This window comes from Cenococcum geophilum, assembly GCF_001692895.1.
Source record: "Cenococcum geophilum 1.58 unplaced genomic scaffold K441scaffold_11, whole genome shotgun sequence".
In the NCBI taxonomy this organism is placed as follows: domain Eukaryota; kingdom Fungi; phylum Ascomycota; class Dothideomycetes; order Gloniales; family Gloniaceae; genus Cenococcum; species Cenococcum geophilum.
In genome coordinates, this window is record NW_027137569.1 from 1,462,379 (window position 1) to 1,525,456 (window position 63,078).

At 34.4% G+C, this 63,078-nt stretch overlaps 3 protein-coding genes across 3 annotated transcripts; 1 reads left to right on the top strand and 2 right to left on the bottom strand.

The window, feature by feature from the left end:
* Positions 1-11,324: 11,324 nt before the first annotated feature.
* K441DRAFT_549805 (uncharacterized protein) lies at positions 11,325-11,573 on the bottom strand (the record flags this gene model as incomplete). The annotated part of the gene is given in 2 exon segments (XM_067643028.1): positions 11,325-11,447; positions 11,463-11,573. Coding segments are annotated over 2 exon segments (234 nt in total), but the record flags the coding sequence as incomplete, so codon positions are not given.
* Positions 11,574-18,233: 6,660 nt separating this feature from the next.
* K441DRAFT_550077 (uncharacterized protein) lies at positions 18,234-18,395 on the bottom strand (the record flags this gene model as incomplete). Its single annotated transcript, XM_067643039.1, has 1 exon — positions 18,234-18,395. The coding sequence occupies one exon, from the start codon at positions 18,393-18,395 to the stop codon at positions 18,234-18,236; it is 162 nt and encodes a 53-aa protein (XP_067506519.1).
* Positions 18,396-27,953: 9,558 nt separating this feature from the next.
* K441DRAFT_519142 (uncharacterized protein) lies at positions 27,954-28,442 on the top strand (the record flags this gene model as incomplete). Its single annotated transcript, XM_067642129.1, has 2 exons — positions 27,954-28,064; positions 28,332-28,442. Coding segments are annotated over 2 exons (222 nt in total), but the record flags the coding sequence as incomplete, so codon positions are not given.
* Positions 28,443-63,078: the final 34,636 nt, after the last annotated feature.

Consider the following 63,078-nt stretch of genomic DNA (forward strand, 5'->3'; position numbering starts at 1 on the left):
AGGTTAAGAGTTTTAACCTAGCTAGGGTAACTAGCGGGGCCGCTACTATAAGAGCGATAGGTAACTTTTAGGCGGAGGTCTAGGGCGTTAGGGATAAAGAGATGTTAGTAGAAGTAGATCTGTCCGTTAATAATACTATATTCTAACTTATCGCAATAGAGTAATTTCCTAATTTTCTTTAGCTAATGGCGAGCTTTTTAATTACGCAGGGCTGCTACTATATCTCTTGCGAGTTTGTTCTCCTAGTATCCTAGCCAGATTAACTTATTTAGTAACTTTTTGGCTATTTTAGGGTCTAGAGCGGCTATAAACTCCGCGTTATTAGAGTTACGGGACTTATATAGTAATTCTTCTAAGATTATAGGGTTAACTTTTTAGGGCGGTATAACAACTTAGGCTTAGTGGCGGAGGCGTTTATTATTAGCGTCCTTGGGCCTTATTCCTAGTAGCCAGCTTAGGGCGTTAGGGAGCGTNGCTTTNCTNNTAGGTCTATATATAATTANAAAGTTAAACTATAAAAGGAACTCTGCCTACTAAACTTAGCGCTAGTTTAGCTGCTTAGTAGTTATAAACGTCTATAGGTTCTTATAGTTGGTAATAATTTTAAATAGCTCCTTAGTCCCTTATAGCTTAGGACGCCATTCCTCTAAAGTCTTAATAATAGCTAGAAGTTCTTTATTATAGATCTTGTAGTTATATTCTGGCGCGGAGTACTTTACAGAGAAGAATGCGACCAGTCTTAATTTTCTGTTATTATTATACTAGGAAAGGACTCCGCCGAAAGCCTAATTTAATACATCTATCTCTACCACTGTTTTCTTTATATAGTTATAGTATACTAGTACTAGTGCTAAAGTAAAGGCTCCCTTAAGGGCCTTAAACGATTTAGCTTGTTCTAGTCCCTATAGCTATCTAATATCCTTCTTTAGAAGTTTTGTTATAGGTATAGCAATAGCAGAGTAGCCTTGGATAAATTGTTAGTAAAAGTTCGCAAAGCTGAGAAATTATTATAGTTCTTTAATTAATGTTGGGTCCTTCTATTTTTATAAGGCCTGTATCTTCTTAGGGTCTATAGTTATGCTATTAGTTAAAATAATTAAGCCGAGGTATTTTGTTTTAGTAGAGTAGAACTTAGACTTATTAATATTAATCTAAAGTCCAGTATTGCCGAGTCTTTAGATGACTTTATTTACATACTTAGTATGCTTAGCGTATGTTTTAGAAAAGATAAGGACGTCGTTAAGGTAGGCAGTATAGTAGTTATTAAGGGCGTTATATAGAATATAGTTAATATAGTTTTGGAACGTAGCGGGTGCGTTATAGAGGCTAAATAGTATAACTAGTATCTTATAGAGTCTAAACCGGGTAATGAATGCTATAAGCTATTTATGGCCCTCCGTAATCCGGATCCGGTTAAATACAGCAATTATATTAAGTTTAGTAAAGTACTTGGCGCTATAAAGTGCGTTAAGTATCTCGCGGATTAGTAGTAGTAGGTATTAATTCTTAATAGTAACTGTGTTTAGGCCTTAGTAGTTATAGTAGATTTATACACCGCCGCCAGGCTTAGTAGTAAGGAGAAGTAGTACGGCAGCTAGTAAGGTTAATTTGCGGATAAAACCCTTATCTAGTATTTTATTAATCCACTTCTTTACATACCTAAGTTTAGTAGGTAAGAGTAGTCTATTTTTATAGTACGGGGCCTAGTTTCCGGGGGTAATCTTAATTTTATGGTCCTATGGTTGGTAAGGGGGTAGCTTATCTATATTTTTAGGGAGAAAGTGCTTAATATATTTACTAAACTCCTTTAGTAGGCGTTATAAAATGTCTTTACGGGTTAATCCTAGTTTGCCTTTTAGGAATTTTTTAATATTAGTGTTAACTATCTTCTAACGTAAAAGCTCGGGTTTGGTTTTTAGATTTATCTTAAGGAAGTTATAGAAATAGGGGGGGAGCGCTTTATAGGCTTCCTTTATTATATAGTCGCCTTCTACTAGCTAGCGGAAAGACCTTTTTAATAGGTTCAGTACTTCTATTAGGCCTATAGGCAGCTCTTTAAGCAGCTATCGGTGCTTATCTTATTTAACTAGTTTTACTAGCTCCGCTATATAGATCCTTATTACTTTTACGTCTTTTTATTTATAGAACTAGGTAAAATTAATAGCACGGGTATATTTAATATTGTCTAGGTTGGGGCATATCTAACTCTTTAGTGCTACGGCTAGGCTAGCACAGCTTAGTTAGCCTAGGGGGGCGGAAATAAGGCGGCGGCCCTATATGGTACGCGCGGGAGACGGGTATAAGGTTAGGCGTTATAGTGGCGCGGTTTCTATTATCTGGGTCTCGGTAGTTCTATAGCCAGTCCTTACTATAACGCGAGCTATAGTGTGCGTATATAGTATATAGCTTAGTTCCGGGTGTTAGGCTAGGCGGCTAGGGTTTAAATAGTGCCTAGGTTGGGGTTGGTTTCTTAATAGTAGTGGCGCGAAGCGGACCTTCTTCCTTAGTCTCGGTAGGGCTAGCTAGCCCATTATTTTAGTCTTAAGTACTAGGTTAGTCCAGTCTTCTACTATTTCGTTTCTTTATAGCTATACGGGCTCCCCTTTATCAGGAACGTCTTCTACTATTAGGGCTTTATATATAGTCTTAGGCACTAGGCTTAGTAGTGCTAAGTATTTACATAGGGCGTCCCTACTAACGTTGGCTATCCCTTATAGGAGGTAGTACCTAGAGTAGTAGTCTAAGTTAAAGCGGATTTTAAGTTTTCTAAAGCTAGGACGGGGCTTATACTTCTAAAGCTAGGGTATATCTAGGATAATTGGGGTAGTAGGCGAGAGTTTGGTAATGAAAAAGAGTATAGCTTTAGTATAGAGGCTAATTAATATTTAGGCGGTAAAGTAGTCCGTAATAAGCAAAGTTGGGATATTATCTATAAGGCGCAGTAGCCTAGGTGCCAGCAGCTTCTTAGTTATAACGTTATACTTTCTTATAATAGACTCTGCGTTAGTAAATACTATTATAGTACTACCGGAGTCTACTAAGCTTACTATATTAATATAAACTTAGGGGTATAGGTTACGTAATAAGGAGAGTTAGGTTTAAATAAGGATTAATTTCTTATTACTATTTGCTAATCTAAGATTAAGTAGTAGTTTACTAATAGAAAGGACTAATTAATCTAGTAATAGGGACCTAATCTTCTCGTCTTCCTCCTTATATAGTTTAGACCCTTAGGCACGACTTAGTCTAAGAGTTTGCCTTTTAACAACTAGGGTATAGGGCTGTCTTAGCGGGGTGGTTTAGTGTCCGTCTGGCTGGCGGTGTTTATCTCTATTTTAGTTAGGGTATAGGAAGATAATACCTTGCCGACGACGTGGCCGTGTTCGTATTTACTAGCGCGAAGTCGCTAATACTAGGCGTTGTTAACGGGTTAGGCTCCCATATAGGGTATAGTTTAAAGTAACTAAGCCGTAGGGTTAAAGGGGGGGGGTTGTCCGCCGCGGCTATAATAGGCTCCGCGATCGCCACGTCTATAATAGACTCCACGGTTACCACGTCCGCGGTTATTTATTCGCATTATTTAATAGGGTAGTATTAGGACTAGGTTTGCTATCTTAGCGGGGTTATAGGCATCCTTTTAGTAGCCAGGTAGGCTATAGGCAAGGTATAATCTATTATTAATACGGCGCTTACGCTCCGTGTCTAAGATTCTATTAAGGTCTATAGGTTCTCTAGTTACTACTAGGGTTAGGGTTAACATAGGGGCAGGGGCTTAGGTAGGTAGGCGGTAGTTAGCGTTCTTCTTAAGGTTAGCTTAGTGTGTATAATTTGCGAGGTTTTTAGCAAACATATCTATCTGCTTACTCTAACCTATATAGTCGCTGTTGTTAATTTTATAGGCTAGTCTAAGTACCAGCTTTTCCATCTTTAGAGAGATAAACTTTTAGAGTAGGTCCACCTTCTATTTATTTATCTTTTTAGCGCAGACTATTAGCTTATTAAGCTCTCCCTTCTAGGACTAGTAATTACGCTTACCTTAGGGGAAATAGTTAAGCTTATTCTTTGCGACCTAGGTTATATTAAGGACCTTATAGTAGGCAGTAAGGTCTTTAAGCATATCTTCCTTAGTAGGCCATTTCTATATAGATATATTGTTTGGGTTCTCGTGTATAAGCTTTAGGCCCTACTTAATAAACTTATAGGCCTTATCCTCTAGTATATCCGAGATGTAAAGGATTTAGGATTAAACTATATTAAAGTAGTCCTAGTCCCGGTTAAAGACTTCCTTAATCTTAATATGCTAGGTCTTAAAATTAGCTTATTATTCTAGCGGGGTGCCTTTTCCACTAAATATTGGCGGGTCTTTAGATCTCCGTTTTTTCTGCTAGGTTACTACCGTTATTATAGGGGTTAATTATTTTAGAACGGTAATAGTCTCTGCCTAGGAGTTAATAGTTCCTATCTAGGAAGCGATAAAGGTACTAAGGTTTTTGTTAGCTTTTTTGTTAGCAGTGTTTGTATTATATATACACTATAGTCCTACTTTAATATTGTTAAGGAACTTATTAGTATAGTTAATAAGGGTAAGGTAAGCTTTGCTAGGCTTAAAGGTCTTAGGGTATAGTAGGGAGCGGCAGATTATCTATGCGATATTAGGGTATATCTCTATAAATAGGTCTATAAAAACGTTATAGGGGTTCTAAGTTTCGGCCATTTCGGCATCATTAGTGTCGCCTATCTAGGCGCTAGGTAAAAACTAAGGATTGTTCTAGAACTGTGCTAGGGACGTATTAGTTTCAGCAGAGGCGCGCGTAAGTCGCGATTACTTTAGGGCGGAGGTTAATTGGCTAGGGTACGGGGAATTAGTAATTGCGATGGGGCGTAAATTAAAGATACTATAAACTGTTATAGTGCTGTAATAAAGTAGACTAAATAACTACGTTATGGTATAAAGAGGGGAAGAAGGTAGAAAGGGGGTATTATATATAAATAGTAGGGCCGGCCGCTAAGTCGCTAGTGGTGGGCTAGCTAATAGTAGGGAATAGTATAAGACAGTATAAAATAGTATACGTTAGGTTAGTGCCGTAATAAGTAAGGTCGAAGCCTTCTATATATCTTAGTATTACACAAAAGTTATAAGTTACTTAAAGTTTTACTAAACCAATATATAAATAAGATGTAGGTTATAAAAGAAGTAGTTAAGGTAGTAGTTAGGAACAGAAGCAGTGGTAAGGAGGTAATAGCGCTACTCCTTAATTAGCGTAGTGACGAAGTTAAGATTACTAAAGAGGTAGTTAAGGCAGTAGCTAGGAACTGGAGCAGTGGTAAGGAGGTAATAGTACTTCTTCTTAATTAGCGTAGTGACGAAGTCAAGATTACTAAAGAGGTGGTTAAGGCAGTAGCTAAGAACTTAAGTAGCGGCAAGGAGGTAATAGTACTACTCCTTAATCAGCGCCGCGATAGGATTATAGTTACCCCTTAGCTAGTCCAGGCGCTTATAAAATCATTTAATGCGCTAGTTATAAATATACTTCTTATATAGTGCGGCGACGAAGTTAAGATTACTAAAGAGGTAGTTAAGGTAGTAGCTAGGAACTAGAGCAGTGGTAAGGACGTAATAGCACTACTCCTTAATTAGCGTAGTAACGAAGTTAAGATTACTAAAGAAGTGGTTAAGGTAGTAGCTGGGAATAGGAGTAGTGGCAAGTAGGTAATAGCACTGCTCTTTAATTAGCGCAGCGATAAAGTTAAGATTACTAAAAAGGTAGTTAAGGTAGCAGTTAGGAACTAAAGTAGTAGTAAGGAGGTAATAGCACTGCTTCTTAATTAGCGTAGCGACGAAGTTAAGATTACTAAAGAGGTGGTTAAGGTAGTAGCTAGGAACGAGATTAACGGCAAAAAGGTAATAGCACTGCTCCTTAATTAGCGCAGTGACGAAGTTAAGACTACTAAAAAGGTGGTTAAGGCGGCAGCTAGGAACTTAAGTAATAGTAAAGAGGTAATAGTACTTCTTTTTAATTAGCGCAGTAATAAAGTTAAGATCACTAAAGAGGTAGTTATAGTAGCAGCTAGAAACGGAAGCAGTGGTAAGGAGGTAATAGCACTGCTCCTTAATTAGCGTAGTAACGAAGTTAAGATTACTAAAGAGGTGGTTAAGGTAGCAACTAGAAACTAGAGTAGTAGTAAGAAAGTAATAGCACTGCTTCTTAATTAGCGTAGTAACGAAGTTAAGATTACTAAAGAGGTAGTTAAGGTAGCAGCTAGGAACCTAAAGCAGTAGTAAGGAAATAATAGCACTACTTTTTTAATTAGCGTAGTAACGAAGTTAAGATTACTAAAGAGGTAGTTAAGGTAGCAGCTAGGAACGGGAGCAGTAGCAAGAAGGTAATAGTACTTTTCTTAATTAGCGTAGCCGGCGAAGTTAAGAATTACTAAAGAGGTGGTTAAGGCAGCAGCTGGGAACTAGAGTAATGGTAAAAAGGTAATAGCACTACTTTTTAATCAGCGCCGTGACGGGATTATAGTTATCCCTTAGCTAGTCTTAGGCGCTGACGAAATTATTTAATACGCTAGCTATAATATACTTCTTACGCAGTATAGTAACGAAGTTAAGATTACTAAAGAGGTGGTTAGGTAGTAGCTAGGAACTAGAGCAGTGGTAAGGAGGTAATAGTACTTCCCCTTATTATGCGGTAGTAACGAAGTCAAGATCACTAAAGAAGTAGTTAAGGCGGTAGCTAGGAACTGGAATAGTAAGTAAGGAAGGTAATAGTACTGCTTTTTAATTAGCGTAGTAACGAAGTTAAGATTACTAAAGAGGTAGTTAAGGTAGCAGCTAGAAATGGGAGTAGTAGTAAAAAGGTAATAGCACTGCTTCTTAATTAGTGTAGTAACGAAGTTAGGATTACTAAAGAGGTAATTAAGGCAGTAGCTAGGAACAGGAGCAGTAGCAAGGAAGTAATAATACTTTTCCTTAATTAGCGTAGTAACGAAGTTAAGATTACTAAAGAAGTAGTTAAGGTAGTAGCTAGAAACTAGAGCAATAGTAAGGAGGTAATAGCGCTGCTTTTTAATTAGCGCCGCGACGGGATTATAGTTACCTCTTAGCTAGTCTAGGCGCTTACGAAATTATTTAATACGCTAGCTATAAATATACTTCTTATATAGTACGGTAATGAGGTTAAAATTACTAAAGAGGTAGTTAAGGTAGTAGCTAGGAACGGAAGCAGTGGTAAGGACGTAATAGCACTACTCCTTAATTAGCGTAGTAACGAAGTTAAGATTACTAAAGAGGTGGTTAAGGTAGTAGCTAGGAACTAGAGTAGTAGTAAGGATATAATAGCACTACTCCTTAATTAGCGTAGTAACAAAGTTAAGATTACTAAAGAGGTGGTTAAGGCAGTAGTTAGGAACAAGATTAACGGTAAGAAGGTAATAGTACTGCTCCTTAATTAGCGTAGCGACGAAGTTAAGACTACTAAAGAGGTGGTTAAGGTAACGGCTAGGAACTTAAGCAGTGGTAAGAAAGTAATAGTACTGCTTTTTAATTAGCGCCGTGACGGGATTATAGTTACCCCTTAGCTAGTCTAGGTACTTATAAAATTATTTAATGCGCTAGCTATAAATATACTTCTTATATAGTGCGGCAAGGAAGTTAAGATTATTAAAGAGGTAATTAAGGTAGTAGCTAGGAACTAGAGTAGTGGTAAGGAGGTAGTAGTACTTCTCCTTAATCGGCGTAGTAACGAAGTTAAAATTACTAAAGAGGTAGTTAAGGCGGTAGCTAGGAACGGGGGTAGTAGTAAGGAAGTAATAGCACTACTTCTTAATTAGTATAGTAACGAAGTTAAGATTACTAAAGAGGTAGTTAAGGTAGTAGCTAGAAACTTAAGTAATAATAAGGAAGTAATAGCACTACTTCTTAATTAGTGTAGTAACGAAGTTAAAATCACTAAAAAGGTAGTTAAGGCAGTAGCTAGGAACGGGAGTAGTAGTAAGGAGGTAATAGCACTTCTTCTTAATTAGCGTAGCGGCGAAGTTAAGATTATTAAAGAGGTGGCTAAGGTAGCAGCTAGGAATTAGAGTAAGGAGGTAATAGCACTACTCCTTAATTAGCGCAGTAATAAAGTGAAAATTATTAAAGAGGTAGTTAAGGTAGTAGCTAGGAACTAAAGTAGTGGCAAGGAGGTAATAGCACTTCTTTTTAATTAGCGTAGCGACGAAGTTAAAATCACTAAAGAGGTACTTAAAGAGGCGGTTTTTAATAAGCGTATAAGTTATAAGCTGGTTTAACTCCTCTATTAAACTATTAGCATTAAAGTTACTACTAAAGTAATTAAGGTAGCTGCTACTAGTGGTTAGAAACAAGTCCTTAGTCTTATTAATTAGTGGGATTATATTAATAATAGTAAAGAGTAATAGCTTAATATCTTACGCCTTTATAATGCCGCTAAAAATAGAGACGCCGTAACTGTTTGTTAACTTATTAATAATAGTATTCCTTTAGGCAAGCGAAATATCTACGGAATAACCCCTTTATAAAGGGCGTCGCAGTCTAGGTATAAAGAAGTGGTTAAAGTTCTTCTTATAATAACTACTATTAATATTAATATGCGGAGCACAGCTGGGCAAACTCTATTATTCTAGGCTATAGCATATAGTTACTCTAAAGTGGTACGGTTACTCCTAAACTATAGTGCTATATAAAACTATATCCCTTGCAACGTTGGGGTCCTACTAGAGGTAGTCCGTGCGGGAACACCAGAATCAAAAGTACGCGTATAGTCACGGAGCCTTAATCCTATTGATTCTATTGGCCAACCCTTATCGATAAAAATAGGACCCAAATCAACGTTGCAAGGGATAGATAAGGACGGCAGATTACCGCTCTTTATCGCTTAGTTTTACTAATAGGCCACTATAATAGCTATGCTTACTAAGTATAAAGCCTATTAGTCGCTACTAAAAGACACTTACTAGGTAAATAAATAGATTAAATAGGCTATTAAGCTGCTAGAGCACGCCGCTAGAATCGCACGGATTATATTAGCCGTAGACGGACCCCTAGCGGCTAGTATTAAAAGATACGCGTGCATCTACACACTAGGTAAGTAAGTTTGTTAAATAGCTAGTCGCGACTATAGGCTTTTTTTAGTTTCTTTTTATTTTTACTAGTTTTATAATAGATTATAAGTAAAAAAGCAGGCCGAGTAATTAAATAGGAGTGTCTATAATTAATGTGAGTTTTAGAGATTAAATAAGTATTAACCTAAGGCAGAGCCTTATCTACCAATTGTTCGTATTACCATCCTCAATATCCTTTATTATAACTTAATATCCTCCTACTACTTAGAAAACAATCGTTACTGCTTTATATACGAGTTATTAATTAATGCTTTTATAATTATATACTACTACCTAGTAGTGCACGTACCCACTAGTCTATATATATAGAGTTAAGCTTTTACTTAAATATCGTTTCTATAATTAGAAAGTTAGGCTAGGTGGGCTAAACGGGATTATAGTTCGCTATACGCTTCGCGGCTCTCTCTTGCTTAATATACTTCGCTTTATTATTGGAAGCTATCCTCTTTAGGGGTGTTTCGGATCTTTTACGCTTCTTAACTCTAAGAAAAATAGAGTGTTTAATAAGCCCTCTTCGTCCTTAGATCTTGTTCTCTGCAGCAGTAAGGTATTAGTATAATTTTTAAGTAAATAAGAGTATATCTTGATCTTCTTAATTGCCCCCTTTGTTAGCTCTTTACAAGCAAAGTTAGATAGTTGAAGTCGTAGACCTAGGTAAGTGGTAGGGTCTCTATTATTGTTGCGAAATGCCTAGTTTAGAATCTTAAAACACTATAATGCGAGAACATTAACCTTAAATACCTTATCTTTTATTTCTTAAATTACTCCTAATTAATCCCCATTGTCGGTATAGAATGCACGAGTTCGCTATACTAATAACGTCGCCTTACGCGAACCTTTTTTGCCGTATTTAATATCCAGGCTAATAACAACCTGTACACTAGCATCTAAGTCTAGAAAATAGTCTTCCGCTAGCCAGCCTAACCTCTTTATCTTCTATAAATATACGACTTTAATTATAACGCTAGGGTATTAAGTATTATCGTGCTAAAAGGAGGCGTCCGGCTTATATTTTAACTTTATACTAAGTAAAATATTATTAAGTAGAAAATATATCTCAGTTAATCGGGCTAGGCGTACTTTTTATATAAAGAGGGCTGCCCTATCTAATCCGCTGCGAATTGCTTTTAGCTAACTTTAAATTGCGTCCTTAATATTATTAATAAAGAGCTTATATACGCCGGTCGGCATCTAAATAATAAGTTAATGGCTTCCTCCGCAGTAATTATATCTATTTAATCTCTATTATTAGCTACCGTTTCTATTATTCCTTAAATATATACACTGTATCTTGTCTTTAACGTATCTAAATAGCGACTCGTTTTACCTAAGCTAACGCTTTATCTTATTATACTCTCCTTATATAAGCTGAAATTCCGTCTATAGGTGTTCCTTAATATATCTTCTAGCTTAGATATTCTTAAAAAGCGCAATCACTTGGTAAGCTTAGGTAAAGGCTTTTTTGTCGGTTAGCGGAGGCGTTAAAGGTACACCCACGAAGCTTAAAGGCGGTGTAATATGCTAATATTCTTTTAAAGGAGGCTGCGATGTAGATATAGCCGTGTATTATGCTATTAGAAGGCCCATATTATAAAATTAAACGGTAGTAGTCGCGAGAATTAATTATGGTCTGGAAGTTTCGGCATGGTTTAGTTAACTTAGTAACCGCGCTAAGCTAAACACTAAGCAGCAGTGTATTACCGCTATAACACTATACCTAAGATAGTTGGTTCTAACGCCTACTAGTTACCTATTTACTCTATATTCTTTATTCCTTAATCTTAAATATACACCCTTAATAAGGGTATAGCCGGAGTGGGTCGGCTATCCTCCCTACTAGGGGTAGTAAAATGCCACCTCTGCTGACGCCTTTACGCTAATAAATTATATCTTAGCTATAACTTCTCTAAGTACTCTTTATATATACCTTTCTTTATACCCACCAAATGTTATAGTATTTATTAGTAAGAATGTATAAGTAGGTAAATATTATCCTAATAGTATACGTGCCTTATAGATTACTATATAAGGAATAACTATTACCTATACTGCGTCTCCTACGTTAGTGACGAGTAGTGCTTAAAGCACGCCGCCGTAGTAGGATGTTCTGGACTAAGTATATGCTAGTATCCGCTACTTGCCCTTTTATATAGTGCTAAAGAAGCTTTATATTAATGCTGTTAATAAAATAGGAAAGCTAAGTAGTAGATACTGGTTAGTATAGACGGGTGTTCTTTATTTAGCGCCTTCTTATATCCCTCTAGCGCTCGCCGGTTTATCTCCTTAGCCGCCTTATACTTCCCCTAATTTTATAGCACTATCGCTAGGTTGCTTACGCTAGTTAGCGTACCTAGGTACTCTTGCCCTACTACCTTCTCTCTTCCCTTTAGCGCTCGCCGGTTTATCTCCTCGGCCGCCTTATACTTCCCCTACCACCGTAATATTAAGGTAATGCTATTTATACTATTTATCGTGTCTAGGTGCACCGCTTTAAAAGTGGCCTCCCTTGCCTTATTTTACTGGAGAATGTCTATAATATAGACGAAAAAAGAGTTATATTAAGCCTATTTAGTTAAAGTTCTAAACTAAGGATATAAGTGTTATTGTTTACCAACTATCTATAAGGGCAGATACAGCTATTTATAGTTATAGTAGCTCCTTTATACTGCCTAACGTACTAACTACCTACTAGGTAGTTACCTTAATGGTATATAATTTAGGATCTAACTTACTTAGCTCCCTTAAAGTCTTAGTAGGTAAGGATAACCTATAGACTTATAGAGGCGCGGGTGTTAAGTGGACAAATAGGTACTATAATTAAGTGCATTTCTATAAAGTATATGGGCTACGTACCTATCGAACTAAATCAGACTTCCTTACTACCGTCTTACTACTATCTTAATTACTATTAACTTGGTCACTAATTTGGTTATTAACTTAGTTACTAACGTAGTTTACTACCGTCTTTCTTATATATTTCCTTATATATATATAAAGGCTCTAGAGCTATATTTAATAGACAAAGTTCTTATACTTAATCGTCCGTTTAACAGTACCTTTAGATGGCATTTTACGTGCTTCTAATTTGGATATACCAACTCTAAGATTAGCTTAGACTGGGTTAAATATATATTTAATCCCTAAACTAAGTTTCCTCCTTTTAAGGCGTTCTTGGTTGGCCCTATAATGGCATAAAGTTAGTAAGTTATTTAAAGTCGACCTTTATAATGCGCTAAGACGCCCCTAGCATTTAATTCGCAGGCCCTTTATAATCCCCCTCTACTTACTTTTTAGCTTAGCTATAAAGCATAACCTAATTACCAAAATCACGCCAATTGGTTGTTATAGTTTTGTTATAAGGTTTCGTCCTAAATAGCTGCCCGGTTTGCTAACGGTATATAATACTTATCTTCTCTAAGAGGCCAGTTTAAGAGGTCTAGATAAGTACATCTCGATTAATACAGCTCGTTTATACTTTAATTAAGCTCTATCGCCAATGCTAAGGGACTTATTTAAGGTCATCTAAGGAACGCCTATATAAGGCTAAATAGTGGACTAGGTTAAAAGAAAAAATAACTAAGTCAGCCTATAATAGGTAAGCCCTAATATAATTAAAGCTATATTGTCTGTTTTTAATAAATAAGGCTCTTAAGGAGCAACTTTATTTGCTAGTATTAGCGAAGGCGCACCTGAAATTTCATTATAGCACTATAGTTAAAATTTCAATGGATGTAACTCATAACGATATAGCGCAAGACTCGCACCCTAAGTACTCTTAGGAATTCGCAATTGGCCCTTTCTATAAGGGCTTACAGATTTTAGCAGTGTTAAGACCTTAACTAGCAAAATATTGCCAGAGTAGCTTGTTCTATAAAAGTATTAGGTCTTATAATTAGGAAATTTACTTAATTAAAGAGTGTTACGTCCACCACTTATTTAGCTAAATGCCCTATACTTATTAATTGTTAAGCTATATTATATAGCGTCTCTATTAGATCTCTCTTAGGTTAAAATATTACCTTCTTTAAAAGGTCTCTTTATATCTTATAGCCCGAACTTAATCTTCTCCTTTAATTATACCTGCTTGGGCTTAGAAAAATAGTGCGAATTTATAACCTTCTTCCCTAACGTTACCTATACTTTAATAAATAGTAGGATAATATGCTTAAATAGAATTAAATGCAAAGAAATACTAGTATTCGTTTTGGAAACGGATTTTGTTCTTAATGGAACAGACTTCTTCCTAGATAAAATAATTAGTATAAAGACTTGCGGATATAGTCTAACCGAAAACAATACCTAAAAAAATCTTACCGCTGTCTTTTAGGATAATACTTGCACTATAGCAATATCCGCTTTACTACTACTAATAGGTGTTAACTATGGAACCTTAGTATTGGAAGGAATGACAGTTACCTATAAATACTTAATCGACATTAAAATCTATATAGATGTTTAGCATGAGCACGCGACGCAAAACGCTACTCTTAGCGGCGTAGCTGTAACTAAAGCAACGCTAACTTAGAACTTTTTTGCTAGCCCTCTTACGCTAATAGCCTCTTAAGTAAGCCTAACGCAGAATTAGTCGTTGTTAGCGTCTTAAGCTAAACGACTAAGCGTTCTCGCACTTCTTCTCTATATACTCTTCGCGTTTTACTTCCTAGCGCCTAGTGTTTATAAGCTTAGGACAGACCTAGAGATACGCTAGATTAAACAACACAGTATAGAGGAAGCTGTAATTGCTAAGTTATTAACCTTATAGCCTTAAGCATTTCCTATGGAGTTTCTAGTACTAGAACCTACCGATGCTTAGGATAAGTATTAGATTAAATACTAAGCTCTATTATAGGATCTTTACGAGTTTTATAAGATCTTTTATTTATAGTTAACGCGAAAGACCGTTTTTAAAGTCGTTAATGGAGTCACCTGGTTTTAGCTAGGCGAAGATATTTAGAAGCGCCTAATAAACACCGTTTATAACAATATCTGCAAGATATTTATTAGAGGCGTCACTAACGAACTTAGTAAAGACTTTATTTTTAAGGAGAGTATTAAGGCGGATATAGATTTCTGTGTCTAGGAGCTGCGTATGGGTATTAAAAAGAACATACTAGAAGAGAAGGTGACGATTGCACTTAAAGAGGCAGTAGCGTACATCTTTGGGTTATACGCCGTTTGTAACTTTTTGGTTAATCTTGTATATTAGGTAGTAATTAGTAAGAGTCTATTTAGGGAGCTTTTAAAGGAGTTTTGCCCGGATCCTTGCAATAATAATAGTAAACTCTAACTGCTTAATCCTAATAATTGTGGGAAGTGTGGAAATAAGGTAAAGAATCCTGTTATAGCTTATTGCCGCAGCTTATTATACTAATTAATCTTTAGTATAAATTGGGTTAATGTTTTAACGGCGCATATATTGTTTAAGCCTATAGCTATACTAGTGACTTTAAGTTTATAGATTGCTGCGGTTAAGGCGAGAGCTATAATACCTATACCTGCGTTAGTATAGACTAGGGCACTAGCTTCTGCGTATAGTATACTATAGCTAGTATAGAGGAGTTTGGGGTTACTTGCTAGTACTCTAATAAGTATACTAATAGTTTTATTTGCGTAAAACTTCCTAGTGGGAAACACAGCGTCTGTCTAGACGTGACGTCCTATTTAAACCAATATCGCCCTTTATATAATATAGAATAGCTACCTATAAACTTAACACCTAGCTTGCTAGTCTAGCTAAATATATATTGGCCGTGGCTCTTCCTAGTCCCAAATAGCAGAGGCAGCGGGTTTCTGTACTAAGAGAACCCCACCTATCTCTATAACCTTAACCCCAAATACCTTCTTATATAGAGCCTTAACAATAAAATTATTGTTAATACCGCCTGTATCCTAATCTTAGGCACTAATGTCGATACCTATAACTTAGTTAGTAGTACTAGCGGTCTTTTAAGCGGCCATAAGTTCTATTTCGGATATGACTTGGATATAGATATTAATAGTGTGCAGAGCGATATCTGTTATATTTACTTCTATAATACGATTAATTGTTAGGAGACTGTTAATGGGAGTTATAGTAGTTATGGGGTTTAGGATTATAATTTTCCGTTTAATGTGCTTGCTTTTTAGGTCACAACTTATAATATATTATATTCTTAAATTAGCGGGTAAGTGCTTAACGAAATTGCCTAGGAGTAGACCTACGTCTAGTATATTAGAAGAAAATCTAAATAGAAGTTGTTATAGTTAAATTAAGGCGATTGATAATAGAATATAACTTTAATTAGCCTAATGTTTCTTCTTGTATATAGAGTATATTGTATTACCTAGGAGAGGTTAGATAGTTAAAAACTAAGATATATATAATAAAACGCACTGACTAAACTTATAGTTTTTAATGTAGCGTAATGATATAGTTATATTATTATACGTAGTTGCGTATTACTAAAATTGTTTAAAGTTGTGCTAAAAAGGTGCCGACCTGCGCGGCGGATTTGCCTCCTATACCACGTATATTGTTAGCGATGGTTTAGAAGCATTATATACAGTATTAGATATTCCGACTTACTTAATTTCCAGTTTAAAATAGCGCTAAAATAAGGGTGGCGACGTTGTCCTAAAGAGGTTCTAATCGCGGCTATTAGAAATTAAAGGATCATTACCGTAGTTACGTAATGATTATATAATTATACTAGTATATGCCCCCGCATCCTTTATGCTTAATACAATTAACTTATATTATACTATATACCGCTTATATTCTAATAGTGGCATTATTAGGTATAGAACAAGTTAAGTGACTAGATAACTATACTTATGTAATTTTATAGGTAATTAGCGTCTTAAATATTAAGGACTCGCTATAGAGTATAATGATTATAGCACTATGGAAGTATTAAGGTGTGCGTAGGTTTTAAGTTAGTTAAAAGTTAAAGTATCTCTAACTTCTTTCGGAATATGGAGTGTTCCGTTATACTAGGAGGGAGTTAGAGTAATACTTTCCTATTTATATATTCTAGTTAATAAATAGTATAGAAATTATTGGTAGTATAAAGAAAAGGTGTATATAAAGAGTACTTAGGGAAGTTGTAGCCTAGATGTAATTTATTAGCGTGAAGGCGTCGGCAGAGGTAGCATTTTGCCACCCCTAGTAGGGAGGACGGCTGACCCGCTCCGGCTACACCCTTATTAAGATATAAGAAGTGGGAATAAAATGTAGAAATAAAAGGTTTTAAGAGTGCTAACTGATTTAAGCGGCGATTAAGTCCTAGCTACATATAGCGGATTTAGCTCGGGTACCCTATAATACCCTACTTTAGAAGTAAATTAACTCCTAGCTCTAGAGCTAAGAAACCCTATTAATAGGGTATGGGCATAGAACTATACTACTAATTGATTTGATATTATAATAACCCCTTAAGGTAGGAATCTATACTATAGTGCCTATTTTAAGGCTATCTAATATAAAGATTACGAATTACGAGTAAAAACTTACGTTTTTACTTAGATAAAGAGCATCTCATTAATATATTCTTATAGTTTGGATTATCGTCCGCTATACGCTTCGCTGCTCTCTCTATGACTTGGCGTAATTAGGTAATAGTTCTACTATATCCTCTTTAGTTATATATCCCTAGTCGCTAATCCTTAAATTTAGGAAAATTTAGAGATATTATCGGTTCCAATTTAATTTTATAAAAATTGTAATTTGACATTAAAGCAGTAAAATTTAATACAATATTATGTTTATAAGCGAAATATTTCCTATATTCTAGATTTGAAAGCTAAGGTACTTAAGTACTTATCTAGTTCTAGTTATACGGGCATATATACTATATACAATTATCTAAATAATAAGCACTAGTACGAAATATATATAGCGGTTAAATATAGGAAGAAATGGAAAATTTATTAGGCTAGCGGGCAGTAAAGGCTATATAAAGAGTGTAATAATTATCTAAAAGGGGGCCTATTAGGAACCGAACCAGGTAGCTAGATTTAAGATAATAAAGGAAATTACTAAAGCAATGGAAGGCACCGTGGCCCGATTTTGTGGGAGGAGTATATATAAAGTCACCTTAATGCGAAAACTTTTTAAATCAATTAATAGATATAACTAACGATCCCTAATCCTCTAATTTGTTATTTAGGAGATTATTAAGCCACTTATATTTCTAGAGATCTATTTTATCTAATTATATCCTATCTAATAATGCCTAACTAAAAATATATTAGGTTGCAGACTAAGAGATTATCTTATTGCATAAGACACTAAGTAGTGCCTATTAAGGCCTTGTTACGAAATTCCATATAAAATACTAGAGATATATCTATTAACGGCGAAGCTGCGACTAAATGTAAGCTATCTAGAAGCGAAATTTTTTAAATAGCCTCTTATAATAATGCCTTCTTAATTAGAAGGTCATTCCGGAATTATATAGAGGCGGTTTATTCTCTAGTTGCTAGATCTATTAACTATAGACTAGCTAGTGCCCGTAGGTATAGTGCTGTTAGGCTTTAAATGCAGCGTTTTTTAGCTTAACTGCGCTAAAAGGTGACTATAAACTAAGTGGCGGTAATGTATAATGCCTAGAACCTATATCTGTAATATAGAGAAGGCGGTATTTATCTTCACGACGAATATATTGTCGGCCTTTAATGCTCTTAAAAATCCGCAATTGCTAGTGAAATTGTAGGTCTATAAATGATTAAAAGGATTTAGTCTAAACTATAGCTTTTAAAGAGATTGGCGGTAAATGTTAACCGGTTATATTAAGTAACTTTAGAAGTAATCCGGTAATTGCTATGCCTAACTATAAGGGCGCCAAACTCGGCCAATAAGTGGCTATTATTTAGACAATTTTCTAATATTGCTCTTTTTTTTTAAGAGATAGAATAATTTCCTATAATATAGGATAGAGCTATTTGCTGGCGATATTATAGTTTACGCCTAGCTTCTAGAAATATTTAAATATAGAGGAGGATAACGCGTTTAGAATGCAGCTCAGTGCTATATAATGTGGAAGGTGGCTTATAGGTAGTATTCACTTAAAACTAATTAACTTCGCATGTTCCGGGAACCTAGTTATAGATTAGGGGCGAGGTAGTACGATATGCGCCCTAAACCTTCCTTGTCTTAGTAAGGTAAGAGCGGCGACAAATATAGCTAGAAGTTGGTTATAGATATAATATACCTTCGCAAATTTATAGAGATATTCCCGCGCCTTAATAGAGTTAGGGGGATCACCTAGCATATCTAATAACTAAGTTGCTGGATTATCTTAAAGAATATTAAAACGGTTCTTAAGGCTTAAGTAATATAACTATAGTAGATAGTACTAGTGACTTAACTGGTAAAGGATTAATCGCCATCCGCATCCTAGTATAAGAATTGCCGCCTACTATCGGCACTTGTGTGTAGCTACATCTCCGATATAAACGGAGAAAGAGCTATCTTTAGATAGGGCCGGAGTAGTAAACACAGCCGCTTTGTTATTAGTGTAGAAAATCCTATCTTTTCCAGACTTCTTATACAATTTAAGGAGATAAGTAGAAAGGACGTATAACTACCCCAATACGAGTATGGCGAGGTAGTTCCCTAAAAAGCCTATATTAAGTCTAGGCCTAAAGCTAGGCTAGAAAGGTAAGATGTTATCTACAATATAGTAGACGCCTAGTAAGTTTAAGCCAATTAAAACCTTCTAAGAGCGCGATCTCTTTGTTATAGTGTTAAGGTAGCAACCTTTTAATAATCCGATATTTTATTATAAAGACCCCTCTAAAAATAGCGATTTATTCTCAATAATTTCTTTAATATTAGGATAATTGGGTATTAAAGGTGTCTAGTTTAAAAGTATGTCGATATTGCTATAGGAAAGTAGATAACCATTTATTAAGCTAGCTAAGTATAATAGCTAATGCTAGAGACGACGGCTTTAGGACAGTATTTTTAACAATTATCGCAGAGTAGGCTAGACGTAATCACTATTATACTTTATTTAGTCTTCCTTAGGCATAAACCTATATTATAGTTAGTAAGGCAGTTACTATATATTAAAAAGGCAGATTAGAGAATAGGTAACGTAAAGTGTACTTACTTCGCGGATAATATATCTACTTCCTACAAACTACTCGTAATTTCGTGGATTAGATTTAGAGGGTAAAGGCGGTATTATATGCTAATGTTTTTTTAGAGGGGTCTATAATATAGATATAGGGGTATATTATACCATAAGTGTTATTAGGCTGCATTGCGAAGTTTAATAGTTGTAAGAATTTAGTTGGAGTTAGGGAGTTCTAGTACTCTTAAGTTAACTTAGCAACCCCGCCACACTAAACAACCTTAGCTTATTATTATAGCCGAGCTTAGCGTATGAGCTAATGGAAGGGTCTGTGGCTAGTAATATTAGTAAATGCGGTAGTACTTATTCGCTATAACGCTAAGCTTATAACCGTTGTTAGTCCTAACGCTAACTACAGCCTACTTTCTCTACTTGTACTTTCTCTATTTACCAACCTTAAAAGGTAGACCCCTATATATATATGTATGTATATTCTATTATAGCTATATACTATTTAGGGTATAGGCCGTTATAGAGCGCTAACTAAATACTTCCTACTATTAATATGCATGCTCTAGTTTAGAAGCCAACTATAAGAACTATATATCCATTACCTAACACTATACTTAACTAAGGAAATAAGAAATGCGTTACTATTAGAAAAAAAAAGGTCGGAGTTTAGAGGCGAGCCTAAGTAAGTAGTTTTTAACGCCTTATGTCCGTAGGGCTGTTCTGGCGTTATACGCTTCTTAATTAGCAATATACTAGTAGAGGCATGTATAAAGGAGGCTTGTGGTATATTTAGTTAGATAATAGGATAAAGAATTCTTAAGAGTCTTCGCTTATTAATGTCGGCTTCTATACTTTCTGTATCTTATACGCTTAGGTATAAACGTCCGGTCTCCTTTGCAAATTTAATTATAGCTTTAACTACGCTAATGTCTAGCTTCCAGCGCTTAATTGGGCCGTTAATATTCCTGCCTCCTTCTTGTCTGCGTGAGTAGCCTCCTAATGCATATAATAGATCCCCAAATTGATCTTTATGCTACTTACTTAGTCTAAACCTCTGCTGTGTCCACCTCCTATAAGAAAAGAGGAAGTGCTATATTGATTTTATAAGCCTATAGTCGCATAACGCCGTCTCTAATACATTAATTTTATAGAGATATTCTTTTAGAAATGACTTGCCGGTCCGTAGCTATGTAAGGATAGTAGCTTTAGAGCTAATTAGCTGCTAGTATAATCCTACAGCCTTTCCTAGGTAGAGTGCTGCGTTAATCTTTCTTATAAACTTGCCTATATTAGATCTTTCTAATAGAAGCGGTTCTATTATTATTTTAGCTTTTTTTAGGGCTTGCGTTATAAAGTACCATAGGAGGCCGTCTCTCTATAGTGGCTTCTCGCTCTCTAATCTTATTGCTGCTTTAATAAGCTTATTGGCCTTCTTGTTTCCTATAAATCCTAAGTGGCCTAGAATCCAGTATAGCGTAATATTGTTTAGCTATAGCTTTTTTAAAATCTCTACGACTATTTCCTAGCAGGCTCTAGCCCTTTAGCTCTATACTAATAGCAACGCTAATTACAAGTTGGAGAATATTCTTATACTAGAAGCAGGTATTAGAAAACCTACTTAGTTAACAGCCGTATACGTAGGGTTTTATAGCTAGTTGGCTACCTCGCTAATTGCTAAAAGCTCTATAAGGTGGGCGTTGGCCTAATTAAAGCTTGCTACTATTTTCAAAAGCGTTGCTTTAGATAGCGTAGCATACACGCTAACTCCTACCCTGCTGTTGCGTACTAATATATTAACGTATATATTAACCTGCCCTAGCTTATAGTCTTTAATAATAGCTTAAGTATACTCTTCGTCCTTATATATTACTATATTGGGCTTAGCCACCTATAGCGGGTATATATACGGTTTGACCTCTAGCACCCTATTTACCCAGACGTCCTTATATATTTTTGCTGTCCTTTAAAGCGGTGATTGGTGCCGTCTACAAAGCCTCTGTCTTTGAATTATCTAATAAGGATGTAATTTGCCTAGTTTATTAATTAATACCCAGAACGTAATGGCCTGGTTACGCAGCCTTTACTTAAAAGGGAGCAAGCCTGCTTCTACCTCCGCTATTAGTAGAGCAATAGTGCGGAACCCCCTAATAATAGCTTGTGCCGTGATCCTCTACGCCTGCTAGAGGAGCTACTTTAACTCTTATATTGCAAGCGGGTACTATATTAGCGACGCGTAGTCTACTACTAGTAGGACCGAGCTCTTAGCTAGCTGCTTAACGCTCTTAAACTATAGTCCCTTTAATCTACGCAATGCTAGCGCTACCTTAGTGGCTTTGCCTACCTTATCTGCTAGGTATACCTTAAACCGTAGCTCCTTATTAAGAATTACCCTAAGGATCTTAATTTTTTATATTGGGGGGATTCCTTTTCCTTTAAATTGGAGCGGCGTGGTAGTATCCCTGCCCGCTTCTTTATATCTAGTAAGGTGGATAAATAACGTTTTCTTTACTTTAAATTAAGCTCCACTAGTCCTTTCCTATTTCTTAAGCATCGGTATAATCTTACCCTAGATAATCTACGTGTTTTCCTCCGCTATAGGGCCTATAACCTATACTGAGTAGTTGTTAATAAAGGCTATAGAGCTGCTATTTCTGGGTGTGCTTTATATAAGATCCGCGTTAAAGAATAGAAAGAGTATTAGGGCCAGTGCTAATTCCTATGGAAGACCCGCCTGCGGGAGCGCCTGTACCTTTAATGTATATCTATTAACTAGGATATAGGCTTGACGGTTTATATAAAAGTTCTACACCCATTATATAATTATTTAAGGTATTTGTTGCTGCCGTAATCTCCTGATTTCCGGCTCTATAGCTATATTATTGTATATACCCTTAATATTAAATAATACTAAAGATAGCGTCTTCTTTCCTCTTTATGCTTTAAATACGTCCTTGTAGAGATATAATAGCGTATATATTGTTAACCTTTGCTTTCTAGCTCTAAAGTGTGTCTTAAATAGTAGGCTATATTCCTCTACTAGGTATGCTATCCTCTCCACCACTAGCGATTTAAGTGCTTTTCCTAGCGTTAGGAGGAGGGAGATCGGCCTATAGTTATTTGCTACTATATAGTCCCCCCGCTTTAGCTTCTGTAGCGGTACAATCTTTACTACCTTTTATTCATGTAGTACTTTTCCTATCTTAAATAATTTGGTAAAAAGAGTGGTAATTTTACCGCTTAGTATAGGCTATAGCTTTCGCCATACCCTGGCTGGTAGGCTGTCCCTTCTAGAAGCCTTATCTGGGCTAGCCTTAAATACAGCTACCTTGACCTTATGTTTGGCGATAGGCTTCTACGGCAGTTAGTTATAGCTAGCTATAGCGTCCTCCTCTTATTCGCACGGTGGCGGGACTGGAAAGAATGCCTGGAGTAGTTCTCTTGCAATATTATGGTTCTCCGTAACAACCTCTTCCTATCCTCTGTCTTTCTTAATTAGTGGTATTTTAGTAAACGCGGATATAGCCTGCGGATTAAGGTACTTCGACGCTTTTTATATATTGTTACTGTTACTAAGGAACTTGTTTTAATGGAGCTTCCTATATTACTGAATAGTCCTATAGAAGAGCTTCTTCGCTCTTACTGCAATATTATATAGCTTAGGGTCTTCCCTTTCTTGCCTCTGCATCGTACTATTCCTATTCCTCTAGTATATATATAACTTCCTTAACGCTGTAAGGTCTTCGTTCCACCCTCTTTTTATATATAATAATAGTTTGGCCCGCTAGCAGTGTGTTTTAAGGGCTTTATTAACTTACCTGTTAAGGTAGTTAACCATTTCGTCTATATTTTCTGTAGGGAATCCTATTTTTTTTTATTGCTTTACGTCTTCTTAAATCTTGTCCCAGTTTGTATTCTTAATAAGTAGCCTCTCTTAGCTCTCCTGTATATTTGTGTTGACCTAAAAGCTAGTATAGATGGCTTTATAGTCTAACCCGTACTTATGCTTTTAGATAGCGCACTTTACTAGTTTATTTGCTAGGCCTGGGGTTATAAGTATAAGGTTAATTGTTAATATTCGCCCCGCGTCGCTTTTAAATATAGGTATTCCTACTAGAAGTAAGCTCTGGAGTAACTGGTCCGCTATAAAGTTAATAATTAGCGCGCTTTCTTCCTGCGTTAGTGTGGTACTAATATAACTTCCTCCCTATAGCGGATTGTGCCGATTAAAGTTACCTATAATTACTACCTCGGTGTATAGGTCGCGCAGTAGTTTACCCTAGATTAGACTATTAATTATCTCTAGCCTACTAAAGAGCTCCTTTAGGTTCTCTTTTTTAGTTCTTTTTAAATATCTGTCTGGAATATATACCGACATAATTATAAGTCTCCTTTAGCCGACGTGCGCTACTACTACTATAATGTCTGCTAAATTTACCTACAGCTGTATAGCTGCTAGCTCTTTAGATGCCTAGATATATAACCTAATTAGGGGAAACCACTACTTCCTGCCTATTGGGATAAACCTTATCTACTTAGGATTTGAGCTAGCTAGCACTACTTCCCTATCTAAGAGAAAGCAGTAAGGTTTCTGACCTAGAATGAAGTGGAAGTCCGCTAGCGCTTCATTATTGTGTAGCGCATGCTGCGCTTTCCTACACTTTTTTATATTTGCCTAGAGGATCTAAAGTTCTCTATTTATAACACTATTATGTAAGAATTCTGTCCATCTCTTTCCTATATGCTAGGTATTTACGGTATAAGGCTTAGTAAGGACCCTAATAGTTTACGTAGTGTAGGTTAACCGTCTCGCACCAGAGATAGCCTTCCCGCCTATATATTTCGCACGTGTTAGGTCGCGTATAGTCTCTAGCCCTATATCTAAACCTTCTATATTTATAGTATGCTATAGGGGTGCGTCGCTCCTTAAATGGCGATATAATAACCGTACCTCCCCTAAATAATACGTTGTTTGACGTGAGCAGCTTCTCTATATCCTCTTTTGTTACCACTTTAATAATTATTAACGCATGCTAGCTACGCGGCCTTAGTTATCCGAGCTATCTTATTATATATACCTCTATACCATTCTCTACCCTAAAGCGCTCTATAGCTGACTTACTTACTTTTCTACTGTTAATGTTTATTGTTAAGGGTACTTTAACCTAGTTTGCCTTAATTGTATACTACTTGGGTCTAATAAGCCTCGCCTTAGGGATATGCGGTGCGAGCTATTGGGTAATTGTCTGCCTAAACGCAGCTTCTTTATCTTTTTCCACTGAGAATCTAATAATGCTCGCGCTATCTCTTGTTTGCTATACGCGGAAGTCCTTAAGTATAGCTCCTATAAGCCTGTTAACATCCTTTATACCTTATATAATGGTTTGCTTTACTACTTTAATAGTAGCTACCTTCTTTATTGTTTTCTTACCCGCTTGGCTAACGTTTATCACTAGCTGCTAATTGGGTTCCTTAGAGTTTCTAGCGTTTGTTGTTTGTAGCAGAGTTACCTCTACCCCTACTGTGCCTCTACTAGCCGCTACTAATACCTATAATTGTGTTGGAGCTAAGGGAGTGTTTAGTTGCGCTCGCAAGGACCAAATAGCCTTTTAGAGTTTAGCGTTTTGCTTTTTAAGGCTTTGCTATTCCGATTTAATATCTTCTAAATCATTTCTAATGCTCTTAATAATGCTATTCTGGTTTGTGATAATATTGCTTTACTATGCTATAGTTTCTCTAAGGCTTTTAATAAGTTGATAAAATTCGTTATGGTTAATACCTCCTCCTTTACGTTTGGATAAGGCAGAGATTCTTACTATAGGGAATGAAGGCAGTATATGCTGTGTAGCTTATAGTCCGGTTTATAGTGCGGTTGTCTACTGTTTAAACTATACTAATCTTTAGGTTCGTGTCCTTAGCGACTGCTAGGCCTCTTATACCTTCGCGCTCGGTTTCCTTATCTGTCTTAGTGGAGCTACTAGCAGGTCTAGAGGTGGTGTTGCTAATACGCGTTTAGGGGTTAAAGCAGCTATTAGGGCTTTAGGGCTTCGTTTGGTGGGCCGTAGGGGCCGCCTTATAGCGGGAACTAGCTAAATAAAGGACTAGGATTTGAATAAAAGAATATCTAAGATAAATATCCTCCTCTTTTAAAAGATGGTATCTTATCGTCAAGACCCCTATAAGGGTGTGACCGAAGCGGGTCGGCTACCCTTTTTATTAGCTCTCGCGAGTTTTTAGTAAGTGCCGTCTTAGCGTCCGCTAGCGGACTAAGTATACCCTAAGCTTATATATTAGTAATCCTCCTGCTTACCTTATATTATCTATAGCGCGCTATAATACCTAGTTAGCTATATACTACAACCTGCTTACTATACTATTAGTTTCTGTCGTATTTGGCCTAGCATATAAGGGGGTAATATTAATGCCTTAGACGCCCCCCCTACTAGTATAGGTCAAGAAATAAGCGAGTCTAAAGTGACATAGCGGGACTAGGTTATTTTGTTTACTATACTAGTAGGGGGGGCGTCTAACCTATTTATGTTACCCCCTTATAGAGGTGTTCTGCTTTAGCTTATATAGCCTACCTTATTCAGCCTAGTATAGCTTACCTCCCCTAATATCCTACCTATAGAGCTCTACTAAATACCGTTTGTATTCTTAACACCCTCCTATAAATATAACTACTCTTTTCTTTATATAGAAGGAGCTTACCTCTTATATTGAGAATTGTTGCGATAAGATAGCGGAAGCGCTAGCCGTAGTTAGTATCGTCGCCAACATAATCCAGCTCGTTGACTTTAGCTCCCGGGTTCTAAAACGTCTTAAAGAATATTAGTCCGGGCTAGAAGACATCCTAGAAGTATTCCACCATATTAAAGCCGAGCTGCCCGTGCTACTAGATGCCCTCTATTAAACTAAAGCGGTGATTAATACTAAATCTATATAAGATAACTCTAAAAAGGCGCTTATTCCTACTGTTAAAGGGTGTAGAATATAAATACAGTTGCTAGACGATATAATTGTGAAAGCGCTGCCTATATTGGGCGACTCTTAGGCTATAAGAGGCAGGAAGGCGCTTAGGAGCCTTTAGTATAACGTAAAGGTAGAGAAGATAATAGTAGTGGTCTGGGGGTATATCCAGACGCTAATATACCACTACGCCGCCGCATACACACTAAGGCCCTTAGTAGGTATAACTCTTGTGTCCTAGGTAGTATATCTACATTCTAATAGCCCAATCTTAATAGACCGAACCCTACTACTACCCGCTTTGTCCTCTACCGTTTCTTTCTAGTATAATCCACGTTTTGTAAACCGCGAGATCCTTATTAAAATACATAGTAAGAGCCAATAGTCTGCGTCTAGAGTAGCACTTATTAGCCTTAGTGGCGTTAGGTAGGCAATAAGCGTAGTATTCTCCTAAGGGCATAAACTAACAAGCTCGAAAGAAAGTTGCAGCTTACCGTCAAGTACGCGTACTAGGTATAAGAAAGATCCCTAGCTACCTAGGTCTTTTAGGTATATATAAGCAGTATAGTAAGGTTTAAGGAAGGCTATTAGAAAATCGCCAAACAAGCTAAGCTTCCTGGCTATAACTAGCTAGATGTGGATATTCTAAAGCTTATCTATAGCTGGCTATATAATAAGGTATATAGTTACTAGGTAATAATTATTAACAATATAGACAATCTAGGTGTCTTCTCCCGCCCGTTAAAGAGATGTAAAGGTAGGAAAGATAATAGTTCTAGTAATATAGCAGCCGCGTTGCTAAAGTTTCTGCCTTAATTACTAAATAGGTCTATCCTTATCACCTCCCGGAGCTAAAATGTCGCCTTTTAACTAACGGGAAGCTACGTGGATATTATTAGAGTTTATCTAATAGACTAAGTACGCGCTTTAGCCCTACTCTAAAATAAGCTTAAAGGGAGCCTTAAATAGGACAATACGGTTACGCTAGTTAAGGCGCTTAACTATATACCCCTTGCTATTACCTAGGCCGCCGCTTATATTAGCTAGAGAGCGCCACGTGCTATAATGTTAAGGTATCTATAGGATCTTTATAAGGGTAACCGAGATAGAGCAAAACTGCTGGATATAGACATTAAGGACTTTTAAAGGGACGGTACGGCGTTAAACTCTATTATTGCTACCTGGTAGATATCTTTTAAGTATATCTACAGAGCGAGGCCTTTAGCAATATAGCTGTTATCGCTTATAAGTCTTTTTAATTAATAGGGAATTCCAGAGTCTTTGCTCAGTGGCCGCTATTAAGAGGATAATAATGCTAGCGCTGATTTTAAGGATGATTTAAATACGTTAATGAGTTTCTCTTTAGTTGTAACAGATATAGACGGGTATTATTTTAAGATATACTAACTTATACAGTTTTTAATAAGGAAATGGTTAGAGCTATAGGGCGAGCTAAAAGGCTAGAGGGAGAAGTACGTTATACTTATAGATGGCAGTTACCTAGTGGGATAGTATAAGAACTAAAAAGTATATTAAGCGCTGTTTTTATACGCTTAAGTAGCGGTAGCGAGTTAACTAGCCAGTGGCGGCGCGCTAGAGGCGTGGGCGTTAGTCCTTTTTAAGGCTATATGGTATATAGGCAATATAGGGAACTACTAGGTAGCGTAGGAGATAGGCCAAAACGCTTCAAAGGTAAGGGAGGTTACTCTAGGAGCAGAGCATTTAAATACACTCACTAGCGTTAACAACCTTAGGTTAGTATTGTTAAGGTAGGGTAAGTATAAAGAGGCCGAAGCAATGCATCGGCGGGCGCTAAAAAGATGTAAGAAGGTGCTTAGGCTAGAGTATCTAGACACGCTTACCAGTGCCGACAACCTTAGGTTAGTATTGTTAAGCTAAGGCAAGTATAAAGAGGCCGAAGCGATATACTAGCGGGCGCTAGAAGGATCTAAGAAGGTGCTTAGGCGCAAGTATCTAGATACGCTCACTAGCGTTAATAACCTTAGGTAGGTGTTAGAGAGCTAGGGTAAGTATAAAGAGGTTAAAGTAATATATTAGCGGGCGCTAGAAGTAAGAGAGAAGGTGCTTAAGCGCGAGCATCTATCTATACTTACTAGCGTTAGCAACCTTAGGTTAGTGTTAGAGAGCTAGGGCAAGTATAAAGAGGCTAAAGTAATATATTGGCGGGCGCTAGAAGTAGGAGAGAAAGTACTTAAGCGCGAGCATCCATCTACACTTACTAGCGTTAGTAACTTTAGGTCGGTATTATAGAGCTAGGGCAAGTACAAAAAGGGTCTAAGAAGGTGCTTAGGCGCGAGTATCTAGATATACTTACTAGCGTTAGCAACCTTAAGTTAGTATTAAAGAGCTAGGGCAAGTACAAAGAGGCCAAAGTAATACACTAGCGGGCACTAGAAGGATATAAGAAGGTACTTAGGCTAAAGCATTTATATACGCTTACTAGCGTATATTACTTAGCTTATCTTCTCTACCAGCGAGAACAATATAAGTCTACGTTAGAATTATACTAGATAGTATATAATAGATATCTAAAGACTTTATTACCACCTTATAATAGCTACTTTGTTTTTATTATTATTCCTTATTTTTAAAGCTAAAAGGTAGGTAAGTAACCAATATGCCTATAAATGCGCATGTTACGGTCTCTTTACTAACGATAAATAGAGATATATAGTTAGGAGATAATAGGAAAGTATGCTGTGGGGTTCTTGTCTTAGGCAATAGACTCTTTATATACCTCTTTACAGCCCTAAAAAAGACTACCTATATTAATAACTAATGTAATATAAGGACTTCCTAGTCTATATATATATATCTAAAGTTTATTATAGTAATGCTATACGCGCAATTTTTATAAATTACTCACTTAAATTTACGGGTTTTAGTTAAAGCATTTAAGTATTTATACTAAGGTACTAATTTAGAAATACGTTAAACTTCTAATTACTAAAACAATATCACTTGTTTTGTTCTTAGACTCTAATATTATATAGGTATAGCAGACAAAGAAGGGAGTTTTAGGTAAGAAGTTAAATTAATTAAAATTAGCAACGTCTTCTACCTCTATATTAAGTATAAATACTAACTAGTTAGATCTAAACGGCGATAGTAAGGATTAAAAAGAGGACGTCGTATAGGGCCTATAGCTGCAGTAGTAATACTATTGTTAGTGAGGGCGGTAGGGGTATAGTAGGTAATTGGACGGGTACACGAGCAGAGCTTTAGATTTGACTTAACGATTAATTTAGAAAAAAAAAGCTCCAGATTAATCTAACGCTAAGACCTTAGGTTTAACTACTATATACAGTAAAGTATGCGAATTTAACGCGGTTGCTAATCTAGAGGAGCTTTAGATTAGAAAGTCGCTAAATTGACTAAATAGTCACCTCTAGATTAGATTGAGGCTTTAGATTAACTCGGTTCTAAAGCCTCTAGATTCTTCCGCTTACGCGCGTAAGCGTATTATCCGCCTTTAAACTATAATCCCCTTACTTACAACAAACCGACTTAAGGTATTTTAATAGATACTATTAGTACCAAGATAGAAAATATATACCTTCTTTACTTCCCCTTCGCGTTTAATTTTTATAACTATGTTTATAGCCCCCTAAGATAGTAGTAATAAGCAGCTTAAAGTCCTTAGGTGGTTATTATTTGGGTAGGCTGTAGGTGATTTAATTAACATATTGCCCGTTTGGCGGCGCTTTTTACTAGATATTATAGAGGCGTATAAAGTAGATATACTTATTGATTATAGAGCTGCTTCTACGGATTAATTTAACGGTATTTTTAAGATAATAGCTGTTATAGGGGGGTAGATCAATTTCGTTAAAAAGGGTAACTGCTCTATATATAAAATAAGTTAGATCGCCTAAGAAACTTTATAAAAGTCCCTTAGACCTTACCTTAGTAAGCTTAGACTATAATGTAATTAAGGGGTTAGTAGGCCAGCTCGAAACTCACCAAAAATTAGAATATTTATACTTTAATATCTTAACAACCACTTAATAATAAATTCTAGTAATTTAGATTTGGACTTTTATATACACTCTATAGCTTCTATTAAAGTTGCATAATAATTAGTTTAGTAGTTTTTAAGATATTATAATTTGGGGGCCAAATTAAAGCNAAATTACTATATNTTAAAAACCACTAAACTAATTACTATATAACTTTAATAGAAGCTATAGAAGTCCAAATCTAAATTATTAGAATTTATTATTAAGTGGTTGTTAAGACGTTAAAGTATAAATTTTCTAATTTTTAAGGTGGCCTACTAACCCATCTGGCCCATTAACCCCTTAATTACGTTATATATAGAATTAATTAGCGGATATATATATATCCGTAAGCGGATATCGCTAACCTTTTTTGTTAAAAATAATCATATTACGTTTCCCAGCGCTCCCTAAGAAAGTCCTCTAGGTCCTTATTTGGAGCAGTTAAGCCACTAACTTATACTCCTTATTGTTCTTACTTATAAGCTACGCTCTACTTTATATAGGAAACTTCGTCTCCTGTTTCTATAACTAATATAACTAAAGTATAATTAGAAACTAATATAAATAGTTAGTAGGTAGTTAATAATTTAGAGTTAAACTCTCCTTAGGATTTATTTACCCAATATAGCCCTTTATAGAGTGGTGTTACATCTAATCTAGTATAACTTTTCTTTTTAATAATATAACGCGATTTTTACCAAGAGCAAACCTTATAGGCTCTTTATACTTCGTCCCCTTCTCTTCCTCTTCTTTAGGTTCCCCTAGGGATATTATCTAATATTAGGAATCTCTAACTCCCCTTGCTTTAAATACCTTATAATCTACTAAATAATAATTTAACTTAAAACTATAGTCGTAATACTTATTAAGCATATTATGGGTCGAAAATCCTAATAAGTCTTCTAACGTCCTACCTAACTTTAACAGGAATATACCTTAACGCTTAAAGGTAGTCCTTGGGAATAGATAATAGGCCCAGTTCTATATAATCAAACTTATTATAGTAGTGCTATAAAAGTTTACAATAATCCAAATAATAGAATCGTGATTAACCGCGATAAGGTTTATAATTAACTTATTTTAAGAACGCGTTCTAATAAACCGTTATAACTAAAACATTAATTAGTTTTAAGTACGTTATAAGCAACGGGAAACCTAACTACTTCTTAGTTACTTTGTTTAAAGTAATAACCCTCCTTATTAACTAAATAACGGCTTAGCTTTATTACCGACTTCCCCTTTAAAATAAAGACATCTATAGAAGATAATGTCTATACCTACCTCGCAAAAAACTACAAAGGTAAGGCTCCAGCAACGATAGCGCCGTTATCCCTTATAATAGTTCTAAAACTTTAGGAATTAGTAACAAACCGTCCTAGACTAAAATTAATAGACTAAACTAACTTAGCCACGTTATAAAACTGTTTATAAGTACGACGTATAGCAAATATAGAAAAACTATTAAGATACTTAATAATTCTCAAAAGAAGCTTAACCGAAAGTTAAAGTAAGAAGTATTTAGCTATTACTTCTAGACGTAATAACCGTAGTTAAATAGAATAAAACCACTTTGTATATAATTCTAGTGGTTTTATAAAAACATAGTTAGTCCGCTTGCAGACTGATTAAAAATCCGCACTAATAGAATTACGTCTGAGCTTACTAAGGTAACCACTCTAACTTACCTTAGGCAGCAGTCTTGGCAGTAAGCTTTACCTAGAATAGTTAAACGCTATACTTAGACGGCTATATAAGTAGATAAAGCCAATATATAGACTATGCCTTATAATTTGAAATTGAATCGATGTATAGCATCCTGGCGCATCCGGTGGTTAGCGTATTTTGTTAACTTTCCCCTAAATAGCAAAAATACCAAAATTTCCCCTATAAAAGGCCGTGTGGAAGTAGCTGCGCTAACTACTAGAATTGAAGAGATGCTGTATATATTGGTTACTCTACCAGATTTTTTAATGCGAAGTCGTTTATATAACTCGCATATTAAACCCCAGTCTTACTACGTTTACTACCTAAATCTCTTATTAAGTTTCGTTCTGCTAGTATAAAATCAGTAGCTTAGAGCTTATTTTTAGTGTTATAGATCTAGATTTTAGAGCCGTAGATTAATTAATTGGCGTAGAGCCGCTATATTTAAGTAATCTATATTGTAATCCTTAGCATAGTATTACACGTGGAAATATTCAATAGTGAGATTTAGGAAGGGGTTTATATTTTAATTAAATTTATAAAATTACAACTAAAAGTCCTTACGGCGTAGTAGTATAGGGTGCTAAAACTGGTACCTAACTATTAGTACTAATAGCTGAGCTAAAATAGGGCCTAAAGACGCTAGAACCAAAAAATATCCCCTCTAATTGTTAAAGAATGGCGGGGACGGGTTAATTACGGCCTAATAGCGCTGACGAAGAACATGCTAAGTATTATTATAGTTAGTATAAGTAGTAAACGCTAAAGTGTCTACGTTACTACTTGCGCTAATTTAGTTATAAGCTTATAAGCCTAGTAGCGTAGGGCTATTAGAATTGTTCGGCTATTAGATTTATACAGCTATTAGATTTTAATAAGGTCAACTAATATATATAGGCATTAGCACCTATAGGGGATTCGTTAAAGAAAGCTTAGGCTGTTAAATTTTTGCTATACTTTAACTAGCGTTAAAGCGGACTATGCTAAGCTATAGACAGCGTATAAGCTTAAATATTTAGACCCTATAACTATGCCTAGGCCTTATACAGTCTGCCGGGGGAGATAATCTCTATAGTGATAGGCTTTTTGGCAATACTAGAGGCATAGCTAGTTATAGACATTTCGCCCAATAGGCATCTAGATAAGGTGCGATAGTGCTTTAAAGATAGGACTAACCCTCTAATATACCTCGCCCCCTTATTTCCCAAACTATTATCGCTTTTAGCGGTTATAGCGGATACAGGGTATATCTTAAGCGGGTCCTAAGCCTTAAAGTATATTATCCTAGGGTTTAGGTCCTCTAAGTCCGACTAGGACTTCTATATACTACTATATATAGAGTATATAGCTAACATGTTAAGGATTTTGGCCGCTAATAGGGTGAAGTGAAATGATTATACAAAGGACCTTAACGACTTAGTCCTTGGCACGCGCGTAGGTATAGTTACAGTACCGTATAGCTACCTTAGGGGGTTATTATTAAGTATACGGGTCTTCCGCTCTAGGGCGAGGTTCTTTAATATAAGGGAGATGGCAGTTAGGGTGCCTATAGATAATGTAAAGGAGCGCTTTAGTAAGGGGGTTAGGCATACTATAGAAGCGGCACTATACAATATAACCGTGCTATAGGAAGTGACATTCTATAGGCCTAGTAATAGTCGCCCCCTAAAGGTGTGGTAGAAAGCACCTAGCAATAACAAGGCTAACGCCGCGTATAACTTAAAGGACTAGTTTAGTTTAGTAATAGGGAGCGTTAAAACTAAGAGGGGCTATAAGAAGGTCCAGCTTATATTCTAGCGCACGACGCGCGCAGTAGGGTCTATTAGCTACCTCGCTAAGTTCTATACTATATACGTCTAATACTTTATCTCCGGATAGGCCGCACTGTATATATATAGCAAGGCTACTATACGTAGAGAGGTAACGATATAGAAATACAAGCTGGAGGAGTAGGAGCTTTAAAAGACGTATAAGCCTATAGCTAAATACCTTTCTAGGGGTTATAGATTTTATAAGGCCGCCATAAGCTCTGTCCCCCGGGTAAGACGCGCTATCGATAATAAGGCTATCCTAATAACGTTTAAGTAGTACTTTTTTAACGCTCTAGGTGTTACCGGCGCCTTACAACACCCGCTTTCTAAGTACTTCCTTAAGTACTTTAAGGGAAGGGAGGATAACGTTTCTAACCTTTTATAGTATGAGTTTAGGGGGAAAATACAAATCTATGACCTGTACGCTGACGTACTGCTAAATACCTATCGCTAGGCAATAGTAGATATAGACGGTATGCTAGTTTCTATATATTAGTTTACTATCTTAGGCACCTTATCCCTTGCGGAGGTCGTGTCCTATTAGGCGGGCAGGGACAACTTCTAGGTATTCTCGGGTTTTATAAGCTCTATTTACTATAAGGACGATATAAAGCTAGCCACCCTTACCCTACTTACCCGCGTGGGCGCTAGGGACCTTAGCCTACCTTATACGCATAATAGCTTCTACGTTCTGTAACTTTATATAATGTAAAAGAGAGCTTTAAAAACTTAAAAGAGGTAGAGATAAAAATCTCAACTCTTTATATTCTCCCGTGGAATACCCTTATACCATTAGTAGAGTTTAAGATATTTAAGGAATTCCTAGCCGGCTATTATATAAAGAGGCTATAAAGAAAAGAGACTATATATATATAAGGTAGGTGGCAAAAAGGTAAATATAAGTTATAGGCTGATGGTAAAGCTAACGACGACAGATTGCCACTAAGTAGGTAGTAGGCGACAGGTCGATAAGACCGCTAATAGTAGAAAAATTGCCTTTAAGAGATGCAGCGTCCTTTAGGGGCCTCCCTAATATAATCACGGTATTTACAGAGGGTTTAAAATAGAAATTATTATTTTAACTGTTTTTGGAGGTTCTAAGGCGTATATTATAGTAATATTAACGCATAAGGTAGGTGTTTTAGGTAGGGGGAGTATATTTAGTTTATTTTAGTATAAGCTTAGCGCCAAGTTCGTTAACGTTTAATTTTCATTTTCTTTAATCACTCTATCGTTACTAATACTACCTTATTATAACATTAAATACGGCTATATAACTTTCGTAAAAAATAGTAGGCTAAAATCATAAAGCTAGAAATATGCAGTTATTCAATCCTAGTATATTAGAAGTTTTAATTGCGAAAATGCCACTATAATTAAGTAGACTAAACTACCTAACATTAGTTCGCTAAAATTAGTTCACTTCCGTAAATATTTCTGTTCCCTTAAAACCGTTATCCTATATATTTTCTTGCTAGAAATATAGCATACGTATAGATTTACTAATAGTAGAAGCACCCTCGCACTATCGTAGTTAAAGTTATATAAAAGGACTAAGTTATAGTAACCACCTAATAAGATATGCCTAGAAAAAAGAGGAAATAAAAGAAACTAAACCGGTAACTAAGATGTTTTAGGGTACTCTAGAAGGGTATTTACTAAATCTACTAAAACTTTATTTCACTCCCTAGTTGCCTAGCTCTAACTAAGGCTCTATTAAAAACGCTAATTTAAACTAATTTTAAGCGACAGAAGTAGATAAGTAAAGAGGTACTTATAATAGAGTGCGGTAAAAAGGATCTAAGGCCGTTTTCGGGTAGAACTAGCTAGTAACGGCTATAATGAGATATATTGCTATAAAAAGGACTCCTTTAAGCCAATCTATTTAAAGTTAGTGAAAGTAATACTAGGTAGCAAAAAATATAAAAAATAAAAAATAAAAAAAACTTACGAGATTTGCTATTTTAGATAAGATAATTTACTAGGAGTACGGTAACGAATAATATAGTAATCTAGAAGGTATTAAAATAAAGTGTTATATAATCCTAGCCTATAATCTAACTAACTATAACAATAAAGGGGAGAATAAGAAGAGTAATTTGTATACTAGATCTAATAGCAACACCAATTACTAGATCTATTTTGTCCTTATAAGCTACTATAACCGCTATTATATACTTAGCAGCGTTGCTAACAATTAAGAGCAGAATAAGACTAATAAAGGTAGTGAAGATAGTGCCACCTACCGTAACCTTGCTGATGCTATTAACTATAAATTTAGAGCAGAAGGCAACTAAAGTAGTAGAGATTATAAAAGTGACAAGTGCACCCTAGATTGTTAATTAGGGCTTATTAATCTTATTATCTTCTACTTTTGCATTTAAGTCCCGCATAAGCTATTCTTAGTTTACTTTACCTCTAAATACGGCCGCCGTTTTAGCGCCAATTTGCGCGATTTTATAGAAAGCACTACCCTCCCTAACTTTAGAGGATTTACGCTTAGGAACCTTTTGGCTAAAAGCATTATATATTTTAGCGTATAACTTTAGTTGGAAGATAAGGTAGCAAGTATAGATAACTAAAAGAATAATAGCTATTCCGTGTAAAAGCTCCTAATTAAAAGTAGAGCTATTAAAGTCCGTAGCTAAGTAGGTTAGTATTTATCTAAAGTCTAAAGTCCTTATTAAACTTACTTAACAGTATAGAATAGAAGACGGTTAAAATAATTAGGCTACTAATACATAGAGCTAGAAGGTTAGCTGCAGTCTATATAACTATAATATTAAAGTACTGCTCTACTTAGCTAATGCCTTTAAAGAAGAAGTATATTCTAAGAATAAGGAGCAAGTTTAAAAGTATACTACTAACTAAGGAAGTCTTAATAATAGTAATCTCGTTCTTAACTAGAGCTTAAATAGATATAATTAATTCCACAGCGTTTCTGCACTTAGGGTTAAATAATAATAAGATATAGAAGGGGCCTAAATATATACCCAAAGGTTGCGTTTAAAAGACTACTAAGTATCTTACTAACGCGGAAAGCAATCTCTTTAGTAGCGTAACTAAGCATTACAGTAAGTGGAATGATAGTAATAAAGTTAATAACAAATATCGCAACGCTATTAATATTAAGATAGTTAACTATAAAACCAACGGGAACGGCAACTAGGAGAAGGTTTATTTATAAGCTAAATAGGACAGCGCGAATCTAATGCTTAATCGGAATTTTACGTTTAAAAACAGCTTTCTGCCTTTTAGACTTTATAGATTTCTTAGTTTCCATATAATTTAAGTCTTTATTCTCTTTAGTGCTCTTATATAAAGGGTTTTTAAACTTTAACCTATTACTAGTAGTAGCCGACTCTTTACTAGTACCCTATAGTGGCTAAAGGCTTTTATTATAAGGTATCTGCCAACTAGAGGCTATAAGGGGAGGCTTTTTAGTAGTTATAGAAGCTAGTGGTATAGTACTAGTATATTAAGGACTTAGAAACTCCTTCTTAGCCTAACGGCTCTCTAGGCGCCTTTACTCCTTAATTATAGGTTTAAGATATATTTCTAAGAAATTTCGTAGGCCTAAGCCGGACTCTTCGTTAGGCCGTTTGCTATTAGACCTCCGCGTAAAAGGATTATACTTTAGAGTATATCTATTAGTTATCTAGGCTGCTTAATAGGCTTTTAATCGTATTAAATCTAAATATACTACTTATAAGCACGTTTTTAAAGTGCTCTTAAAGCAAGCATACGCTAAGAATAGTCGGTTTTATAGTTTAGAGAATACGCATATATAGTAAAGAATGAAAATTCCGACGGCAATTAGAGAAGCTATAATAGCAATTTCAGCCTTATATAATTTAATATCACAAATAGAAACCAAAAGTAGAAGGGTAGAGTTGCCCTTATTTATCGCGAAATAGCTTATACCCTTATTAAGCCCTATTTAGTTAGTAGACAACGGTTAATATAGCCTATTAGGTTTAAATGCTGCGCCGCAACCGCGCGGTACTGGCGTGTAAAAATCCGCCGCTGGCGCTAATATTACGAGATTAAATAGGGATAGGGCAACCTAAAGGATCGTGGGTTATACAGTACGTTAAAGGTTTAGGTCGCCTATTTAATTCCCCGCTAAAAACCACTAAACTTATTACCTTTTTAGTAAATTTATTAATAAATCTAGTAAAGTATAAAATAGGCCCTACTTTCTAGCTCTATTAGATGGTAAAAAATTTAATAAGAAAATTTTTAAGTAAATAGAGGCCTTGTTAATATTATTTCTCCATTTTATAGACCTTAGGTATACTTAGGGATTATGCTAGTGCTTTAATTATATAGCTAAATAGGCCTATACCTATTATAGGTCGCACGATCCCCTATAACCTATAATCCCCTAGGTTATACAATCCCCTATAACCCGCGGTCCCTATAACCTATAATCCCCTAGGTCGTACAATCCCCTAAGTTATACAATCCCCTAGGTCGTACGATCCCCTATAACCTACAATCCCCTAGGTTATATAATCCCCTAGGTTATACAATCCCCTATAACCTACAATCCCCTATAAAACCTATAATCCCCTATAACCCACGATCCCCTAAATCGCACGATCCCCTATAACCTATGATCCCCTATAACCTACAATCCCCTATAACCTATAATCCCTTAGGTTATATAATCCCCTATAACCTACGATCCCCTATAACCTATAATCCCCTATAACCTACGATCCCTTAGGCCGTACGATTCTCTAGGTTGTATAATCCCCTAGGTCCCTTATTTAATAAAAAATGTTATAATAGATTAAATTAGTATATATTCTTATAGCAGGTGCCGGAATTATACTAGCAATATTTGTTATTTAAGTATTTGCTAAAGGCGAAAAGGCTAGACTTATTACTTTATAAGTTAGTATAAGCAAATGTAGGTGGTTTAGTTCTAAATAGCTTTTAGGTACTATCTTTTAAGTCTTTAAAAAATATAACGGTTGGAATAAGATACTTTTATACTAACTATACGAATTCTATAAACTGCGAACCGCTTCCTCTTTAAGTTTCCGTCCTAGCACTAACCTATTCTGCCGTACTTATTGATTTAGACTATACCTTAGATAAACTTAGTTATAAGACAATAGCAGGCAGCTTAATAATTGGTTTAGTGCTTAGTGTTTTCTTATAGTTTATTTTTGCGGTCTTTTTTACCGCTTTATAATATAGACAGCTTAGAGTTGGTTTATAGAATTTATTTCTTATTATCTATATAATATATAGAATTTTATTTGGGGCAATATATGCTTTCCCTTCCTATATTATATATTCTATATACTTTACCGCTCACTTAGCTCGGCCTTATATTAGAGTTAAAACTAGGAATATCGCTAGATTCTGCTTAGGAGTAGTATCTTCTGCGTTCTGTATAGCATTGTTTATAAGTCTAACGGCGATTTTAAGCAGACGTAGAGTAGCTTAATTTCGTTTATGTCTTATAACTTATTCTCTAAAAAGCTTGCAGTTCCCTACTACCCTAAATAAATAGCCTTTTAAGGAGGCGCCGACGCTTTAATCTTCGCCCTATAAAGCCCTCTGCCTATTAATAGATATATCGCTTCTATAATCTATAGCAGCTAAGTTCCTTTTATTCCAAGATAAGGGACTTAAATTCTTTAATTAAACTATCCGAGAGGGCTAGTAACTAGGTAATATTTGCCATATATGTAAGGATATAGTAGGAAATTTTAAAGGGAATTCTAATCTAGATCGATTTAGGCGTCTTTATCTACCTAGTTGTTTTCTTAAACTTGCTTAGAATCGGAAGCCAATAATAACCCCTTAGTAACGCCTCCTTTAGCAGGAATAGCATTATATAATCCTCTCCTAATATATATCCTTTACGGGTAAGACACTACTTAAGCAGTAGACTTATCCTAGCTAGTTAATCTTATATATTAGCTCCTAATCTATAGTAAAGGAGCTATTAGTGCACTACTAGAGGTTTAATTGGTATTCTAGCTAAGCCCTTTATAAGCGCTCCGCCTTATATAGGCGGTATAACAACTCCAGTTAATCCGACTTCGTATTTAACTTAGGGGTATTTGTCTGAGCCGTCACAATAGGTCTATAGACATACGCCCTTATTCTACTACTCTTAAGCATACCCCTTTTGCGAAGGATATTCTATTAGTGGGTGGGCATTTATAGATAGAGAAACCGACTTTAGAGATAGTAGGGAAAGTGAATTTAGTAATAAGGATTAAGAAATAGGGGCAGACAGTAATAAAGAGATGTTAATCGATAACAAGGCCAATACTATTAACCAAATATAGGCGACGATTAAATACGGTGTCCTTAACTTTATGGTTTTAAATCTATAAATATAAAATATAAATATAAAAAAGGGTTCTAATAGAAGCTAGTAAAAGGGTTAAACTTAAATAATATTTCACTAGAGTCTTTAACTGCTTAACTTATAGCGAGCTACGAAGTATTCGCGAGGATCTGGGTATTTCCTTAGATGAATTTATTCACTACCTTAAAAGCGATAGTGGAAGGCAAATCTATGCTGACGATTTAGCATTTTTCGAATTTCTTGCGGACCTAGAACGTATGCCACCTTAGTAATTATTAGTTGTATTTAAGACCACGGCACTTATAGATTTATATCTTAAGGGTATTAATATATTATTCTATAGTGCTTTCTTTTTATTTAAATTATTTCTCTACTTATTATATACAGCGGTTATTTATCTATTCTAGTTTAGTAGGGAGGAGTAGTTAGGTTACGCGAGGGGGCTTAGACTTATAGCTACGCTTATAAGGCTATTTACGTGGGAATTTCTTTAAGTATATATAAGGGGGCTTTAGGTCATTGTAAAGTTTATAGGGGTCTTTATATAGGAACTTCTTTAATATTTCTAGATCTGGCTGTTATAGCACTAGTAGAAAATAGCAGCTAGTTACGTATTAATATTAATATTAAATATAGTATAGTTTTAGTATAGTGTTACCCGGGAACAGGCTGCTTTAAATCGCCCTCTTAGCGTAGGAAAGGCGCTGACAGCTAAAGCAATTTCCGATTCTTAGAGAAGGCCCCTCTATATAGTATATTTCCTTACTAGAGGAGTTTATAACTAAACTAACTGTAGAAGGGCTTATGCGGGAAATATATCTTAAGATTACGATTGCGGAAGACTAGAGCTAATTAACTAGAATTCTAAATATAGGTGGCATTTTAAGTATTAAAAAGAAAGTAGTTAAATAGAAAGTTACTAATTCTTTAGTTTCCCACCTTTTCCTAAGTTCATCTTCTTAAGTAATTTAGTAAGCGCTTTAACTAGATTTCCTTTTTTTAACCTTTCCATTTTAAGCTTCTTAAGTAATCCAGTCTTATTATACTAATTCCAGTTACTATTTGCATTTTTTGCTATAATAATATCCTTAATACTACCATTTTCGGCTTCTATAGCAATACTCGCAGTATATTCTATATTAGGTCCAAACTTGGCTTCTATTACATTCTTAACCCAAAACCTGGCCTTAGGAGGTTTAGGCTTAGTATTTAAGAGGTTTATCGTTTCTTTATTAATACTTATCTCTTTAGGCTTGTCTTCGCTATCCACCTTTTTACTATCCTCTTTATCTTTATTACTGGATCCTACTTTATTATCTTTATTACCCACTTTATTACCTACCTTATTACCTACATTACCCACTTTATTACCTATATTATCTACTTTATTACCTACTTCACCACCCACTTTATTACCCACTTCACCACCTACTTTATCACCCACTTCATTACCCACTTTATTACCTACTTTATTACTAAATACCACTTTATTATCTAATTTATCACTAGATGCCACTTTATTACCGACTTTATTATTACCAGATTCTATTTTATAACCAGGCTCTAGCTTTTACTAAACATTCTTATCTTTATCTTCCTTAGGGCATTCCTTGCAATCTTTATCTTTATACTTTAGGCACTAGGTATATTTACCATAACTAGCTCCATAAATTATATATCCTAGCTTGTCGTATTTCAAACTATAGTGGCTATATATTTAGGCGGAAGATAGCAAACCGCTAGAATACTTACCACTAGATAATATCGTCTTTTTAGGTATACTATTGGTTGTATTATACGTCTCTACATTTTTAAAAATTATTATTTTACTTTTATCTGTTATTTCTTGCAAAACTTAAGTTCGGTTACTTAATCCTAGAAGTAACTAAAGTAAAGTATAGTTATTAATAGTCCCTGCTAAATTTATTACGTAACTAGCATGCCCCGGTTCTAGTATAGAAGCGTTAACAAATTTATTAAAAGCTCTTTTATGCCAAAGTATCCTAGCGCAATCTTTGTCTATAACTTTCTAGAATATATTTAGGCGCTCCCTTTTTATTAGCCCTCTATTAGTAAAGCGGTTTACTAAATTGTTTTGCGTTTTAAGCTTTTCCGTCTTAAGAGGCATAGCTTTTAAAGGTAGATATTTTAGTCTTAATATTTAGATATCTATTACTAAGGTATAAATTATATATAAATAAACCAAAAATATATAATAAAGGTATAGAAAGTAAATAAAAGAAGGGTTTAGCAAAGGGAGGGGGCTATAAAGAAGGGGGACGGCAGTTTTATAATAGTTAGCCTTAAGTTAATTTATGCTAAAAAGGATTTTTATTATTTTTAGGCTCCCCCTATTTCCAGGATCGATCCCCTAATAAAAAATACCAGTACGCCGTCCACCTTTTCTGCCTTGCTGTTATACTCTGCTATATCCACTAAGGAGCTAGGCGTAGATTATATTAATTTAGGGTAGCACTCTTGTTAACCTAGTGCCGATTACTACTATATTAGGGTTAGATTAGTAACCTTATACAAAACAACAGTGGAAATAAAGCAGATAACCTCCACGCCGAATTTTCTAATTAATACAATCGTCTTAATCTGGGCTTATAATATCAGCCCTTTATAGCAACTAAATTCTAGGGTAGGACGCGTAGGTCTGACCTAAAATGCTCTCTAAGCGATCTGCATACTTTTAAGAAGCTTATAACGCTCGAAATTAATTCGACGGATTAAGGATAGTGATCTACTTAGACTGGATCTAAAATCGCCTCGTATTAGATCTAATTTCGCTTAGGATTAACAGTTGTAATAAATATACCCTCTTTAACCTTCTGGATTTAGCTAAAGGGTATAGCTGCCTTTTTCCGGACTTAAGAAGTATATATGTTTTTAAGTCGTTAGAAGGACACATATATAATATAGTGGAAGAGATTAGAAGAGATTATTTATAAGGCCGATGTGTTAAACTAAAAGTTTAGGTAAGGGAAACTTATATAAAGACTAATTTATAAAGAAACGGAGATATTAACCTAAGACTGGTTGTCTTAGTTGCCGCCTATTACCTATTTTAGTTGCCTGCTACTAACTTAATCAACTAAGAGCTTGCAGATATTAGTAATCAATTAACTTAAAAGGCTAAGTTAAGTTAATTAAAATGTAGTTAAATACCCTAGTATATCTTAGGGTTCTAGGGCTCTATAGCCTATTTCTAAGGTTAATATTAGTGTCCACTAACTTAATTAACTTTAACTTAACTTAATTAACTAAAACCTTCGCTAAGTAAAGCATTTAACTTAATTAACCGGCGCCCTTAAGTTGATTAATTAGCCACCCTATATATTATATATATATAATCTCTGTTTCTTTATAGATTAATCTAGATATAAGTCCGTTTAATAGGAGACTATATATATATTAATGCGGATAGTTTTACAATTTCTTTTAATTTAAGGTGTCGTTTGGATGATACCTAATACCCTAGCGTTAGACTTGCTAAGACAATTTTATTTACGCTAATCGCTAAAAGAGTAGAATTCGCCTTAAGGAGAATTATCAGGCTTTGTATAGGTTATAACAATATACCTCTAAAACCTTCTCCCCCTATAATCTTCTATACCTAAAATAGTGTTAATAAATAACTTCTTAAGGCCCAAAAAACGAATAATTAGAAAGGGTAGGTAGGTAATAGTAAAGAATAAACGGAATATTGGTTCAATATTGTGTAATAAGTCTTATATGTTTATATTTTGAAAACCTATATCCTTTAACCATTGCGGTAGGACTCCTCGCTCAAATTCCTTATTCACTAGCATAGATGCGAAGGTATTAATCTTATTTATGGCATCTATAAAATATTTAGGTGTATTATTAAAATTGATATAATTATATTTATATAGCGCAATAGACCTACCTAGCTTAAGTACTTGGTAAAACTCTTATAAAGCTTGCTTAGGATCTATCGCATATATAAGTATCTCTATAGTATAAACTCTATCGATTAAATTATTATAAAGCCCGTCTAGAAAGTAGTAGTCCATTTTTTAGGTAGATATTTGCTATTTAAGGTTTGCTACTTTAATGTTCTTACTCGCCTTAATAAGGTAATAATTAACAATATCAATCCTAAAAACGCGTAACCCTTTTATTACCATGCGTATTATAACGTATTTTACTCTATAACCTATATCTAGTATAGTAGCCCCGGCGCTAAGATCTAGAGATTTAAATAAATAATCTTCTATCTCTCTAAGCGCACGAGTAATTAGAAATGGCTATTTTGTTCCTTTTAGGTAATAACTACAATAACGTATTCCGCCTAGCATAAGTCTATAACCTATCCGAGATTTAAGAGAATAGTAGTAGCTTTAAAGAGTATCCTCTATAATAATGGGACTAGGACAGCACTAAAGTATAATATAGGTTGGCGGTTCCCACGCTCCTAATATTGAAAGAAATCCCCATGTTTTGGAGGCTATTATATATAAGGGCGTTTAGCAAAATAAGGGGATTATTAAAAGGGGGGAGGATAACTTTATATAACTATCCCTTAACCTAAACATTAGCGGGTTAAGGGATAGTAAATTTCGGCCAGGTCGTTTTTAGGCTGCCTTTTTAGTAATAATATTTATAGATAGTAGACCTGGTTGCTATAGTCGCTAACGAAACCGGCTTCCCCCTTAAGTATAGTTTAAACTTTCTACCTAAGCGACTAGGTGCCTACCTTATATATTTAGTAAAGCGTCAGATCTAAAGCATACGTATTTAATAGCGCTAATAGTAAGCTTTTATAATGCTTTATACCCTTATAAAGCGTTAGTACTTATAAAAGCTTACTATTAGCGCTATTAAACACGTGTGCTTTAGATCTAACGCTTTACTAAATATATAAGGTAGGTATTTAGTCGCCTAGCTAGCTTCCTACCAACTATACTATCTTTTACAACTCCTTAAATTATATTTAAATTTATTCTACTTTTCTTTATTCTAACTATTCTTAGACTTTAGAACTGCTCTATAAAATACCTATAGATTAAGAAAGTAAAGACAATCCTGTTTAGAATTTTTCTCAGACCTATAATGTTAGCGACTCGGTTATAAGTATAGCAAGAAGGATGTATATAAGCCTATATAATTAGATTGTCTATTAACGAAGATCTAAAGCTAGAGGGTTTTGTTATCCCTTAATTAACTTACTTATACGTAACTGCAACTATCTACGATTGTCTACGATTGTCCGTAACAATTTACCGTTTTTTACTAGCGCCGTAACATCGCCTTAGCCTTCTTATTAAGGTGAAAAACGTATAGCTATCTAATTCGCTATAATATTAATATTTATATAAGATGTATAGAACTACTCTAAATTAGCTATAAAACTAGTTACTTGCTAAAATCTTACCTCTATATACGTAGTATTCTTTCTAAGCTTGCCTAAAAAGTCCTAAAGCTAATATACGGTATAGGGGTAGCCAACAGTAGTATTAGGGGGGATAGTAAATGTATTATGGCAAGGTATAGTATTGTTACTAAAGCCGTACGTTTTATTATTAAATGGGCTACTGCCTAGGACTTTTGCTATATTAGTATCTAATAATAGGAAGCTAGAATGGCCTTACGTCTCCCTCTTTTTGGAGCTTCTCTCTAAGATAAAATCTCCTCCAATGAGGTAGAGTTATAAATAGTAATATTGGGTCTCTGCGTCCCAAACTAGAACGTGTTTCCTATAATGTTTGGTAGTGCTAGTACGGCTCCGTTTTTTAAGTACTAAGTAAAAATAGGAGAGCCCGGACTAGCTAAAAGTCTAGGGAAGCCTACTGCTTAGTAGTAATATTGTTAAAGTGGCCCGTAAAAGGGTTTGGAATCGTTTATGCTATATATAGTATAGATTGCGTGGCAGCGAGCTATAAAATTAGACACTTATTATAAGATGGAATGAAAATATTACTATAGTTACGTATATATCCTAGATCTCCTATGCCTTAGTCTTATAAAGTTATTTTCTAAATATTATCTACCTAATAAGGCTATTAAGTTAGCTGCATAATTAAGATTAGACTTATTGGCTTACCTATAAGCCTCCTCTAGTAAAGGTAACTTTTAAAATTAGATAGAACAGCAAATATTTAAAGCTCTTTATCTTAAAAGCTCTAAAATATAGTAAAGTTATATTCTTAAACTCTTTATAACATAGGCTGCCTTATTAAAGTACTAGGGGTTAAAAAAATATCAGATAATAAGAAATTAGGGGGAGCATAAAAATGAGTGTTTAATATATACTTAAAGTTTTCACTAGGCATTCTAAGGAGGAAATAAACGGTTATTTAAAATGTGCCTTTATATATTTATTTAGAAAGCTTCGCGTTTGGAACCTTTCCATCCTTATAAAAACTACCAAATGTATTCTTATATAGAACGATTTCGTAACTGGTTTACTTAAGTAGAAGAAAGTAGTGATATTAGATCTAGGACCCCTTCGCCACCTTCTTATAACAAAGCCACCTTTAGTTCGCTAAACCTTCTTAACGCTAGCGAGGCATTTAAGTATAAAAGCACCACTACTAAAAGTTACTATAAATCTCCTGTGGTGTATAAGGAAGAAGAGGATAGCCTAAATATGGAAGGCCAGAATAGCTAAGCTGGGTTTATATTCAATATAGATGCTTAAAGCTAGTAATTATATCGTTCTTATCGATAAATAACTTATATCTATACACTCTGCTAGCCTTAAGGTAACTACTAAGGTATTATAGTATTACGCTCTTTAGAGTTCTGCAGCTTCGGGGGGAATATTAAAAGAAATTATGTCGAACTAAAAATGAGGTCAAAAAATAAGGACTCGTGTGTAGATTAATCTATAAAGAAAAGAGACTATATATATATAATGTAGACTAAGTTAGTAACCAAGTCGGTAACTAGTGATCTTAGAGATGCTAATATAATAACGGATTAAAGAAGACGGCCACTAAAGGACTATAGATACGTATTCTAGGCGGAGAAAATTTGTAACTATTTAGACGGGATATAGGAGGTAATAGCGGTGATAATAGCGGCGGTGGCAATAGCGCCCGTTTAGTCACTACTACCTCGGTCGACATAACTAAGATAACCCATCTTAGTTCGATATATATCCTTATTCTTCTAGATATTACGGCACCGTTATAGACCTTAAAGTTACTATTAGGTATAAGTAATATATATTATCGGTGCGCTGCTAGGGACCCTAGCGGCATAAATACATTAACTAGTGTATAGAGATTTGCTAACAATATCCTTACTTTAGGATAAGTAGGAAGTGGTAGAGGAATACTAACTTATTTCTTCTAAATACTACTAGAGTTGCTAATGTTTCTGGCACTCAATAAACGCTAAAATAAAAGGTGCTCTAACAGTTAGGGTCTATCCCGTTAGATTCCCCTCCTAAATGTCTATAATAGAAACTACTAAATAACTAGGGTCTAAGGGACGGTTTAATATTTATAGTTATATTTATAGCGGCTGTCCAATACTAGCTACGGTTTCCATTATAATATATATAATTTGGCATTCTGTATGCGTAAGATAATAGTATAATAATATTATAATAACTTATGAGTAAAGATTATAAAGTATATTATTCCCCGGATCGAACGAAAGGAAAGGCCCACCTCTATAATAAATGAATATTAGCGATGGAAGATGCTGGCATAGAATAACTTATATTAGATTGCCTTTAAGGTTCGAACAGAGATAAGCGTCTAAAATATCAAAACGGCAAGTTCTAGTCCCGTCGTAGCTAGTATATATAGTGACCTGTAACTGTAGTAAGTATATATATTTATTAAGATGTATAAAAGACGACTCTATATTAAACTAAGTATTATTGTCGTCTCCTTTAGCCATTACGCTAAGGAGAAGACTTAGAAATAAAATTTGTATAATTTCTGGAATGCTTTGGGTCCGTTAGTTACTAGGGTACAATTTTATTTAAATTTATTCAACTAGCGCTTGCTAGGGAGAAATAATTTAATATTCTTATAAAAGGGTGGCCCCTTAAAATTTATATAGATCAAAATGTAAGCCTATTTAAAAAGTAGCGCGGTATATAGAGATAAAGCCTACCTATTATATACCCGCTGTTGCTAGAAGGAAGTAAGTTCGCATATAGTTATGCAACCTCTTATTACCTACCTAATTATTAGTGTGGTTATCTTTTATTAAACAGATAATTAGGAATAAGAACTCTGTTTATTAAATATGGCTCTAGGGCCTTTATATATACATAAGAAGGGTAACTAAGTTAGTAACCGAGTTAAGGTAGCAAAGAAATCCGATTTAGATCGACACTTCTTCTTATAATTATTAGTATTGTAGTAGCAAGCATAAACTAAAGCATAGCAAAATTAAGAAATGTAGGGGACGGAAATATATTATTAGCTTTTAACTATTCTCTTATTACTAATTAACTAATTTGCATATCCCGGCCCTACCTAGATAGTGACGTTCCCGTAAAGGCCACAACGTAGCCCAATATAGTTATTATCTCTTAGCTTATCTGGCGTCTTTAAAAAGCACTTTACTGCATCTTTGTCGGACTATATATAAAATAGTAGATAGTCCTTAATTTGACCAGTAAGGTTAGTATAAGTATTAACTGCTTACTATAAGAACCCTACGTTCTACCTAGTTATAAAGTCTCCGTAATATCCAAACCCTAAAGTATAACTTAGCCTTCTTCTTATAGTACTTAAGCCATATAAACCTATAGAATCGCTATTACTTATTACAAAATTACTATTAACTCCACGGTAAGTAGGGGTGTCCTATATTATCTTGTAGAATAGTACTAGAATCTTAGTTTGGAACTTAACAGGGCACTCTCCTTTTATAACAAGATTTAGATAGGCTAAATAAGACTTATAGTTAGGAGAATCTATATTCTTGCCATCCTAATATAAGGGAAACATCAATTCTAGACGAATACTATCGGCGCAATTTACATCTAAGAATGTCTTATTAGGCAGGTAATAGCGTTTAAGAGCACCTTTAGCACTCCTTTAATAGTTTAGATAGTTAAAACCAAGCGCCTTCTGAGCCAGTGCTTTAGGCGTTTTATCTTTAATAGTTTAAAAAGATTTTAGCGGGTCAGGAACTTATAGGGTAAAGTTTTATTATTTTAAGTCGCCTGCTATTATTTAGAAGCCCTTTAGATATGCCTAAATGTTTTCTCTAAAAAGAAAATAATACCTATAATAGGATTTTAATCTAGTTATCTGGACTAGGGAGCTACTTACGTAAGCATTCTACTAACTTGCGGCACGACTTCTGTACTGCTATTTAGGCGTATAAATATAAGTAATGGAGTTTAGTACGCTAAGTTGTCCTATAACACCGTATAAGAAGTATAATTAGAGCTAATAAGTTGCTTATAGGTAGTCTGAAATTGGAGGTCTTTACTTATTAGTATAAATAGTTTGTTAAAGACAGCTATAACTTACTATATGCGCCGTGGAGAGCGTATATATATTGAGATACTTTCCCTAGGGACATAATTAAATCTATTTAATATAAACCTATTTATAAACAATATGGTAACCGCTAGAATGCGTTTAAGCTATTAAAAAATATAACGGCAATAACCGTAATGGTGAATCTAAACATAGCTATAAATGAATAGTTTGTAGGCTCTAGATGCCATTTATATTAAAGTAATCCGCTAAAACCTACTAAGAAATAATAGGAGTGAATTTTTAATGGCTATCCAGAACTGCTCGGCTAGTATATTTAGGCGAAATAATACGCATTAAACGAAGTAAAGTAAGAACTTTAATTGCTTCCGCCTCTTTAACAAACTGTTAAAGCCTACTCAGCCACATCCCCTAACGTATTTGTTCGATAATCGCGATTTTCTTCTTTAACTCCTTAGTTGTTATAAAGAACTATAACTTAAGATCTTAGAATTGTTCTTTATAAATATCCCAATTATACGTTAATTCTGCAATAGCCCATCTAAAAACACCAATTTTGTCTTCTAAATTCTGGATATATTAAGAGGTACTATTGCATACCAAGGAAGCCTAGTTTATTAGCATTTGCTTTAGCATAACGTCGGTTAACTAATATTAAAAGGCTCTCGTTATTAGGTAAAGTGTGCTATTATTTTATATAGAATATTCTAGCTTCCAAAGAACTGTGTTTTAAAGACTTATTTAAGCGGACTGGATGAGATTTAGTTATAGAGATATGGCGTCTTAGTATATATATTTACTTAGTCGCACTATATCAGTTTTAGCTAGTATATTTTAAACAATATAAACGGCATTAATTAATAAAACCGCCTAGCTAGGTTTAGGCTATATAGATATAACCGCCTTAATTCCGTAAGCTATATAATATAATTAACTTAGCTTATTTTAGTAAGCCCTCTAGAAAGGAACTAGGAAATCCCAAAACTTAGTAAGAATATCCTTTTTAGCTAGGTCTGGTAAAAGGTTATATATTTCCAAAAAATCCAAAAACTATTACTTCTTTAACTTGCTGTTGTTAGGCTAAGGAACGGGTATAGGTATTATAAATTAAACTATTAGAGTTAAGCGTTAAGAGTGGCCGAGATTAGAAGTTGATTTTAGAGTTAACCTGCGTAAGGGCTAATGCGGCTATTAGAAGAATAGATTTAGTATTAAACTTCTATAGAATCGTCCTAGAGTAAAATCTCTAGCCTTAACTTTACCTATAAGAAAGTCCTTACGCTAGGCTTTAAATTCTTCTTTAATTTTATAAGCCTTTTTATAAAGGTCTTAGTCTACTTTACTCCCCCATAAACATCTTATAGTGGCTCTCGTTTTAAAACTATAAAGCCTTAAAGGAAGTTGCTTACCTTTAAAGGTAATATAACTGGCATTAAATATTAATAATATAAAGGTTAGCATCTATCTCTTTATTATAAGCCTATATTTTATCTTTAGATTAATTAATTCCATACTTTACTTTCTTAGGCTATTTTTACCTTCCTATAAGACCGTTACTACTCCTTTTATATTATCTCTAGTTAGAACAGCCTGGCTTTTATTATTTAATCTTTTATTATAAAGCATTTTAGCTATTCTTTTCGTACTATTGCCGATATTACGTATTTTTAGGGATTTACTACCCTAGGGAATATTACATTCCTATCTTACACTGTATTGCTTTATATCCCTATATCTAATAGTATATATCTTATTTCTGCGAATTTCCCTATAAGTAAAGACCTAGTATAGGAGTTTATGGGTAGTATCTTTCCCAAAATTCCCTAAAATTACCTAATTTATACAGCCGTCAAAGTAAGTCTCCTCCTCTATCGAGTTTACAGTATTTTTGGATAGATTATCTAGTTCGGAACTATTTAATTCTAATTTAAACCTATTAATATTTTTAATCCTATCTAACTAGCTAAATTGCTTTATATTAGATTGCTATATATTACATTACTATAGAACGGATTGCTGCTATAGGACCAACTGCTGCTATAGGGCGGATTACTATTAGTTAGGACTCTTAGAGGATAGATCTATTAATTTAGATTAATCTAGTCTTGCCTTTCCAATATCACTCTTAAGCTAATATATTCTATCGCTGACTTAGTCTAGGTCTTATTAATCTTCGCGTATAAAATCTTCCTTATTTAACTAGGCTATAAGCTTATCTCTTATACCTTTTAATTCTTCGAGACTTTGTTAAAGTAATACCACTTTAAGCACTATAGTATGTTAAACTTTGTCTCTATCTCTAGTTATTAATCTTATTAATCGTCCTATTTTACCTATATTGCTAAGAGTGGTGCCGCTAGTTACCCTTTTACCTTTTTTATTATTAGTGGCAGTAGTTCTAGGAGCTATTATAACTTATAGAGATATTGTGGGTATAACTTAATAAGTCTTATTATGCATATTTATATACAATAAAAGCAAGATTATACTGGCGTCCAGTTTTCAAAAACGAAAATTCTGTAGGTGGCTACCAATATAATACCCTACCCCTATTTTTCCCAAGCACAGCTATCTAGCTTATATTATAATGCCTAAAAGCCTTATACATCATTCTCGCGCCGCAGTAACTTTAGGGCTATTTCCATTGCCACTAGTAATGCGGAGATATTCCTTAAGCTTCTAAGTGACCTCTATATAGTATTAGTAATATATTTATCGCTTAAAGGTTATTATTAACCCTTTAGGAGACTAGTAATAGGATCTCTAGCGCCTTACTACGTGTTAGTTTAAAGCTTATAGTGAAAGGGATAAAGGTATTTAGGCTTTTAATCTTTATATTCCTTAACCGGCCAAAATACAGCTTATTAAATATTTAGCTTATTAACTTATTCCTATAGCCCTTATATCTATTAACCAATACCTTCTAATTCTCTTTTAGTGCTCTCCTTTAATTTGCTAAGGCAACGCTCTAGTAAAAATCGATTGGCTCTACTAGAGGGTTAGTCGCTATAAAGCTATTTAATAATGGATTTAGAGGGGAGCATAACGTAATTCTAACAGCAATAAAATATCTTCTTAATTAGCTAATATGTTATTATAAATTGGAAGAATTATATAAACCTCAGACTTTTTTGGAGGGTTTTCTATTAAAAATTGATAATTAATTATCTATATTTATAACCACCCTTTATATGCCCGGAGTGCCGCGGATTTACTATAAAGCGCTATAAGAGGAGTTAATGCCGTGGCGGAGAATAAAACAAAAGTTAATACTAGGTAGAGGTAAGTTAAGGGCATAACGCATACGTAGTTTTACTATGCCGCGATTATAATATAGGCTTTACTGCTAGCGGCAGCAAGGATCTACTGCATAGGATAAACTCTAAATTTATAATAACTTTTACCATTGCTAAAACTAACTATTTATATAATGAAATTTCTTATTTACTACTTATTTAAAGCTGCCCCTTATCAACGTTCTCTCGTGCTACTTGTCTACTTTCCCGTCTAACTACGCTAGCATCTCTAAGTTTGCTATCATTTCCTTAGAGAATATCTCCTCCCGCACGTACTCTGGCATTAAAGGCCTGCGCAGACTTAGGAGCTAGGCCGCTTTATAGGTACGCGGCTTACTTACTTTTGCCGGACTTATAGCAAAATCTAATGCGTACTTTTAAATTAGAGTAGGGTAAGCTCTTATAAGATTTTCCTGGGAAGGAGGCTACGCTAGTTAGTTAGGGCTAGAATTATACGTATATAATTAGCCATTCTTTAGGATATAGATTTAAATATCTGCTTCGTACCGTGTTCTAATCTCGTTAGCTTGCTTTATAAAGTTATTTTTATATTTTTAGAAAATTTCTTAGGCTAATCTTCTAGATGCCATTGCTATATATATATAAAGATGTCAAAAAAGCGCCGGGGCTGCTTATTTTATATTGCAGTTAAATAAAGGGGGCCGTTTTTATAACCTATTACGCATTATAATATAAGTTTTATATACCCCGCAAAAATCTAATATTATATATATACTTATTAACGGCTCCCAATTCGGTACCTAAAAAATATCTATAATGGAAATTACAAGCTAGTACGCTATCGCGGTATATGGGATCGCTGTCTTACCTCTTCTTTATATAATTTTTTGCTCCCTATTAAAGCTTTTAATTATATACCTAACTTTCTTTCTTTTTAAATATATTATCTATTCTTATATAATAATAAAACTTAGAAGATTATGTCTTACCTACTGGCGCGAGTTCTCTTTCACGGTAAGAGTAACTCCAGTAAGTATTATCTTATTTACTGCTTATGTCGCGGTAAATGCTCTAGCCATTATAATTAAGGCCAATTCCGTTACGCTAATAGGCACTTAGGCGGCTCTTATATGCACTATTAATCTTACCTTACTTCTTCCCGGATCCTTTAGCATTACTATAAATAGTTTATATCTGTCTCTTTGGATATATTAAAAGGTTTATTAATATATTAGGCTAATGACCCTAATCTAGGAAGCGATTTATTTAACAATAACGCTTTTTTTTCGCAATAGGGCCTAACTAGATTGTCTAGATATTACCGGAATTATTATAGGTATAGAGCCGCTATATATTACATAAGGCTTACTATCTTTCTATATAGGTAGGATCCGCCTTAATTTTAATTTGTATAACTTCGTTACCACTATTCCGAACTTTTATTTATAAGTTCTTTTTCGCCTCCTACTTTTTCCTAATTATCACCATGGTTATATCGCTGTGGCTTTATATTAGCCCCGCTAAGATAATATCTAAAATCTATCTTACTATAGGTACTGGACTTTAGATCCTCCTTTAGACGTATAGGCTAGCTTATTAAATATTTCGAAACTATATACAGGGCAAGCTATGGCCGTTAGTGGTTATTACTAAAGGCTTTAGCGGCCTCTATATTACTATAATATTACCTAGGCTATAAAGGCGAGGCCCAGGGTAGTATATATATCTTTCCGCTCCTAATATAAGCATCTTTTTAGGGCTTTAACGCCATCCATTTATAGTATTTAAATGGCCTTTGGATAATAGTATCTCCCTTCTTATCTAGCTAAAGAGGGGCTTTATAAAACAACTACTTTAGGTATATAAACCTAACCAAGATAAACTAACTCTACGAAAATTAAAAATTAAAGAATACCGTGGCCTTATCTATATTAAAGGCCTATATAGATTATAGCATAATCTTGGGGAGTATAGAACGGTTATTATATTTGTGAGCGGCTTTAGGATTGCTAGTCACGTTTTATATATTAAGGATCTTATATAGAGATACCGCCTATTTAAGATAAAAACAAGAGATATTATACTCGTTTGGTATTTAGAAAAAGGTCGTAAGAAATAGTCCCATTGTAAGAAATCTGCTAATTAAAATAACCAGCTAAGTTAGAGTTAATTAGAGATTTAATTAACCTATTACTTAAGGATAATAATAAGGATAATATAAAAAACGAAAGGAAGCAGGGTTTTAGTTATAAAGTAGATAATCCCGGTTAAAGGCCTAAAAGGTTAGGTAAAAAAGTGAGCTCTTTTTTTATTAGGGTGGATATTAGCTAATAATAGTCGTAGAATATTAATGTTTATACTTATAAAGACGGCGAAACGCTATCATAGGTGCGCTAGGGAAGGAGATAGGTAAAAATTAAGGGGCAGCTAAATATACCGGAAATTATTTATGCTCTTCTAGAGTCGCGGATAGGTAGAATCGTAATCTCTAGTAAGTTTAAACCATTATATAAATCTCTATGCTAACCTTAAATCCGTAGTAAGTATGAATAAGAGTATGCGCGTTACTATACGTAATGCTATGTCCTTAAAAATGTGTAATAACGTGCGACTAATAGAGTTAGACTTTTAGCTAAGTGAGGTAAATAAGCTAAGTGACATAGAATGTAAGCCCAGCGGTCTAGAATTTAAATGTCGTGGGATAGCGTAAGAGCTATTCCGGAATAAAATTTTTCTATTAGCGGTATACCTACGTCATAGAGACTGGTATATAGTTACTTACTAAACTAAATTCTTTATATTATCCCTCGCGGTATATACTTTTTAAAAATGTCCCCTAATCCCTAAAATGCTAGCTAAGCTTCTTTAATAAGACCTTATTTCTGAATAAACTTATTAACTGCTTTATAAAGACTGTTAACTAAACCCTTAGAAGTTTCCAACGTATTAACTATAAAAAGGCGCTAGCTAACTAACTCGTCTACGCTAAGATTAACTGCGCTAAGAAAATACTTAATTTATAATTCCTGCGCTATTTGCTCTACTATATTTTAAAACTGCTAGGCGAAACCGAAACAATCTTAGTAAAATTTAATCTCTAATTATAAATGGCCGTTCTCCTTAGTGAGCTCCTTAAGGCGATAACTTAAATCCAACTTTGGGGCGCTTTTGGTTAACTATAACTATTGGTTTTAAGCCTCTAATGCAATTATACTTCCATTTCTACCTCTAACTCTATAATTAATGGCATTAATCTCAATTAATCTTATAGGTAGGTATATCGCCTATTACTAATATCTCTTAGTTATTTGTAAGAGAGGCATAGCGTAATAAAGTTAAATTAGATGAGGCGAGTGTAATAATATCGGTGTTAAATGCCTTGTGAACTTCGGACATTATCTTAATTAGTAAAATTATTGCTAGCCGGCATTAACAGTTATATAGAGTAGGAAATTAAGGCGGCCTTTTTTATATATAGCCCGAATAAGCTAAAGCGATACGGTCAGCTAATAGAATGGATTTGCCCCAACTAGTTACCCTTTTCCCTACTTATACCAGTGATCTTAAAACGCTAGGAGGCGGCATTTTTAAGTAAATAAGAGATTATAAAGATACGGCCGGGCAGAGCCGTAAGCGCAGACTAAAAAGCTAAAAGGCTCCTATATTATTCAAATTATTATCTTTTATAGTTAAACTATCTCCGCTAAAACTAGAAGATCCTAATAGGTACTATATAGGAATTTATAAGCAAGAGAGGATATAGATTACGCAAGAAGTTATATTACCCTACTAAGTGGTTAGAATAAAGCGAAGCTATAATAGAGAAGTATTTTGGACAAACTATAAAAACCTTCTTAATATGCTTAATTCTTTTTACTATAATAGATCGCTATTTACTGTCTTTAATCGCCTAGAGATCACTCTAGCCTAAGTATTTAGTTGCCCTATAAAACCTAAAGAGCCTAAAATTGCTACAATTACTAAAGAGGTAAGCTATTACCTAGCCTAATAGATTTTATACTAAGAAAGTGCAGGTACTATAGGCAGTTTTTTACTTAAAAAAAGCAGGGTTCCTTATACTAAAATTCGATATTAAAACTATCTTTATTTCTAAGTATAATGGATTTATAAAACTTGGTATACTTATATTCTTAGGTAAACTTATAATTAAATACTAAATATAATTAGCAATAGATAAGAATATCGTCTGCGTAAGTAAGGCCTCTAATATAAGCGCTTTAGAAGAGTTATTAGTTAGCATAATAGAACCCTATAACATCTATAAGAAGCCCTTTTAGCTACTTTACTTTTTTAAGTAAACCTCTAAGGCCCAGAGCTTCCTTTAAAACACTTTATACGTTTTATATAATAATTTATAAGACGTATATTTATCTAAGCAACCTTTAACCTCTACTAACCCTATTAGGCGAAGTTCTTATTATATTTACTAAGTCCGAAGACTCTAGCTTAGTATGCTATTATAGCGAGGCAGTTAGTAAAATTAAGCTTATAGGAATTTAGTAATAAATTGGAAGAAATTAAGGAGTCTTAATATAATAAAAATATATAGTAATTTTAAGTTTATAGGTTTTACGCTATAAAGATTCCTTGTTTAATCTACAAGTCCGCTTTTTACCTCTTCCCTCTACCTTATCCGCTGTGTTAATCTCAATTATTTTCGCCAAATTGGCTATCTCTTGTTATGCGTCTTTAAGCTATTTAGTTAACTCTTTTACTTCCCTCTGTAAGCCTAGATTTGCGTTAATAATTATATTTATCTAGGTTTATAGGCACAACTTAAGATTTACAGAGTAAACAACCTCTTAGAGAATTGCGACCTTTTAATTTATAATTGCTTGCTCCATTAAAAGGTCTAATATTATCAGTACCGCATTTAACCCTCCTTTAGGCTTCTCACCCCAGAGTTAGGCAATTTCGACTCGCAAGCTATCTGTAATATTACCACTCTTTTCTACGGCTTTATAGGCGCAGTCTATGACCCTCTTAGTATTATCCTATTTAGCTTTGGCCTTTTTTAGCCTTACTTCTAATTCTTTACATCTTAATTTTATTAAGTGTATAGTTTCTTTATATTAAGCCCGTTTTATCTCTAGCTTATTTTAGGTTACTTTTAGAGCAACCTAAATACTTTTAAGGTTATATTTAGCTTTCTTAAGGTCACTTTTAGTTTAGTAGAGACATTCTTTAGCTAAACAGCAGCGTTCTTTAGCGTGCCTAATGTGGTTATAATACTCTATAAACTAATCCTAATAAGTTATTAGGTATGGGCCCAATATCTATAAGGTAGATAATTAATAAATATTTAAGTATGGTGACCTAGATCCTTATAGTCTGGGCCTAGGCTGGTTAGTATATTTATATATAATAAACTTAAGAAGCTATTAGAAAGTGGTCCAAATTTAGGTCTCCTCTTAAGAAGTGGGATTTTATATGCATTTACGCTAGTATATTTATGCCTATAGCGAGTCTTACTTATTAAGGGTTAGCATGTTTATTAAACTAATTAACTGCCCTCTATAAAATGCTATATTTTATTTTTAAAACGTCTAAGAATGTTTATAGAAGAGCTCTTCTATTTACTATAACTATAAATCTCCACTAATATAACTATCCCTATAGATTAACCTATAGTAGCATTCCTTATAACTATATAGTAGATATAGGAATATATCCTCCGTAATCTGCAATCTAGAGTTAGCTTATTAATAAGGATAGTGTTATTTATAACCTATACTAGATATAGAGAATCTGGCAGTAGGAGAGAATAGACATATTTAATTAAGCTAAGTTAAATTGTTCGCCATCTCTAATTGAGCCCGTTTGTCGCTAATTGGGGCATTATATTAAAAATTATATGCAGCATTATCCTACGTAGGTTTTGTGTTGTTTCTCGCCTTTTTCTTCTTTACGTTTTGCTTTTTTTTCTTATTTATCTGCTTCTACTTACCGCTTAGGCCGTCCTTACTTCTTTCCCTACCAGGTTCTACCGCTTTATTATACTTATTTATAATAATTGTCCATAACAGATTCTTATTCTTAAATTTAAGGCGTTTAAGTAGTTGCTCTTTATCTAGGCGGTAAGGCAAGCGTTAGTTTTAAGATTCCTCTATAATATAATAAATGTTAGCGTGTAAAATAATACCTAAAAGTACTATAAAATAGAAAACGCCTATTCCTTCGCTTATAGGACGTTTTTATTATACCATTATTTTAAGTCTTATTATTACCATATAGATAATAATGCGGCAACTCCACCTATAACCAGCTATTAATATTTTTTAATACTTACCCCGCTTCTTTAGTTATATTCTATAGTATTTTACTAGTATTTACTAAAGCTAGTAGCGGAATCTAAAACTAACCGAAATCTTTAGTTGTTAATTATATTGACCTATAACATAAGGGAGGCTATAGATGTATTTTTTCGCGCTTAAAGCATTTCTAGCGAGTATAAAATTAACTAATAAGTTTATTGTTTTCTCTATTAGTAATATAGAAACCCTAAATTATAACGAGCTATTTCTTAAGCCGAGTGCCACCAATTTAGTTAAATTTAATTCTATTAAATCTGTTATTAGTTTTAATATTCTAGACCTACTAACTCTTTCGGAGCTCTTAGAATTTAATTTAAATTAAGATTAAACCTAAAACCTCAATGCTTTCGCCGATTAGTTATTTAGCAAGCTTAAATTAGAACCCGTAATAGGATTAGGGCTTAAGGATAATTCTACTAACCCTACTTCTACACCTATATAGTTAAAAAGTTATAAATTAGGAGATTATATATTAGCGGCATCTCCCTATATTATAAAGGAGCTATATAACCTATAGGAGCAAATATAAAACCTTAGACTTATAATATAGAATAAGCTTAACGCTATAGAAAGGAGTGTAATAGGGGTATAGCGTTATATTAACAATCTCATTCTATAGACTACTAAGGTGTACTAGATATTAATAGACTTTATATTAAGGGCATTAATAGGCTAAAAGAAGGGTGGCAATTGGAAAAGGTTTGCGTTATTAAATAGTAGGGGACATTATAAGCATATAAAGGATTATAGCTGCTAGAATTATAACTTTATTTAAAAATCACTTTAAACTATTACTTCTTATTATGCTTGGTGTTAAATGGGACCCTAAATATATAGCTATTATGCTATTCTTTACCTCCTGAAATCAATCTCACGTTAAATGCCGTAACTATTTAAAACGCATAACAGGATCAACGCGTTTAGTGTATGCGATTCAAAATAAACTATAAGAGATTTGCGATAATTATAAACGTTTATAGGATATAGAGATAAAATAGTAGGTTAGAGAAGTAGATTAGTAAATTAGTAATTATAAAGTATTATAAGCTAAAGTATTACTAAAAGAGCTGAAGGAGTAGGGGAATAACTTAAGGAAATTATTTAAAGAGCTAGTAAGTGGGAAAGCATCTAAACATTAAACGATTTTACTAGATGACGAGCTTATAAGCGCCCTAGCATTAAAGCTAGGGTTAAGGCTTTGCTAGTCGTAAGAGGCGTAGACTTTCGCTTATGGATACTTGCGGTATATAAGCAGGCAAATAAATAACCGCCTATTGGGCTTCCTTATAGGATTATTAGAATATTAACTTCCGTACTATGTTTTATAAGGGTATATTTTCCGTTAGATAGTATAAGCCTAAACTAATAATAAAGAATACCTGTTTACTAAAACTAGTACCTTATACCGCACTCGCCAATCTACGGTTTTTATAAACCCCGCTATTTATATAAGCCATATATCTAAAGTTAGTATCCTAACTAGATGCGCTAGGATGCTATATATATAGCGTTAACTGTTTATATCTTTTAAGCGTTTTATATATACCAGAGAACTAGTAGAGTTAGTTATATATACTTAGTCTATAAATGAAAACTATAACCATATCCTAACCTATAGTCTATTATATTCGGAAAAGAAATTATAATATCTCTACTTATTTTTGCGCTGTATTTTATAAAGTATAGCGTATTTACGCTTTATAAGTTTTCTTTAAGATATTAGCGACATATAAACTAACTGAAGATTTATAGCATAGGTAAATAGTACTACGAATATTATCGCATTATATAATCCAAGTTTAGGATTATTAGCTAGCACAAACCTATCTACTATAGCGATATTTAATACAACTTTAACCTTATAGAGGACGAATTGCCTATCTTTAAATATATCTATTAGGGCTTTTTATAGCTCTAAAACAAATTAAACTACTCTCTCTACTAGAAGAAGTATTCTATAATCCCTAGGCACGCTACTATTAACTATAATATTATCCTCTACGTCCTTAATACTATCCTTAATATCCTTTTTTATACCTACGACCTCTATAACGTTCTCCATCCTATTTTTATTGCTATACTTTACCTCTTTTACAATTTCCTTATTCTTTATAAATATATCTACTGTATAATCTCCCTCTGGTACCTTCTTACTCCCTATACTCCCTATACCTCTCGCACTATTATTAACACCGTTACTATTTTTACTATCGCTATTAACCTTACTAAATTTAGTATAGTTATTTATAACGAGCACCGTAACGCGTTAGACACCCCTAACCCTAAGTACCTTAAGATTAACTTTACTTAGCGCCTAAAGTAGTGCTATTAGTATTTCTTTTATAGTAGCTTTAAATTCTAGTGTCTCTTCCTATCTACGGTCTTTGTCTAGTTATACCCCTATTAAGTCCCTTACGTTTACTAGACCCGCGTATATATTAGCTTTAATTTAGTTTATAATAACTATAAGTATAAATTTTGCTAATACCCCTACCTTATTATTACTAACAATTACTACTATTATAGCGATATCTGCTACGGGAGTACTTCTGGTCCTAATTGCAATATTTTACCTTAGAAAATATATCCTATAAAATCATGCCCGCTACTCCTAAGGAACTTTACTAGTAAATAGTCCGCCCTATACGCTAAATCCAGCACTATTTAAAAATCTTACGTTATAAGCCGCACCTTTATTAATAAACGTTTTACTATCTATATTAGAGGGTTTAATTATAATATTAAACTAGGTAATTAATTTAATAATTACTACGGAAGCGCAGGTTATTAGTGGTTAGAGTATGTATATATTAGACTATATAGCGGTTTAACAATCTCCCACTTTAATTAATTACGTAGATACTTAAAGGCCAGCCGCCGATAATAAATCTTTATACGCTATAAGTAATAGCAGAATAGCGTCGGGCTTAGCAATAGAGGAGCCGCAGGGCGTAAGCTTTGCGGAAGAGGAATAGTAGTAATGGGCTTAGTTAATGCTTAATACGCATAATAATTAAGACCTAGGGGGGCGTAATGGGCAGAATCAGTCTATTATTTGGTCTTAATTCGTATAAGAAGGTTTTCTATAAATTATTAAGATATTTTCTAACTATGAAACTAAACATTTTTCCTTGCTAAGCTTTGTAGATAATATTTACTATACTTATACATATTGTCCTATAATTAAGCTTTATTTTTAGCCGCACGCGTTTATCTTCTAAAATATACATTTTCCACTAATTTATTGTGTTTAATAGGCTTCTAAGACGTAATAAGGCGAATTATACTTGCCGGTAAAGCGCTATATTTAATGCCGGAAGCTATATATACTCTTCCTTTAGGGGATATATCTTAGAGGTCTTACGTCCTATCTTCTATACACTCTTAAAGAGGCTAAGGTCTAGCTATATTCTCGTCCCTTCTTACTAAAGAATGGCTAGTATTAGAAGCTATGTAACTTCCTCGCTGCATATTATATATTGGCTCGTTTTAGGTATTTTCTTCTATAAATGCCACATTCCTATCCTCTTCTAAAAGTGGTCGTTGGCTATTGTGGCTATATTATTAACTATTAATAAAACAGAAGAAATGAAATACTCTTTGCAAATCGACTTACCTTCTAGTAGGCTAAGCTATTAGGGTGCGAATTTTATTTCGGAGACGGTTTAGGGACTTATATATTTTACTTATATAGGTTACAATTATTTCTATAGTTAGCTATACCGCAGAACAAAAGGCTATGGACCTATATTTATATTAAAGGAGTAAAATGGCCCCTTATAATTGCTATACGCCGCAAAATATATAGGGGCCTACTAAAATCTGCTGCGTAACTATTCTTAGACTACTGGAACTTAATATACGTTCAATTAATACGCTATAGGAATTGTAATTAAACCCATAACACTAGAATAAGACAATACTATTATACACTCTAAATATACTTTGCCTTTTTCTACCTATATAGCTGCTAGTAGATCCTA